The sequence below is a fragment of the Polypterus senegalus genome, chromosome 12 (genome assembly GCF_016835505.1).
Source record: "Polypterus senegalus isolate Bchr_013 chromosome 12, ASM1683550v1, whole genome shotgun sequence".
Classification (NCBI taxonomy): domain Eukaryota; kingdom Metazoa; phylum Chordata; class Cladistia; order Polypteriformes; family Polypteridae; genus Polypterus; species Polypterus senegalus.
Genome location: NC_053165.1, coordinates 37,851,007 through 37,920,462, shown reverse-complemented (window position 1 = coordinate 37,920,462; position 69,456 = coordinate 37,851,007). Strand labels below are relative to the sequence as shown.

The 69,456-nt window shown below is 38.6% G+C and overlaps 1 protein-coding gene across 1 annotated transcript; it reads right to left on the bottom strand.

Moving 5' to 3' along the window:
- Positions 1-30,321: 30,321 nt before the first annotated feature.
- Positions 30,322-47,674, bottom strand: slc6a11b (solute carrier family 6 member 11b). Its single transcript, XM_039771099.1, has 14 exons — positions 47,233-47,674; positions 45,883-46,017; positions 45,622-45,762; positions 45,305-45,386; positions 44,078-44,210; positions 41,555-41,689; positions 34,232-34,335; positions 33,910-34,034; positions 33,251-33,363; positions 32,232-32,369; positions 31,819-31,921; positions 31,602-31,702; positions 31,309-31,479; positions 30,322-31,217 (listed from the first exon to the last, which is right to left on the bottom strand). Exons 1-14 carry the CDS (start codon positions 47,450-47,452, stop codon positions 31,065-31,067), a joined length of 1,854 nt encoding a protein of 617 aa, XP_039627033.1. The 5' UTR covers positions 47,453-47,674; the 3' UTR covers positions 30,322-31,064.
- Positions 47,675-69,456: the final 21,782 nt, after the last annotated feature.

Genomic DNA, 69,456 nt, shown 5'->3' with positions numbered 1-69,456 from the left:
AGTAGGAATGTAAGTTAAATTTAGTCATCATTGCATACATTTTTCCTCACCATAGAAATTTAAAGACTAAATTCAACTTCCATTCCTACCAAAGATATTTCTGGCGACTAAATAGAACCTACTTATATCCAAATTCGAGCTATTGAGCTGTCGCCTGCCTTCCTGAATAAGTCACCCTCGCTTCGCTCTTACATTTTTACCGTTCATTTAATCATGGCTAGTCGCGGAAAAATTATAACATTGAAGGAGGATTACACTGAGTATGGCTTTACCAAAACAATTATTGATGGCGAATAAAGTATCCATTATTCATAAAGCTTCAATTGGTGATCTGTTTTTCTGCGTTAACCTAATATTTTTTCATATTTCTTCTCAAACCAAGGGGGTGCAAGGGTAAAATGAATCGGGAAGCGCTGATATATATATATTGAATATATTGAAATAGTTTTATTGTCAAATAATGCAAACAGTACGCGGCACGTGTTTCACCCTAATTCTGGGCTCATCAGGCAGTAAACACTCACTGAACCCCCTCTCGGGAATCGAACCTCGGACGTCAGCACCAGGGTATGTGGTTCGTTTATTTGACAGTATGTAGATCGGGGTGTGTGTGTATATATATATATATATATATATATATATATATATATATATATATATATATATATTACTTTTGAGAATTCAACGTATAGCTTTGTCCAGGAGGAAAGCAATGTTGCCTCAAATCAATGGCAATCTTTTGTAGGGTGTGTCCTTGAGACTTATTAATTGTCATCGCGAAGCAGAGCCTTACTGGAAATTTGAGGCATTTCAATTGAAATGGGAGATCAGATGGTATAATGGTGATGCCAGGAATACATTCAGAGTGTGGCGCTCTGCTGTTTTTTGTGTAGCTGCCTTCACACAGCTTCTCCGCTGCTTTATAAATGAACGCCATATAAGGACATTGTTTCTCCTTGCTTTGTGGTTCTGTACCGTTTTATTGTTCGTTTATTACGATTCTTATAGTTATTGTGTAGCTATTTGAGACTTACTTTACTGTTCAGGTACCCATTTCCTTTATTTAATCCAAGGCTTGTACGTTATTTTTTGCTCATTTATTACGATTATATAGATATTTATTGATTCCCTTCTTTAGCTGACTGCCTGCTCATATAAGACTCTCCACTGGTTTTTTGTGAAACAGCCTTTACACAGCTTCTCCGCTCTTTCATAAACGAACGACATATAAAGCCATCACCTTGTCAATTGTGTAATGCGTTTTTTGAACAGGTTTGATGCATGGAAGTGATCACTCATACTGCGTTCAGTAAGTTCACGTGAGCTGCTCTCTTGTGTGATGTTGCGATGTCCTCTGCTTAATTTAATGTTAGCTAAGACCTGGCACTTAAAAGTTTCTGGCTGTACTCCGGTTCTAATATGACGAAGCTGTGCAAGCTCAGTCTTGAGAATGCAACGTATAGTTGTCCAGGAGAAAAGCAATCTTGCCTGAAATCAATGGCGTCGTTTTAAAACCTGCCCAACTTTTGTAAGTAAGCTGTAAGGAATGAGCCTGCCAAATTTTAGCCTTCTACCTACACGGGAAGTTGGAGAATTAGTGATGAGTGAGTCAGTCAGTCAGTGAGTGAGTGAGGGCTTTGCCTTTTATTAGTATAGATTATATATACCCAGGGTTTATGATAAATACCTCTCAGTGGGTATTTTGAAGAGTTACAGGACTTTCTTTGTATTTTGGAACTCCAAGTCCATAAAATCATGCCTGTGCACAAAAATGTAACAGAAAAAATTATCGATAAACCACCACAGCCTCTGGGCAGCAGATCCATCAGCCAAAGCAGTGCCAAAATGGGCCACCCACAATTTCTCCCCAACAAAGAAACAGAACATAACATCACCACTCCATCAGCAGAATGATAAGTACAGTCAAAAAGTATATTGTTAGTAACCAGGGGCCTCATAACGCCATCCGTAGAACTCACACTATAACAGGGTGTAAGCACAAAAGTGGAAATGTTCGTATGCACAAAAAATACAGATGCATAAATCTATGCGAACGCCAACTTCCACGTTCTTCCGCTACATAAATCCTGGTCAGCGTGAAAAGTAATGCACGTGCACGTGCCTGCTGTCCCGCCCCAACTCCTCCCAGAATTACACCTCTTTGAATATGCAAATCAATATAAATAGCCCTTATGCTCAGCCTTCTGTGAAAAGACAATGGCAAAAGCATAAGGGAAAATAGAAGAATTTCAACAAATACCAAGTGCAGGCAAGGAAAAACATACTATTTTTTGGTTTAAAGAGTGGTATAAACAACAAAAGTAGGTTGATCAAGTGACATAGCGTGTCAGAGAAACTCAAAAGCTTAAGTTCACAAAGTCGCACAGTGCCCAAAATAAAAAAGAAGTTGTCGCATATCAAAGTCTCTGTGAAAAGGCAAGTCATAGCCCACTGTCTGAGTGTCATATGAAAGCTTATCAGGGTACAGAGAAAAAAATAGGAACACAGTGGGAAAAAAGCATGAAATGCCAACTTTAATCACAACATTTCCATTTAAATCACGTAGTTTATTTTGTCATTAAAGTAGAACATCATAAACTTCATCTTAAAATCGTTTAATTTACTAGTTTCTCAAATCCCATCCTAACTAAAGTAGCAAGTTAAATGCTTTGTTTTGTATTTGATCTTCTATGTGCTCTATGTGTGAATCACTGTGTGCTTCTGGGTTTTCTGTTCCTCCGACAGGACACAGAATTCATTACATTCGTAATATTACAGCTCTCTGAATAATTAAAATACTGAGATGTATACGTAATGTCATTTTCATGATGATAGGAGTTAAAGCATGTTGTTAAACATGGGAACACGGTGGCACAGTGATTGTTCATGTCTCACACAAGATGCTTGCTGCGCCATGCACGACCTTCGATGAAATACTTTATTGTAGCAGTTTTGTCTCTTTCAAACATACTAAACCACAATTCCTGTCCTTACTTTTCTTTCTCCAAATACCCAATCGTCACACATTCAGCTCTGTAATAGATGTTAAGCCATCTGTAAGCTTAGAATGCCGATTCTTCAAAACTTTTAAGGAACATTGAAATATCTTCGTAGTACATATTTAATTATTCTATCCATCTATCCTTCCAGTGTTGCGCCAGCACCAGCAAGAATACGGTGCGAGGCAGGAACAATCCGTGAACGGAGCACCAGCTCCTCGCTAGCGCTGCGGCACAATTTCCTCACATGTTTAATTATTAACAATATAGATTGTTTAAATGAAGTTAAAGTTTTATCTGTATAATATAATAAACATATTTTGCTGCATTTCATCTTAAAAATGAGCCACTGCTCCTCCGCATCGAGAGGAGTCAGATGAGGTGGCTCAGGCATCTGATTAGGATGCCTCCTGGACACCTCCCTGATGAGGTGTTCCGGGCAAGTCTAACCAGGAGGAGGCCACGGGGAAAACCCAGGACATGCTGGAGGAATTATGTCTCTCAGCTGGCCTGGGAATGCCTCGGGATTCCCCCGGAAGAGCTAGAAGAAATGGCTGGGGAGAGGGAAGTCTGGGCATCTCTGCTCAAGCTGCTGCCCCCGTGACCCGACCTTGGATAAGCGGAAAAGGATGGATGGATGTGTACATTGCTATGTTTTTTTATTTCTGAATTTGTCAATTAAATAAGCATTTTTTTGTTTTTTTGTTTCTTTTAGTTTCAATATTGTTTATAGAAACTGATTCTGTTTAATGCCTCATTTTTTCTTTTCTTTGTTATTACTTGTATATACGTATACTGTTTGAGTGACAGTTGTTAGATTATAATAGTAATGAGGTCTCCACACACACAAATTAAAAAAAGAAAAATAATTAGTTTGTCTCAATTGAGTGTCACCAGAAGCTTAGCAGAGAAAATGTAACTTACGTAACAGAAGAAAGAAACAAAAAACAAATAGAATCCATTTAAAATATATTAAATGGATTTGAAGGGAAAAGTGCCTGTAGTTTGAAAGCTGTCAGTGGACTGGGGGTCACACATCTGTTCATCAAAGAATAAATGTTTTGAACCATGAGAAATCTTGAAATCGCACAAAAAAGCAAAAAAGGTTGTAATTCTAGTCCTCTAGTCCCTAGTGTGTGCTTGGTGTGTGGGTGTGTGTCCTGCGGTGGGCTGGTGCCCTGCCTGGGATTTGTTCCTGCTTTGCACCCTGTGCTGGCTGGGATTGGCTCCAGCAGACCCACGTGACCCTGTGTTAGGATATAGCGGGTTTGGACAATGACTGACTGACTGAATAATAAGGCATCCCAATTACAGATAACATTTTCAGATTAAAATTGGAGAGAACGAAGATGTGCTTTTTACCCCTCCATTTTCACTCACATCTGTCTGCCAATGACAAGCAGTCCGCTTCTTCACTTCTATCTTGAGGTCAAACCATTCTTTTTTTAATGTACGGCTAGTAGAGTTCATCACATTCCCAGCAGCAGTAACATGTTGCCATTCAACATACTTTGATGTCACTTGTGTTTAGGTCACCAAATAAAGATTCTTTGTGCAGTTCCACTTCAGAGGTGAGATCTTACAGTCTTCAAAGTTTTACCTTTTGCCTCTCTCCCATGTTGTCACCATTGTCTCACCTTAAATCTGTTCATTATATTTGGATGAGGTTGGTTAGCGTGGTCCATATATCATTGTTTCAAGAAGGCAACCAAGTTGGATTCATGGTGCGTTCATGTACACACATTTGCAAAATGATTGTGATTTATTAAGGGTAATTTGATAGATAGATAGATAGATAGATAGATAGATACTTTTTTTGTCCCAAGGGGAAAATTTGGTTTTTACAGATGCTCTTTAAATATATAAATACATAAATAGGTAGATAAGTAGGTAAATTGTGTACAGGTTTTATAAATGTTTTTTTGTGATATGCATTTTCATGTTTTTTGGCATATGCATATTTTTAGACTCATTTACATGAAAAAAAATGTTACCCCTGGACATTATTTTGCGTTTTTTTGGAATTTTCTTGGCATCCAAAAATAATGTATATGTCATTTTGGTGGTCTTAGAAGTCAAGGAATGTAATGATAAGGTTGATATGTTGATTTAGAATGTTTTTAAACATTTTTTTTTAAATACATTTTGCCATTGCTATGTTTTTTTTAATTATGGACCTTTGTATTGTTTTATTGTTATGATGTAGAGATGCTTGGCAAGATGACTGGGAGTGTGAAACATATGATGTCATTACTGTGACTATATAAAGGACAGCATTATACACTTCCTGGCCATTGAAGATTAGAGATAAATCAAAACTAAATTAAGCCATTGCATTATTGGTGTTTAAAGCTTTCTCTGGTCATGAATTCTTTTCTCTTCTTTGACCCTGATTTATATCTTGCATTTTGGCTTTGTCAGGTTAGGTCAGGCTGGGGAGCATGTACTTGTACAGCACATTACCACACCCATCACATGACAAAACAGCTTGGGATCCTGGTTGGCAGCCCCCCAGAAAGACACATGGTCCAGTCCCACCGTCCAGAAATAACCATCTATCTGCTACAGCCAGGCATTATGTGGGTGTCCTCTTGGCCTGGTCCAGCTGCTTGAGTCCTCAACAATAAAGATTCTGTGGGCCGGATCATCCTCGGAGAATTGCGCCACATGGCCTTAGTGCCTTAACTGACACTCCCTCACAATGCAGGTAATGTGCCTTATGTGGGACACAGTGAGCAACCACTCATTCGATACAAAATCAAACCAGCGGTGCCCAAGGACTCTCCAAAGGGACACCATACTGAAGCAGTACAGCCTTCATCTCAGGTCACTGAATAGTGTCCATGTCTTGTAACCATATAGCACAGCAGGAAGTGCCAGGACTCCAAAGACTTGGACCTTTGTGCTTTTGAAGAATTATAGGAAGTACCACACATCCCTTTCCAATGACCTCATGACCCCCTGTTCATTCCTAATCCATCTACTGACTTCATAGGGAGAGTCACCAGAGACATGAATGTCGCTACCGCGGTAAGTAAACCTCTTGTCAAGGTCGACACTCTCTCTGCCGAAACACACTGCTGATGGCTGTGCTCAAAAGTTCATTAAAGTCCTGGATCTTGGTTTTCATCCAGGACACTCGCAAGCCCAGACATCCAGACTCCTTATTCAGTCTCTCGAGATCCCCAATCAGATCCTCCATTGACTCTGTGAAAATCACAGCATTGTCGGCAAAATCAACATCAGTGAATCTCTCTTCACCAACAAATTCTCCACAGCCACTGGACCCCCTGACCCTCTCAACACCTAGTCCATGCAAGCATTGAACAGATTAGGAGCAAGAACACACCCTTGACGAACCCCAGAATCAACTGGGAAAATGCAGTGGTTCTGCCTCCACTCTACACAGCACTCACAGTACCAGTGTACAGGCATGCCATGATTTCCAGGAAATTTGGGAGGATCCCGTGGAGTCTCAGGATGTCCCACAGGGCAGCTCAATCAAATTAGTCGAACGCTTTATGAAAATCAACATGCAAAGAAACTCTGATGAAATTCACATTCATATGCAAACAATGTTTAAAGACACAGACCCTTCATTTACATACCAGGCCTCTGTGCAGTAATATAGATAAAACACTAAATAGGAAATACTTAAAAAGGTCATTGCTGTATGTGGCAATGGTATAGGCTCTGGAGAATTTTCTGCACCTGCCTAGTGACATCAAGTTCTGTTTAACTCTTTCTACTTTGACACTCATATGTGACTTATTTTACACGTTACCCCTTAGAAAGATTTTTTTTGACACTTTCTAAACTCTTTTCCAAATATCATTTCATTTTAAAGGACTAGCTGTGTCAAATTTCCCAAGACAATGGCCCTCAGATATACTACTTGCAATCAGATGTATCAGAAGTATTATGTGACTAGCTTAGTACTTTTCTGTATATGATATTTGTTATTTTTTACAAGACTGAATAATATTAGATACTAAACATCCTACTATTACTTACTGAACACCAATCTAACATTGTTTTTAATGCTAGGCCCATCACTCTCACATTGTGAGATTGTGAGGTTATTGTGTCATCTCTTCAGTGGGTCAGGAATTCTACCATGTTTTACTGGGCTTTGTCCAGTATCCTGGGCTCCCAACATTGATTGCCGAGACATTTTTCAGTATGTCTGACTAGATTCTGGCTTTCTGGATGGTAGAGAAATATTCCCTCCCTCGTTTGGAGGTATTTACAGGATAGATAGATAGATACCTTTCTAAGCACTCAAAGTCACTAAACAAACAATAAATAAAAAGCACATTATAAACATAACTAAAAGTACCAAAAATTACAGAAAATATAAAAAGTTAAAACCAAACAAAGCCATTGTAATTACAGAGAAAAAAAAAATTTGAACAGATAGGTTTTAAGTTTACATTTGAAAGTTGAGAATGATTCAGTATTTCTAAGCTCAGTAGATAAGGAGTTCCAGAGCTTGGGAGCTGTACAGCTGAATCCTCTGCTCCCAATAGTGGTTAGATGAGAGATAGGGACTGTCAGGTGGATGGAGGAAGAGGATCTAAGGTTACTGGGGGAAGGGCAACATGAAGAAGGTCAGACAGATAGTGAGGGGCGAGGTTATGAATGGCCTTAAATGTTAACAGAAGAATTTTAAAATCAATTTGAAACTTAATCAAGAGCCAATGAAGCTGTTGCAAGACTGGAGTAACATAGTGAATAGACGGGGTTCGAGTAATGATACAGCAGAATTCTGGACCAGCTGAAGTTTATGGAGAGATTGTTAGAGAGACCAAAGAGGAGTAAATTGCAATAGTCCAGAAGAGAATTAACAAGACTGTGAACAAGGATGGCAGTGGTATTGGGAGTGAGGGAGGGGTGGATGCAATTAATATTATGTGAGTGAAAGTAGGCTGACCAGGGGCCTCATTTATAATGGCATGCATAGAACTCACACTATAACATGGCATAAGCACAGAAGCGGAGAATGTGTGTACGCACAGAAAAATCCAGATGCAGGAATCTGTGCGTACACAAACTTCCACGTTCTTCCGCTACATAAATCCCGATCAGTGTGAAAAGTAACGCACGTGCACGCACCTGCTGCCCCGCCCCAACTCCTAACAGAATTACGCTTCTTTGAATTTGCAAATCAATATAAATAGCCCTTAAGTTCAGCTTTCTGTGAAAAGACAATGGGAAAAGCACTGGGGAAAATATAAGAATTTCAGCGAATACCAAGTGGAAGCAAGGAAAAACGTACTATTTGTTGATTTAAACAGTGGTATAATCAACAAAAGGAAGATGATCAAGTGACAGTGTCCGAGAAACTCGAAAGCTCAATTTCACAAAGTCGCACATTGCCCAAAATAAAAAAGACGTCACATATCAAAGTCGCTGTGAAAAGCTGAGTCGTAGCCCACCATCATATGAAAGCTTATTAGGGTACAGACAAAAAAAAATAGGCACACAGTGGGAAAAAAGCACAAAATGTCAACTTTAATCTCAAAATTTCCACTTTGATCATATAGTTTATTTTGTCATTAAAGTAGAACATCATAAACTTCATCTTAAAATTGTTTAATTAACTAGTTTCTCAAATCCCATCGTAACTAATGTAGCACATTAAATGCTTTGTTTTGTATTTGATTTTCTATGTGCTCTTTGTGTTATTCACTACCTGCTTCCGCGCTTTCTCCGACAGAACACAGAATCCATTACATTCATAATATTACAGCTCTCTGAATAATTAAAAAACTGAGATGTATATGTGATATCATTTTCATGATGATGGGAATGAAAGCATGTTATTAAACATGGGAACATGGTGGTGCAGTGATCATTCATGTCTCACGCAAGATGCTTGCTGCACAATGCACGACCTTCGATGAAATAATTAATTGCAGCAGTACTGTCTCTTTCAAACGTAATAACCTCCAATTCCTGTCCTTACATTTCTTTCTCCAAATACCCAATTGCCACACAGTCAGCTCTGTAATAGATCTTAAGCCCATCTGTAAGCTTAGAATCACGATTCTTCAAAACTTTCAAGGAACATTGAAATATCTTCGTAGTAAATGTTTAATTATTCTATCAGTCTATCATTCCAGTGTTGCGCCAGGCCAGCAAGAATACAGCACGAGGTAGGATCAATCTGTGAACTAGCTAGCACTGCGGCACCATGTCCTCACATGTTTAATTATTAACAATACAGATTATTTAAATGAAGTTAAAGTTTTATCTGTATAATATAATCAACAAATTTTGTTGCATTTCATCTCAAAAATTACATCTTCATCATATGTAAATACGCGTTTCATAAAGTGACACAGGTTGTGCAATATTATAACTGTAGTGCAAGTTTACAGTGGGGTAATTGTACAGTACTTATAAGTACAAACAGTTCTACAAGGAGCACTTGATTGAGTGCGTTTATAGTTCTTGGGATGAAACAGTTTCTCAACCGCGAGGTCCGTACAGGAAAGGCTCTGAAGAGTTTTGCCGTGGCTGAGGCAGCGTGTGCTTGATGCTGTACAGTAATCCCTCGCTATATCGCGCTTCGACTTTCACGGCTTCACTCTATCGCGGATTTTAAATGTAAGCACATCTAAATATATATCACGGATTTTTCGCTGGTTCGCCGCTTTCTGCGGATAATGGGTCTTTTAATTTAGGTTACATGCTTCCTCAGTTTGATTGCCCAGTTGATTTCATACAAGGGACGTTATTGGCGGATGGCTTAGAAGCTACCCAATCAGAGCATGTATTACATATTAACGAAAACTCCTCAATGCTATAAGATATGCTTCCCGCGTGGCGCTTGTTTTGTTTGCTTCTCTCTGTCTCTCTCACTCTCTCTGCCTGACGGAGGGGGTGTGAGCAGAGGGGGCTGTTTACACAGTGGCTGTTTGCCTAGATGCTCCTCTACAAAATGCTGCTTTATCGTGGTGCTTCTGTATACTTAAAAGCACGTATTGATTTTTTGATTGTTTGCTTTTCTTAGCGAGCGCTCTCTCTGACATTATCTGCTCTTCACGGTGCTCCTTTGAAGATAAGATATGTTTGCATTCTTTTAATTGTGAGAAAGAACTGCCATCTCTGTCTTGTAATGAAGCACAGTTTAAACGTTTAACTAAAGGGTGTTATTTCATGTCTAGAGGGCTCTAATAATGTTAACAGTGTGGGAGAGGGAGGGCTTAAAATATATAAAAATAACCATAAAAACATATGGCTTCTACTTCGCGGATTTTCACCTATCGTGGGGGGGTCTGGAACGCAACCCCCGCGATCGAGGAGGGATTACTGTATTTAGAAGGTCGTAAACAGGTTTTCTATGCTCTAACTGCGAAAATATTCGATTTATAAATAAAGAATCCTACTTCGCGGAAATTCATTTATCGCGGCAGAGTCTGGAACGGATTAACCGCGATAAACGAGGGTTGACTGTATACCAATAATCTTTACGATCAGCTGCTGCTGTGATTCACACTCAGATACAGTGATATAAATACTCCGAGTGGTGTAGTGAGAGTAATATGGAAAAAGATGATCCGCTGTGGCAACCCTTAACAGGAACAGCTGAAAGAAGAAAAAGAAGGTGCAGTGAGAGTAACAACGCTAAAGCAGTTATGGTATTTGGAATACTATGGCTATTCCCTGGGCCATTATATTGTTACAGGTTAATTACAATCAGAATCATTACACTAATAAACAATATGCAGTTAGTATCAGTGTATTTAAAAAGCCGCGTCAGGAATGTAGATCTAAGAAAGAAAGGGTAACCACACAGGAACAGTAGCACTGCTTTGATGCTGGGTGCTGCCAGTCTGCAAAAACGAGTGCAGAACTTGCAGGGTATGAGGTACTGAGGAAATGTGCGTGGCTTTACGCCAAGTTTAGGTTTTATACATCGCAATTTAAGCGTGGAAACGTTCATACGCAACATTTCTGTACGTATGCACCGCTTATACATGAGGCTCCAGGTGATATTATTAATGGGAGATTGGAGAGATAGAGTACTATTAAGGATGACACCCAGACTCTTGACCTGAGGTGAAGAGGAAACAAAGGATTTATTAATAACAAGTGAAAGATTATTGGCTTTGGATAATGTTGATTTTGTACCAATGAGGAGAAACTCAGTTTTGTCACTAATTTAAGAAAATTTAAAGAAAACCATGATTTAATTTCAGCAATGCAGTCAATAAGTGAAGATAGTGGAAAAGAAGAAGTGGGTTTACTAGCATAGTAGAGCTGGTTGTCATCAGCATAACAGTGTAAATTAATGTCAGCAGCCATAAGGTGGTCATTAGCAATTTTAACAAGTGCCGTTTCTGTACTGTGTAGAGGATGAAAACCAGACTGGAACTCTTCATACAAATTATTATGAGATAAGTGGGAGTGAAGTTGGATAGCTACTATTTTTTCAAAAATTTTGGAGATGAAGGACAGATTAGAAATTGGGCGAAAAATACTGAAGTTAATAGGATCGGCACCAGGTGTTTTTATTACTGGGTTATTGCAGCAGTTTTAAAAGATAAAGGAACAGTACCAGTGGTAAAAGAGAAGTAAATTATAGCAGAAATAAGATGGACCAAAGTGAGGAGGCAGGCTATAACCAAAACTGTGGGAAGAGGGTCCAGCTGACAAGTAGATGGTTTAGATTTGCGGACAAGATCTGAGGTTTCTGAGAAAGTGGGAAGCTGGAAAGAGGAAAATGAGTAAATAGATGGATGTAGTTCAGAGGAAATACTGAGAGAGTCTGGACTGAGATACTGATGTATCCTCTTGATTTTCTCATTAAAAAAGGACATAAAGCATGTGCAAAAAGCAATTGAGTAAAGGAGTATCTATCCTAGTCAGTGCACAGTGATAACAGGGGCTTCCCAGTATTTTACTTTTCTGTGTTAGCTTTTAAAGTTTCTACCAATATCCCAGATTGCTAACATTTCTTTGTCAAGTACCCTTTGCTTATTTTTTTTCACTTTTGTGAATATTCTTGCTCTAAAACAAGACTCAGTCTCTTGCTGTTTTGGATTGCGTTTTCATTTTTTCTGGGAAGCACTATTTACAAACATTTTCAGCTGTAATTATTTTCCAGTTCCACTCGGCAGATTCTGAAACAACGTTATCATTTGTGCAGCACAAATGTTTTGTGATTGCATTCTGAATCACGCTTTAGAAAAAGGGAAAAGCTTAAAAAAGGAAATGGATGGCTGAAAAGTAATTTTCCTTTTCCTTGATGCTGTCACCCTGAATCATTTCACACAATTGCTGAGAGCAGCTTGCCCAGCATTTCAATGAACTGGTTGAAGGGAATTTTACCCTGGAGTGGAACCTCAAGTCCTTCAAGGAGTTTTAACAGTTGATGATGTTTAATTAAGGTTTCTACAGAGCCCAGGCTTTGGCTTCATGCCACATTTCCATCAGCATTTTGTTTACTTTCCACTGATTAACTAATCAGAAAGCAATGTGTCTGTGTGTGCTGGTGAGAGAATGGCTAAGGGTGAGTGTGTATTACTGTGTGTGAACATACAGAAAGCAAGCTCTGGTATCATTACATTATGAGCGTGTGTTTCAGGATGCATGCATGCATTTATTTGTACAAGTGTGTTATAGATTTTTATCATTTATGTGTATGTCTGTGTGAGTGCAAGAGGGTATGCAAATGTTTGTCAGTAGGTGTATGTATTTATTTGTGTGTGTCTGTTGTGTAAGAATGCAACTATGCATGCATGAAACTTACTTATATAGAGCATGTTATCATGTGCCTCTCAGTATTTGCAACTATGTATATCTGTGTGTCTGAGTATTGCATGTGTGATCATGTGAGAACCTAAATAGAAGTACAGAAATTCATTGTTTGGTTGTGAAAGGTGTGGAGAATTTACAAACAGGATTATCTTAAAAATGAGCATCCATTATTGCTTTTAGGCTAAGAAATAATCAAAAATTGCTGCCCTCTCATGGCTCCATATGTTATTACACTATAAGAATCTACTTTTACTTTATATCATTTCCTAATTTTGGAACATGTTTGGACATAATCAGAGAAACTGTTCCCTGGCGGCTCCTCAGAAACAAAGTCCTTCTCCTTTCATTACAGTAATATAACTTGAAATCTGAACTTAGATGTCCTCCTCATGTTTGAGAAACTTCTTTTCATCTAGCCTGATCTGGCATCTTCTCACAGTACCAATCATCCGAAATGTAAATATATTTTACAAGAACTGATCATTTAGTCCCATGTGGGCTCCCCAGTTTGGTGGAAGTGCCGGCTGCGTACCCAGAAGCACTCTGGGTGTCCCTGCTTCTCTTCCCCCCAGCACTTCCGGGTGTGGCGGAAGTTCTGATGTCCAGGGCTCCTAAGGCATCGGGGCGCCCCCTGACGGTGACCACAGGCCCCTACAGGGTTGAGCTTCAAATCGCTGTACCTGTGGTCCCCATAGCAACCAGAGTGGTCGCCCCCCACGTGGTCTGAGGTGGGCTGCGACAAGGGAAAAGAAAATAAACAGGGACACTGTGGGAAAAATAGGTCAAAATTTCCACTTTAATCACGTATTTTATTTTGTCATTAAAGTAGAACGTCATAAACTTCATCTTAAAATCATTTAAATTACTAGTTTCTCAAATCCTATATTAACTAAAGTGGCACGTTTAATGGTTCGTATTCTACGTGTTCTTCTATGTACTCTATGTGTGTGAATCACTTCGTGCTTCTTAAACAAGCTTTCTCTTATGCCGACAGGACACAAAATACATTACATTACTCTCTGAACAATTTAAATACTAAGATGTATACTTCATATCATTTTCATGATGGTAGGAAATATAGCATGTATTAAACATGTGGGAATGGTGGCGCAGTTTCAGCAACGGGCTGGCACCCTGTCCAGAAATTGTTCCTGTCTCCTGCAAGATGCTTACTGTGCTGTGCGTGACCCTCAGTGAAATAATTTATGGCAGCAGTACTGTCTCTTTCAAACGTACTAACCCCCAATTCCTGTCCTTCCTTTACTTTCTCCAAGTAACCAATCACCACACAATCAGCTCTTTAATAAATGTCAAGCCATCTGTAAGCTGAGAATGCCAATGTTGTGCATGTTTTAATTATTCCATCCATCTACCCAGGGTCACGCCAGCCCCAGCAAGTATACAGCGCAAAGCATTAACAATCCTTGAACAGGGCGCCAGTTCATCACTACTGCTGTCCACTATGTCCACACGTTTAATTATTAACAGTATACATTATTTAATTGAAGTTGAACATTTCTCTGTATAATGTAATATATATACTTTATTACATTTCATCTTAAAAATATCAAGAGCTCCAAGAAGATAGCTCCTGGAAATCTAAATCAACTTAGAAGCCAATCATCATCATCTATAAATATGCTCTCTCTTCTTTTGAATTGAATTCCTTTATTGTTATTGTATGGTGCAATGAGATTCAATTTGCAAATCCTCCATAAACTTATTTTCCTATAAAATGGTAAAATAACAACAAAAATAACAATAATAGTAATAATTATACTATAAAAAAACAATGAAAAATATGCAATATGAAACCATAAGTGGCTCAGGTTGTGCAATATTACAACTGTAATGCAAGTTTACAGTGAGATAAGGTCTCCAGGACTCTAAACAAATCCAAATCATATTATGTGATATCATCAACTGTTAAATTCTGCCCCGTACTTCTAAAATTTTTATTTTAATACTGTATTGAGGATTTGTTCTGTTCTGTGTATTGTACTGTACTGTATTGACCCCCTTCTTTTTGACACCCACTGCACACCCAACCTACCTGGAAAGGGGTCTCTCTTTGAACTGCCTTTCCCAAGGTTTCTTCCATTTTTTTCCTACAAGGGTTTTTTTGAGAGTTTTTTCTTGTCTTCTTAGAGAGTCAAGGCTGGGGGTCTTGTCAAGAGGCAGGGCATGTTAAAGCCCATTGAGGCACTTCTTGTGTGATTTGTGTCTATACAAAAAATGTAATTGTATTGTTTTGTATTGTAATTGTACTTATAAGTACAAACAGTTCTACCGGGAGCACTTGATGGACTGATTGATTGTGTTTAAGGCTCTTGGGATGAAACTGTTTTTGAACTGCAAAGTCCCTACAGGAAAGACTCTGAAGCATTTGCTGAATGGGAAAGGTTCAAATAGACTGTGCGCATGGCTGAGGCAGCATGTGCTAGAAGCTGTATCCAGATAATTCTCTCCACTCTTGACACAATCTGCCATAGAGCTTTCTGATCAGCTGCTTTATAACTGTGATTCCACATTTAGATACAGAGGGTTAAAATACTCTGAGTGGTGCACTGAGAGTAACGCCGCTAAAGCAGCTATTGTATTTGGAACAGTTTGGCTATTCCATGTACCATTATATGGTTACAGGTTGATTACAATCAGATGCCTTAAACTAAAAAACGGTATGAGGTTAATTTCAGTGTATTTGATAAAGCCACATCAGTGATGTGAATCTAAAAAATAAAGGGAAACCCCACAGGAACAGTAGCACTGCTTTGATGCTGGGTGGTGCCATTTTGCAAAACTTATACAGTGCATCTGGAAAGTATTCATAGCGCATCACTTTTTCCACATTTTGTTATGTTACAGCCTTATTCCAAAATGGATTAAATTCATTTTTTTCCTCATAATTCTACACGCAACACCCCATAATGACAACGTGAAAACGTTTACTTGAGATTTTTGCAAATTTATTAAAAATAAAAAAATTGAGAAAGCACATGTACATAAGGATTCACAGCCTTTGCCATGAAGCTCAAAACTGAGCTCAGGTGCATTCTGTTTCCCCTGATCATCCTTGAGATGTTTCTGCAGCTTAATAGAAGTCCACCTGTGGTAAATTCAGTTGATTGGACATGATTTGGAAAGGCGCACACCTGTCTATATAAGGTCCCACAGTTGACAATTCATGTCAGAGCACAAACCAAGCATGAAGTCAAAGGAATTGTCTCGAGGCACAAATCTGGGGAAGGTTATGGAAAAATTTCTGCTGATTTGAAGGTTCCAATGAGCACAGTGGCCTCCATCATCCATAAGTGGAAGAAGTTCGAAACCACCAGGACTCTTCTTAGAGCTTGCCGGCCATCTAAACTGAGCGATCGGGGAAGAAGGGCCTTAGTCAGTAAGGTGACCAAGAACCTGATGGTCACTCTGTCAGAGCTCCAGAGGTCCTCTGTGGAGAGAGTAGAACCTTCCAGAAGGCCAACCATCTCTGCAGCAATCCACCAATCAGGCCTGTATGGTAGAATGGCCAGAAGGAAGCCAATCCTTAGTAACAAGGCACATGGTAGCCTGCCTGGAGTTTGCCAAAAGGCACCTGAAGGATTCTCAGACCATGAGAAACAAAATTCTCTTGTAGCGGGGCTACATAGTAGTAATAGTGTTGTCAGTGTTTGTACCACCTGCATCTTGTTTCCATCGTCCCGTTTGCTGTTTGTGTGTGTCAGTGAATGCCATTCCCGTAAAGGGGAACGGATGATGGAAGGAGACCGCAGCCCCAAACCTGGAAAACACCGGTTTACAATCAATCAAATACATCCGTCACAGGACTATAAAAACAATCAAGAGGGAACAAAGACGGAGAAGAGAGAGGAGAGAGAAAGAAGGAGACTTTCATTTTGAACGACCACTAACCATCTGTACCTGGACAATCTGTAACATTGCGCATTTCCATTCTGTTTGTTTTTCATTCCGTCGGACTTACTCCAATATCCTCATCACGAGAGACCCGGATTTCATCATCCACTACACGATGAGGATACACGGTGAGGCTGTTCCATTTTGTTCCGGGAATTACAAACACTCCATATATCGGTTAACCAGTCATCTGCATTCAGGACAATTGTTACTCAGACTCAAGTTCACGACCGTTCATTTCCGTATCTCATTAATTTTTGTTATTCGTGTTGTTTGTTATATGTTACAAGGGCAAGGGAGGGTTTGTTATATTAATATAGGTTGTTGTCATGTTGTTGCTTTGGTGGAGGGATATATATAGATATATATATTTATTTTGTTATTTTTTCTGTTTCATTTAATACAATTTATCAGTTTAAGTTTACATATCTGCTTTTCTTTTGTGCTTATTTACACCGTCGATTGTGGGGAAAAGTTTAATTTGTTAAAGATACGGTTTGATAATTAGATTCAACCTCAGTAATTTATCCAGGCCACAGGTCTTGGAGGTGTATCGCCCGGCCGGGTAAGGGGTCGGCCGTTACACTCTGGTCTGATGAGACAAAGATTGAACTCTTTGGTGTGAATGCCAGGTGTCACGTTTGGAGGAAACCAGGCACTGCTCATCACCAGGGCAATAACATCCCTACAGTGAAGCATGGTGTTGGCAGCATCATGCTGTGGGGATGTTTTTCAGCAGCAGAAACTGGGAGACTAGTCAGGATAAAGGGAAAGATGACTGCAGCAATGTACAGAGACATCCTGGATGAAAACCTGCTCCAGAGCGCTCTTGACCTCAGACTGGGGCGACGGTTCATCTTTCAGCAGGACAACAACCCTAAGCACACAGCCAAGATATCAAAGGAGTGGGTTCAGGACAACTCTGTGAATGTCCTTGAGTGGCCCAGCCAGAGCCCAGACTTGAATCTGATGGAACATCTCTGGAAAGACCTTAAAATGGCTTTGCACCGACACTTCCCATCCAACCAGATGGAGCTTGAGAGGTGCTGCAAAGAGGAATGGGCAAAACTGGCCAAGGATAGTTGTACCAAGCTTGTGGCATCATATTCAAAAAGACTTGAGGTTGTAATTGCTGCCAAAGGTGCATCGACAAAGTATTGAGCAAAGGCTGTGAATACTTTTGTACATGTGATTTCTCAGTTTTTTTATTTTTAATAAATTTGCAAAAACCTCAAGTAAACTTTTTTCATGTTGTCATTATGGGGTGTGTGTAGAATTCTGAGGAAAAAAATGAATTTAATCCATTTTGGTATAAGGCTGTAACATAACAAAATGTGGAAAAAGTGTTGTGTTGTGAATACTTTCCGGATGCACTGTATACCATGGTTTGAGCTGGCACGAGAATGTGCGCGGCTTTACGCCAAGTGTAGTTTTTATGCATCGCAATGTGAGCATGGAAATGGGCGTACACAACAATTTTTTACGTACTCACCATTTAAACATGAGGGCCCTGACATTACCAAGAAAGGAACAATACCTGCATTTTATAAATGATAGTTTCTATTCCCAATGAGTTTTCCCAGTCTGAGGTAATTATTTCTTCAAGGATTCTAGGATAAATGTTGTCTTGTTCTGGTATCCATTTCTTATTATCCTTTTTAATCCTTGTAGAACATTGTCTGTGTGTTTGCCTGTTTGTTTGTTTACTAAGCACACAAAAGGACCTGATTCAATTTTCACAAAATTTTGCATGCAGGATGCTGTTGCTCCCAGTTAAAATATAGGCTATATTCAATACAATACAATACAATTTATTTTTGTATAGCCCAAAATCAAACAAGAAGTGTCGCAATGGGCTTTAACAGGCCCTGCCTTTTGACAGCCTCCCAGACTTGACTCTCTAAGAAGACAAAGAAAAACTCCCAAAAAACATGGGAAAAAATGGAAGAAACATTGGGAAAGGCAGTTCAAAGAAAGACCCCTTTCCAGGTAGGCTGGGCGTGCAGTGGGTGTCAAAAAAGGGGGTAAACACAATACAATATATAGAACAGAACACAAGTAATCCTCAATACAATATAATAGTGCAATAGAAATATTACAAGTACAGATTAGAATTCAACAGTAGATGATATTGCATAACACGATTTGGATTTGCTCAAAGTCCTGGAGACCTCGGCCATCAAGCTGTTTCCCCCTATTGGCCATTCCACAGCTCAGTCAGCACTAGGCCAGCCAGTTCAATGAAAGGACCCCTCTACCCAATGATTCCTGCAATCCTCCATCAGAGATGACTTTACTTTAGGTGGGCAAAACAACTGGGCAGTAGGAGAGTGGGACCAAGTGCCATATTTGAGTGCAGACAAGAGAAACAGAATAGGTGAGGGATAGTAACATCATATTACTTATGTTTTAGTGCTAATGACTAACAAGAGAGATGAAGTCTGTACAGTTAATCAGCGGCTTTAGTCAGGATATGTTAAAGTGAAGTAGTGTGTCTTCAGCCGCAATTGGAAAGCTGAGACTGAAGGGACACCTCTTATAGTAACAGGCAGACCACTCCATAGTTTAGGGGCCCTATAACTAAAAGCATGACATCCCACTGTTATTTTATTAATCATTGGAATCATAAGCAAACCACCATCCTGAGATCTTAATTTACATTCTTGCAGCAACATTTTGGATTAACTGGAAGCTGTTGTGATGGACGGCTGGCAGCTCATCCCGGCCGACATATTCAGGACACTAAATGGCGTCTCCCCTGCAGCATGGAGGTGCCCCAGATTCCCGCAGGGTACCATGGGAGATGGAGTTCGGCTTCACAGCCCGGCTGGGTGCCATCGTGTGGCGCTGCTGGGAGACACGGGGATTTTTATTTTCCCTGTAGCCCAGAAGTACTCCCAAGTCATGGGGACGGAAGAACAGAAGTACTTCTGGGCTGAAGAAAAATAGAAGTCTTCATCTGACCCGGAATTGCTATTGAATCGCATGGACAGTAGGACAGGAGCACTTTCGGGTCAAGGACTATATAAAGGACTATGGGAGACCCAGCAAGCCGAGACAAAGTTGAGAAGTAGTTTGACAGAGCTCCTGGGAGTGGAGGATTGTTGTATTATTAATTTATTGTTTATTGGGGTGATTGTGGTGCACTGTGGCACAAAATCAATAAGGAAAGAAATTAAAACAATTTATTGGTACTTTTACCAGGTGTCCTGGACATTTGTCTGCGGGGTTTGAGGAGTGACAGCGCCCTCAAGTCTCACACTGTATAAAGAAGAGTTTGAACATCCAGTGAACATCGAATTGAAGTCATCAATCCTACTAGAAATAAATGGATGAATTAATTTCTCAGAATCCCACTTATTCAGAAAACGCCTTAATTTCCCAACATTTTTAAGATGGAAGAAACATGATTTAGACAACTTTGTAATGTGTGCTTTAAATGACATGCTGGAATCAAAGATAACTCATAGATTGCAGGCTGATTCAGTAAAATTAAGGGTGATTCCAACTGAGTTAAATGATGACAAAATATTGTTGCAATCAGCATAACTCCCTCCAATAACTAACATCTCTGTTTTATTAGTGTTTAAAGACAAGTAGTTCTCATCGATCCACCCCTTTAATTCAGTAATTAAAGGCAACATTGGAAAAACTTCATTTGGTCAAAAAGAAAGGTATAACTGGGTGTCATCTGCATATGAGTGAAAATTAACATTATGTTTTCTAATGATAGATCCCAGTGGAAGCATGTAAAGTGAAAACAGTAAAGGTCCCAGTACTGAGCCTTGCGGGACACCATACCTCAGCTCTGTGTATAATTATGGAGTAATATCAGCACATTTCGGTACATACTGGAATTGATTTGATAAACAAGAGCTAAACCAGGCAAGGACAATGCCTGTAAGCCCAACATTATATCCTTGCCTGTGCAGTAAAATAGAATGGTCAATGGTGTCAAATGCTGCGCTTAAGTCTAGCAACATACGTAATTACACTGGAGTTTCCTTCATCAGAGGATATCAGAATGGCGATTACAACATGCGTTAGTACTGTTTCTGTACTATGACCAGTGCGAAAGCCAGAGTGGGATTTCTTAAATAAATTGTGATGTGTAACGGTGTGATTGAAGCTGATTCATTGCTATATTTTCAAGTATTTTAGAGAGAAAGGGTAAATTCAATATGGGTCTATAATTGTTAAGAATGTGTCTATGTCTGACCTTTTAAATAATGGCTTGATGTCTGACACTTTTAGTGCATTAGGTACTGTGTCATGCAATAATGAACTATTAATAATGTTATGAATAGGTGCTGCAAGAACATCAATTGCACTTTTTACTAACAAGTAGTAGGTTTCATTTTAGAAAAAAAGTCAAGACTTCCTGCTCCGTCATAGGATTAAAACTTCTAAAGTGTTGAACGCAATGTGAGACAGGGTCTGCCAAATGAGTATATGGTTTGCACTGTGATGCTGGGATCTTATATTTTTAATTTTCTCATTAAAAAAGTTCATACAGTTTGTATTGCTAATGTCTGTTGGTATTTTCACTGTAGGTCTGAATTACCCATTTCTTAATTTAGCCACTGTTCTAAACAGTACTCGAGGGTTATTATTATTGTCACCTATTATTTTAGAATAGTAGTCTGAGCAAGCTTTAAAAAGAGCTTTTTCTATCATTTTTAACACTCTCTGTCCATACAATTTGAAAGACCTGCAGCTTTGTTGTTCTCCATCTGCGCTCCAGTTTTCGTCACTCTAATTTAAGAGCTTGAGTGTTCTCATTAAACCAGAGAGAGTTTCTATGTGCTTTGATCACTTTTGTTTTAAGGGGAGCCACTGCGTCCAGAGCGTCTCTCAGGTTCACATTATAATGTGATGTTAGATGATCTAAATTGTTTTCTGCATTTACGTTTGATGTTAACTGATCTAAATAGTTTTCCAAAATTATACTTGACTTACTCAAAGTGTCTTTAAAGTTTGAAGTTGAATTACAATCTAGATGTTGCACTGTCTTTGTTTTAATCTGTGAGTGTATTAGTAAGGGCAGAACCAAATCAAACGTAATGAAGTAGTAATCGGAAATATCTTCATTTAATGGAGTAATATTTAAATTTTGAATTTCAACTTTGTAAGTTATAATTAAATCTAGTGTGTGGTTATGATTATGAGTTGGACCTTTGACAATTTGACAAAATCCTACTGAATTTAACAAATAATTAAAACATTTGCTAAAAGTGTCAGTTTCCACATCAATGTGTACATTAAAATCCCCCATCAATACTACATGATCATAATATAGCCAAATCAGGTAAAAGGTTGCCAAATTCAGTTATGAACAATGAATATAATCCTGGTGGACTGTAGACTAGCACTACAATTGTGTTGGAATCTGTTTTAATATTTAAATTGAATGATTCAATGGATGTGAAGTTGCTTACATTTTTAGAAGCAGTTTGTATTTTGATACTATGAATTTTTCCAAGGCCTCCTCCTCGACCAGAATCTCTATATTTATGAAGGAATGTGTATAAATCTGGTGATGCCTCAGCTTGGGGAACAGTGTCTGATTTACTAAGCCAGGTTTCAGTTTGAAGACATAGATCAGATCTTGTACTTAATGTAATTTCATTTACCAAAACAGCTTTACTGCCAAGAGAGCGAATGTTCAATAAGCAGCATTTAAAACTGCATACTTCTTTCTGAACTGGTGATATATTTTTTGTTTTAATTTGAACTAAGTTTCTATTGCAGGTACCCCTGGTGGAGGGTCTGGTTTTATCTCTTGGTCTTATTATACACTTTATTTTTTGGTTATCGAGTGATTCAAGATCTGCATCATGACTAAATTTACTGGATAGACAGAACATGGGTTATGGGTAACAGCTTCAAGAAAGTAACAGGTGGGGTAAACAATAGCCTGTGATTTAAGATCACATGACAGTGGCCTGGATGGTGCTCTAATCAGTCAACCAGGCAGTTTTGCTGCTGTATTTTGGGATAATACACAAGATCCCCTCCATTTAGGATGAAGACCATCAATTTTGAAATATCCAGGTCTTTCCCAAAAATCATCCCAATTGTTCCCAAAGGCTGTTTTTATTTGTACACCAGGGGCCTCATGCATAATGCCGTGCGCAGAATTCACATTATAACATGGCATGCAGACAAAAGCGGAAATGTGCTTACACACAAAAAAATCCAGATGCATAAATCTGTGCGAACACCAATTTCCACTTTCTTCTGCTCCATAAATCCCGGTCAGCATGAAAAGTAACACATGTGCACGCGCCTGCTGTCCTGCCCCAACTCCTTACGCCTCTTTGAATATGTAAATCAATATAAATAGCCCTTAAGCTCAGCATTCTGTGAAAAGGCAATGGCAAAAGCACAGGGGGGAAAAGAAGAATTTCAGTGAATACCAAGTGGAGGAAATGAAAAATGTACTATTTTTTGGTTTAAACAGTGGTATGTCGAGTGACATAATGTGTCTGAGAAACTCAAAAGCTGTCATATATCAAAGTCACTGTGAAAAGGCGAGTCATAGCCCACCGTCTGAGTGCCATATGAAAGCTTATTAGGGTACAGAGAAAAAAAATCGGCACACAGAGGGAAAAAAGTACAAAATGTCAACTTTAATCTTAAAATTTCCACTTTAATCATGTAGTTTATTTTGTCATTAAAGTAGAACATCATAAACATCATCTTAAAATCGTTTAATTTACTGGTTTCTCAAATCCCATCATAACTAAAGTAGCACGTTAAATGCTTTGTTTTGTATTTGATCTTCTATATGCTGTTTGTGTGAATCACTACGTGCTTCCGTGCTTTCTCTGACAGAACACAGAATCCATTACATTCATAATATTACAGCTCTCTGAATAATTAAAATACTGAGATGTATACGTGATATCATTTTCATGATGATAGGAATGAAAGCATGTTATTAAACATGGGAACACGGTGGCACAGTGATCGTTCATGTCTCACACAAGATGCTTGCTGCGCCATGCGCGACCTTCAATGAAATAATTAATTGCAGCAGTACTGTCTCTTTCAAATGTACTAACCTCCAATTCCTGTCCTTACATTTCTTTCTCCAAATACCCAATCGCCACACAGTCAGCTCTGTAATAGACGTTAAGCCATCTGTAAGCTTAGAATGACAATTCTTCAAAATTTTTAAGGAAAATTGAAATATCTTCGTAGTACGTTTAATTATTCCATCCACCTATCATTCCAGTGTCACGCAAGCCCAGAAAGAATACAGCACGAGGTAGGATCAATCCATGAACTAGCTAGCGTTGCGGCACCGTGTCCTCACATGTTTAATTATTAACAATACAGATTATTTAAATGAAGTTAAAGTTTTATCTGTATAATATAATAAACATATTTTGCTGCATTTCATCTTAAAAATGATATCGTCATCATATGTAAATACGTGCTTTATAAAGTGACTCATGTTGTGCGATATTATAACTGTATCGCAAGTTTACAGTGAGGTAATTGTACTTATAAGTACAAACAGATCTACAAGAAGCACTTGGTGGACTGATTCAGTGCATTTATAGTTCTTGGGATGAAACTGTTTCTGAACCGCGAGGTCCGTACAGGGAAGGCTCTGAAGCATTTGCCATGTGAGAGCAGTTCAATAGACGGCATGGCTGAGGCAGCATGTGCTTAATGCTGTATACCGCTAATTCTTTTTCCATTCAGCTGCTGTACAGCTGTAATTCCCCACTCAGATACAGTTATATAAATACTACGAGTGGTGCAGTGAGAGTAATATGGAAAAAGATGATCTGCTGTGGCAACCCCTAATGGGAGCAGCTGAAAAAAGAAGAAGGTGCCTTGAGAGTAACAATACTAAAGCAGCTATTGTATTTAGAATAGTTTGACTATTCTGTGGACCATTATATTGTTACAGGTTCATTACAATCAGATGCATTAAACTAATAAACAATATGAGATTAATTTCAGTGTATTTATAAAGCCGCATCAGGGATATGGATCTGAAAAATAAACACAAGAACAGTAGCACTGCTTTGACGCTGGTTGCCGCCAGTCTGCAAAACCAAGCGCAGAACTTGCATATGCCAGGGTATGAGCTACCGTGGAAATGTGCGTGGCTTTATACCAAGTTTAGGTTATATACATCTCAATTTGAGCATGGAAACGTTCATACGCAACATTTGTGTCCATACACACTGTTTATACATGAGGCCCCAGGTTTCTTGCCAGCAGTGAAGGGAACACAATCTGCTATAAAGCACATCCCCTCTATATAATTTTGGTAAGGGGCCAGATACAATTAAATTCCAACATTTTCTTTTAACTTTGGTGCATAGAGAGATGCAATTCCTCTTTAATACCTCAGATTGCTGTAAATAAATATCATTTATTGCCGACATGCAGCAATAAGATAGATACTTCATTGGGCCTCTGTGTCAGAAATCTTTGCCCCTGCGAGTCATTCAACATTAGTTGCTGGTTTAACATAGTTTGGAATTCTAACATTCCACACTAAGGAATCGCCAATTATGAGCACTTTGTTGTTCTCAGTATCCGCAGGCACGCCGCAGAGTGCTAAGAATCTGTTCTGGGTCCGAATTGGTGACCTGGGTGCTAAGGGACTAAATTTTGGCTTCTCAGACACCTTTCTTACTTTTAACCCACTCTCCCTGTGGCTGAATTGGTGCTGCTGATTTCAGCCGTGCACTGACTATATTGGGACCTGGAGAGACTGAAGTTGAATCAGAATTAGCCGAATTGTCTAAACAAACCGAGTCAATCCTATTTTACATATGATATTTCAGAAAATTTATCAGAAGGGGGTTTGTGATGGGACAAAAGGAGTTGTAAATCATAATGAAATTGTGCATGTATGTTAAAGCTGAACTAACTAAAACCTAGATTACATGGTATAATTTTATTGGGAAGCATGGCTGTAATGGGTGGGTGTGAGGTGGGGGGGGAGTGCAAAAAAAACTTCACTCCAAAAAATATTTTTGTATGTATATTGGTGTTAATACAACCTATAATCTAGATTTTAAGGCCCCTCAAAAGTTCTTTCATATATTTCCTTGACATAATAGGGCAAAAAAACAAAACTGCATTTTAATCCTGAAACAGTTCTTCTAATGGTAATGAAAGACATGGCATTCAGTTGTTTCTCATATGGGCAACCATCTATATATATAATTCACTAAGGGCACGCAAGACAGTGAGCGCAAGTAAGACAGAGAGCGCAAGCAAGACAGAGAGCCACGCCTGCCAACTCAAAGAGCCCCACCCACCAACTCTAAGACCATGACATACACTCAACAGAGCCCCGCCCGCCAACTCTAACTAAGGGCAAGCAAGACAGAGAGCCACGCCCACCAAAGCCTGCCCGCAAACTCTAACTAAGGGCAAGCAAGACAGAGAGCACACGCAAGACAGAGAGACATGCCCGCCGACTCATAGAGCCGCGCCCACCAACTCTAAGACCATGGGGTACGCACGACAAATCCCTGCCCGCCATCTCTAATCCTACTTCTGCGTCTACCGTCGCTCTCGATCAAACAGCAATAATTAGCAAACAAACAAAGATAACTGGCAGTAACAGTGCAAAATTCACAATTGGTATGGCAGTTTGAAAAGATAAGTTTTGAGGGTAGTTTTAAAATGTGTTATTGAATCAAGCTGATGTAAATGAGAGAGAAGAGAATTCCTGAGTTGAGGAGCACTATGAGAGATGCTCAAGCTCCCATAGCACAGAGTTTGATGTGTGGTACAGAAAGTAGAGCTGCAGATGAGAATCAGAGTGAGTGAGACGAGTGTCAGTCTGTAGGAGATCAGTGAGGTTTTGGAGAGCTTTAAATGTTAAGAGTGGTATTCAGTATTGTATTCTTTAGTTAAATGGGAGCCAGTGAAGTTGGGAGAGAATAGGTGTAGTATGTTCAGTGGATTTAGAACAGCAGGTTATTATCCTGGCAGTAGAATTTTAAATAAATTGTAAGCGATGGATACATTTTTTAGGGAATAATGATAGATTACCATTACAGTAATCTATACGGTATTGGTTTCGCTCCTTGCTATTTTCGTTATACTGCGACGGTGGTTTCCTAAGCCTTAGTTATACTGAATTCCTTTCTCACCATTTTCCGTTCCTATTCTTACACCGCCGTATGCTACGGCGGGCTTTGGCTAGTATGTGATATTTCTCAGGTCAGCAGCAGTAAAAATATGTTTATGTCTGTATTAAAAAAGCAGAAAAATTGTCTTTAAGAAAGCCTTAATGTGATTCCATAAACCTAAAAATATGATGAATGCATTACCATTGTTACTCTCTCTGTATTTAAAGAGCCTGTCAATGAGGAAGCATAACACAATTCTAACAAGATAGGAGGAAGATGTTACACAAGAGTCTTTTTTTGAAGAAAGTGATTAAAATATCTTGAAATTATAATGCAATGGTTATGATGATGATGATGATGACCAATAAATACATGAATGGTTACATGAGATCAGAGAAACTTTATCAGAGACTTAAAAAAATGTTTAGAAAACCCTGAGAAATATTACATATTTTGTTAATTTTTGAAGTGAAAAGTATTAAGTACAACCTCTGCCACAAACAGATATTTAAAGACAAGTTGTTTGTCAACTTTAAAGGTAGTTTTATATTTTATTTAAGCAACTTAAACATTGAACAAAAAAGAAAATAAAACAGTAATCTTAGTTTGTACAAAATTTTGGGTGTCCTTCCGCTTGTAAAGACCCAGTACTAGTCCACATGTACCCAGGCATTTTTTATAATGTAGTTTTTTTATATGTGTTTTGGCCTTTCGTCCACACACAAACTGTGTTTTACGTTCCTGAAAATTGACCTTTTAAAAAACTCCTTCCATGGCGAAGATGTTTAAAAATTCCATCTTCCCTGTTTGCATGTAGACAGAGAAAACTGAGTTTTTAGTTTATAACATCAGAATGTACACCGGTATCTCCTTTGCCTGATGTCAGTGTTGCGCTATTATCTGTTTTGTTTACATAAGGCAATTTCGTGCAATGACAAGCATAGCTAAAGTAGTGCTGGCATTAATCTTGTTAACAGGACTTTTTACATGTTTGCATTTAAATGTACAATTACTTTATCACTATATTGAGCAACAGAGTCATCAGAATGCACTATGGAGGTCACTGCCACATCTAAAAGTCTGAGTGTGTGAAGCAATTACAGTCCACTTGGGCCCTGTGTATATACAATTACGTGTCACTGATACCAAAGTAGAGGAACTTGTAGCAGGGTTTCAACAAGCCTATAGCATCCCACAGTGCATCAGTGCTATGGATGGGAATCATGTAGAAATAAAGCAGCCATCCACAGATTCCATGGATTATTTGAATAGAAAGGGGAGGTTTTCTCTTAACATACAAGCCACCTGTGATTACAAGTATTCATTTATTGACTTCGTAGTGAAATGGCTGGGTAGTGTTCATGACGTCCGTATTTTCGCAGATTCCATAGTGAACATACACTTGAAAAATCGCTTGGTCCCCCTGTCAAAAAAACAAATTCTACAACATGAAGCTGAACCAGTAATAACTTTTTTCAGGCTTCTGATTGGCCAACATGGCATTACAGTTAAGGTTATATTGCCACCTGTAGTTTTGGCATTCACTTGACATGCATTTTCATGTAGATGGACATTTTTTCAAAAGCAGTGCACATGTGGATGTAATTTTTTTTAAGAATGAAGGAGAAAAATTCCCATTTTAAAAAATACCAATAATGCCAATAAAGGAGCTGTGGCGCACTGTTCCATTGTGCAACGGTACTGGCATCAATAGAGTCAAGCCTTACCTTGCCTTGTGACAAAAGATAACATCTGAAGTATGTGAATGATTATCTGGACAAGCCAGAATTATTCTGGAGGGAAGTTTTATGGACAGATATAGTTAAGATCAAGCTCTTTGGCCACAATTACCTAAAGTATGTATGGTGAATAAAAGGGGATGAATTTCACGAAGAGAACATCTAGCCAACTATTAAACATGCGAGTAGATCAATTCTGATTTAGGTTTGTGTGGCAGCCAGTGGCACAGTAAACACTGCATTCATAGTGGGAAGAACAGATTCCTCTAAATATCAAAAAAAATCTGGATGCAAATGTAATGCATCATGAGACTCAGTCTAAAAAAAAAAGATCAGTGATCTGAAGCCTAGAGCAAAATCCAGCATAAGTTACCTCAAAATAAAAAGCTGAAAACTTAAGAATGACCCTCACAGTCCCTTGACCTGAACTTTGCTGAAAAACTGTGGGTTGATCTGAAACTTGCTGTGCATGCAAGAAAGGTTATAAATATCTCGGAACTTGAGATAATCTGCAAGAAAGAAAGGTCACAAATTCCCATTATTAGAATAGAAAGACTTACAGATGGCTACAAAAAGCATGTGCAAGCTGTGATATCTACCATACATTAAATAATAACAATTATTGTTTTGTTTTTATTTTCATGCTCCTGAAAAGAAATGCGATAGTATCTTAAAAGTTAATGAAAGACCTTTTGGATATCGATGTATTTCTGGGGTTGTATGTAATACTTATCACTTCAAAAATCAACAACTTGCGTAATTTTCTTAGGGGTGCCCGTACTTTTATATATGCATACACACAGTGGATTCAGAAAGTATTTACATCCCTGAATTTTTGGCATATTCTTAATCTGTCTGATGGTAAAGGTTTTTGTAATTTTTTCTTACAAATTTTAACAAACAACATTCCTCATCTGCTAATGCAATCATTTAGTCACTGTACTTAATTTTGCACTTAAAAGTATTAATTTCAGAAACTATTTTTTTAATTTACCTTTTATACCCTGTGACAAATAACAGAGCCTAAATATGCACATATACATTATGCAGAATCTCTAGTATTCAGTATCTCTAGAAGTGAGTGCCGCAGCTTCTCCTGCTGGACAGCTTAGTATTTATCATTGATTTGAAGTCCACTGTGCAACAGTTAGTTAGCAGCAAAAATGTTTGAGAATCAAGAGTGGGTAACTTGAGAGTACTGACTTCATTTCACTCTTTCTTAAGAAATTCTGAACTGAATGGGTATAAGAGGTACAAAATGCACAAGGAGCTGAGAGTTGGCAGAACGTGAGTCTAAGGCAAAGATGTGACCTCACAGGGAAAACTGTGAATATAACAGACAAACCTCTCCTTCTCCTCATCTCTATGTTAAATGTTATGAAAATAGGTTGCTGCTGCCATTTGTACTCCTTCCTTCCAAAATTAATCTGCTCTTTTGTCATCAGAAATGCTAGTCTCATTCAGGCCTAGAAGTTTTATTTTCACTGCTAACTTTTTGAGTTTCCCTGACCCAATTATATAATATATTGCCTGTACAAATATTGGATGACTGAACTTAATTTAAAAAAGTGTCAAGTGTGTTTGGTTTTCTATTAAACACATTTTTGCATATTTATTCTTATCCATATACAGCTCCTGTGCTCCTCTGCATTTAACAGACAATATAATGAGACATGTTTTAGACAAGTGGTCACTGTCTTGCTAGCATCAAAAACAGAGCAGAAGGTGAAGCAAAGTCTTTTACGTTTTCAGGACCAAAATGAGTTGTGTGCAACAATCAGGAAATGTAATTTCTTTTACCAATTTTATTTTTAAAAGTATGTGGCCTTCAAATAGTAATACAATTTGAGAAACAGACCAGTTTTCTACTACATATCAAAAGATTTTGCAGAAATAGGATTTTTCACAATTTTTACCTCATAAGAATTGTACACAAATACTAAGAAAAACTATTCCTTTTTTTTTTTTTAGAAAAGTACAAGTGTTAAATCAGTTAATAAATTCTCAAATTATGAGCTAAAAAATGTCATAAGTCCTCCAGATGACATGCCCATACAAAAACTGCAAGTTCCTACTGTCTGTAGGGTCTACTAGAAGCATAACAGTTAAAATATGGGGCAATGATGCCCCCTGGTGGCCTCTTCTCTGTATAACCACTTAATGGGGTCTAGTCTACTAGCTCACCTGTGACTAAGTGGGACCAGAGCTGAGGTGTGTGTCCTGTTGTCCTCATGAGGCAGCAATAAACAGATTTGCTCTGGACATGAATTGGTGTGCCTTCACCTAACTGCAGTATGGGAGCTCGACCAGCGAGCCATGGGGACAAGAACTGAGAAGAGCTGCCATCCTGAAGTTGAACACTCAGCTGGTACGGCTTGGCACAGTTGGGCACTTTGAGATTGCTAAACAATGCAAATGGCACAGATGCACTTTTTGCTACACAGTTAGATGTCACTTTTTAAATCTTCTAGCAGAATGAAAGGGTTAATAAAGTTTGTGCAAAATGAGGGTGTTTCTACAGACGTTTCCTAAAAGTGGGTTTCTTTTTCTGTGATAGTTGCAATTGTTCCATCGCCCTTCATTTTGGTATCACAATCGTTGACGGCATAGAGACATGTGCTGCGACTCAGCTTGCCCCTCATCTTCAGCTCAGCACATGGGGTGGTCAGCTTTTTCAACCTCTGCATTTCCAGGGGAACAATAAGATACTTGTAAGGGACTTGGCTTAGCAGGATCAGGAAGGATTACAGGAAAAGGAGGATTAGTTCTCACCTCAGAAAATGTCCCTTCTGTTCGCCAAATTTGAACTACTAGTCCAAGAGGGATGCAAATCATGGAGGACAGCGCCATCATCCAGCCAATGCCATAACCCCAGTCTGGGTAGACATAGATGTTATTGTATTTCAGTGGCTTGTATTTTATCAAGAAGAAAAGGAAGATGCTCTAGGAGACAGAGAGTGGAGAGGGGGTGAGAGAGAGAATGAGAGAGAGAGAGAGAGAGAGATAAATAAAGCTGATATTCAATGAGGGTGGCTCTCAGGTTCAGAAGATGGCGTCAGACTCACAGCACAGATCCCTGGTGTCAGGAACATCCAGCACCACTTGATTAAGGGGATGGGCCGATAGCCAATCATGTCTTCAATGTTGTCATAGAATTTATCACTACCTGCAGAAGTGGAATTTAGCATCAGTACAGGGACAGACTGTCAAAAAGTTACAAGTTAGGTAACCATCATTTACAGGTGACCTACTGACCACAAGCAATATAAAAAGAGCACTCACCATAAACCCATCCTATGCAAATTGATTCAAAAACTGCAACAAACAGCAGACACATTCCACTTGAGGCATAGGCATCAAACAACTGAAAGACATACATCCCACCCTGGCAGAAGAAGCACATGTCAGAGCATAAAGGCAATGCAACTTATTTAGTGAGTTCCTTGACAGTAAATAACAGTGGGTAGTGTTTAGAAATCTTTTGGCAACTGGGAATTTTTCAAAACTCAATTTTACTACTTACAACATTTAAAGAATGTCATGTCTTAAATTGACAATTTAACACTAGAGGCACCTATTTTGGCATTGTGACTGCCTTCTTACATGTTTTTATATTCTGCTATGAATACCCTTTGAAGAGGACTTTGGCTTCCTAGCACCAGACACCACTAGCAACCCCCACATACAGTATTTACCTCAGTTAGCATGATAAGTCCCAGAAGATATGAGAAGATGGACAAAGCCAGGATGAGTAGCTCCCTTCTGTGACCTCTTCGGAAAATTTTGGGATACATGTCCACCACTGCTGTGACCAAACTCTCAACACAAACAAACTGCAAAGGAAAAAAAAAATACGATTTCTCTAAAGGTGACTCTGCTTATCTTGGGAATAAAGATGGGATAAAAGGTTTACAGGTAGGAATGATATTGGGTAAGAAACTTCATAGTGATGAAAAATTAGAGTCATTCAAATATGAAATGTTTGAGTGGCGTGAGGTGAAATAAGTAACAGTGATTACAAGTGTAAGAGGGATGAAATGAGTTGTGAAAGGTTACAATATTATGGGGCGAGAGTGATCAAGTTGATATTGGGGCACCTGTGATCATGTTAAACATCAAGTTTAAAAAAATTGCCATAGGCAGATTGAATTGGACCATACAATGCCAGAGTGACATTGGATGACAGACATTGTTTAAAAAAGACACTAAGGCAGAGATACTGTTAATGTAAGGACAATGTGAAACAAAGTGGCACTTGAAAGAATGATCAGATTGCTTCTGTATTAGAAAGAGCACTCTAAATGGAATGTTGAGTGGTCTGAGTGACTTCACATGAAAATAGTTTACTTGAATGGGAGGAGTAAAAATAAGGCTGATTTAGGATGTGAGATGATAATGGTTTTTGGACATTATAGTGACTAAGCATGGGAAATGTTAAAACGTGGTGTCATAAGAAGAGAGAAGGACTTGGGGTGAGCCACCAGAAGGTCACACTGCATGATTGAAAGAAGGATCAGATTCAATGTAATGATCTAGAATGGCCCATAAATGAATAATTGAGAGTGAGCATCCACTGGTGTTTGAGAGGTAAAATATGAAGTGGGGTGATATTGATCAGGGTGACTGCCAATTTCCACTGTGAGCAGCTTTAGAAAAAAACCTGACATTCCCCAGTGGTTAAACAAGATAGTAACAGCTAAGGAAAACAACGCACCTGACTGTCCAGCCCAAGGAAGATCAGCATCATGAAAAAAAGAGCTGCCCAAACGGGTGGCACTGGCATCATGGTCACCGCTTTGGGGTAGGCAATGAATGCTAGACCAGGACCTGTGGAAAGTAAACAATTAAAGAATAATACAAGTGTCATTGTACCAAATGGTCCAAAATTTAGCAAAGAAGCGGGCACAATTTGATCTTAAACAGAAACATAGAATCCCACCATCTGCCCATTCATGATTTAATCTCACTTAGTAATACTTTCTGTATAATTAAGTCTCTGAAAAAAACAGTTTTACTAGCTCACTGATGCAGCAGATAGTAGAATGAATATATTTGTCCTAGCAAGGGCCACAGTTAACCAATTATGTCCAAGAGGTACAATTAAAAGAGGAAAGGAAACAGACAGAGTTGTCAAGCATTCTGTGCTGTCTCCAAAATGGGAACCAGAGGTTGTGCAGAGTTGGTACCATAATGGGAAAAAATCAGGCATAGTGATATTACCAAGTTGGAAGAAGTCAGGTCAAGTGCAATGGTAAATTAGTTAGCTTATGCTATAACCCTATACAATTCACTCAAAGATGAACATTGTTTTCCAGCAGGATGTTTTATTTGCATTTCACCCAGTATGAGTAATCCTAAAGCCTTGAATCTCACCTGACTCAGCCACAGCTGCAATGGGAACATTTTGCTCAGATGCCATAAAACCTAAGACGGAGAAAATGGCAAAACCAGCCACAAAGCTGGTGCCACTGTTCAGACAGCACAGCATGATGCAGTCCCTGTAAAAAAGTTAAGCACAAAGCAAAATAAGCTGTGAGAAACACAATACTAGCTGACAATTTTCCAAGTGTCACCTTGTGTTTGACTACAAATGCTTGTCTTGTAGCTTGGCTGTGAATATTTTTTCCTTCTTCTTTCTACCACGTGCTAACCTTGAAACACTAAACCCAATAGTGCGAGGGTGGATCATGCCTACCTGTAGCAGTTGTTGTTATAACTGTTGTAACTGCCCAAAGCCGTCAGACAGCCAAGGCAAATGGCATAAGAGAAGAAGATTTGTGTGCCTGCATCCACCCACACCTGCAGGAAAGGAGGCAAAGTTGAGTATATGTAGTAGCACAGTAGGCAAAGTTCCTAATTTTATGATTACAGAAATGGTTTGAATGGATGGATGAATAACTGGAGTGTACAAACAATGATTAATAAATTAGAGAGTATAGGTAACAGTTATGCAGCATAGCTATGAGTCTGGAAATTTTAGAGTGGGAATCAGTAGTTGGACAGGGTGGACAACTAGCCTGGGTGGAGAAAGTGCAGTAGTATGAAAAGTTCTAATATATATAGTTATAATAATAATAATAATTATAATATATATAGTTATATAATTACAATATGAACAGTTGATGTGACGAGTGAACAGATTGGGCAAGTGGTTAGGTGTGTGGCATGTGAAGGACAGGACTTTGTGATAAGTCTGGATAGATAAATGGCTAAATATTCAGAAATTTACAGGTTATTGGGTGGGTGCATTTGATGGGCAGATACACTGGTGAAATGGGTGACATATGAGGATGGCATAAGAAGGAACATAGGATAGATAGATATGGAGGAGAGGACAGACAAATTACACCATTGGTGGCCTTATTCAATCAATAAGTGGCTTTCACAGCCAAGAGGAGTGCGCAAAATGAGTAGAGCATTCTGAGATGGCCCCAAGAGCCTCCAGAAGCTGTCTCAGCTGACTTGCAGGTGGTTTTTCAGACACCCCCACACAAGCCAAGAGGCACTAATCTCATTTAGTGGGGAACAGTTGACAAGTAGCGCTGTTTGTCTCCTTGCCTCGTCTCCCAGGAGACTTGTGTGACTTTCCTCTTGCTCAGACCTGTTTTGCTTCTTTTATGTACTGATGTTCATTTGGCTGTTTCACTACATGCTGACCCTCCTTCTGTCACCACTCAAATGATTAATGGCTTCTCATGCCCTCATTTCAGTTGCTGCCAGAGCTAAGATCCACTGGCCAGCTGGGAGTTTCAGTCACAATGAAGGTGTAAAGACCTGCCCATTTCAATGTAAAGACTCTTCTGTCCCATATTGCATCCTTTGAGACCTATAGATATCCCCATTATACACAGGACATGGAGGAAAAGTGTAAAACAAATGCTTACATGCATGATAATTCCTATGAGAGCTGAAGATGAGTACATAAACTTTGAAGAGAGCCCAATATGTAACAATGATCAACAGCCAAAGTTAATAAGTGATCATTAGAGCAATGCTAGAAAGCTGAGGAAGTAATTAATGCAGTATGTGGAAATAGAGTGAGTGAGTGAGTGATCACTGTGAGAACTTTACAGGCAAGTGACTACTGAGATGACTGGTGAAGAAATGACAATTTTCAAAATTAGCTTGGAAAGAAAACACATACATGCAAGTAGTGACTAAGGAAGAATAACCATAAAAATGTGGACATTCAGATGTACTGTAAGCAGTTTCAGCCAGATGCAATGGTATGTCCAGGTCACTGATAGACATATGCCCACGTACTTGTTACTCACTAGCTGGGAGCTGACTAGACTTACTGGCATATGCTATAAGGCAATATTGTAAGCATCACTTGAATGCGAGACCTGATCGGACAGCTTCCAGCAGCTTTGAAGACCAGCTGTGTTTTCACGTCTACCTGACAAGAGGCTTTGTGGAAGTGAAGAATTACAGAAAAATCACTTCCTTTTCACCCCTCCTGGGAATTTCTCTGGGTTGCTAGGCTCTTGCTTCTCTACGTTCTGCTAATGTTATTGAAAGGCGCCTTGAATGAATTTATTCATTGGGGGGTTTGAATGAGGCTCGAGTGCTGTGTTTGCCGACAGTGCAAGTCAGTGTGTAGAGATGCTGAACCTGCAGTGCCTCTGGTGGCCATCCTCATACATCTCACCAACCACAACCAATAAACTTATGCCAATTTACAAACATCTAGCTCTGTGCCTTGGTGAACGTGTATGCTAGTACTATTCTACAAGTTTTAGCCTTCTCCTTTCTCTATACTTTACCTGTCTCTACTATTTGATACAACTATTTACCTGCCTTGCCTGGCCTTTGTTCCCCATCCTGAGAAGCACGTAGAGTAAAAGGCACTATATGACATAACGATTCTTGTCTTGTTTTATAAACAGATCAGATATGGCTAGGAGAAATAAGATGGCTGAAATAAATAAGACCCTCCTAAATAGATGTCATGATCCAGAACAGTGACCCCAAGCCCCAACCCTCCCCATGATTTCTGTATTTCTAACATCACCTCCCCTCTATTTTTCCATAACCATCACCCTGGGAACTGTGGCCCCTTAGCACAGTAACTGGGGACACTGGAGTTTATTGTCTATTGTTCACAAAGCCTTATTTCACTCTTTCCTAATCCCGTGTTCCAGTGCCAAGGCACTCAGAGATCGAGAACAGCTGAATGTCATGTGGTAAAATCAAAAATGCCAACCCAGAGAAGTACATGGTTCAATCCTCCTTGAAGGAGGTGCTATATTTTTCTTTGCATTATCAGAGTTCATTGGACTAAATTTTCATAAACCAATCCATTTTCATTTTGCACCAGATGTAGCATTGAGTTTAAATGTGACCCCAAGAATAATGGCCCATTTTGCAGAAGTGAGGTAGGAAAGGACAGCGAAAGTTGCAGCCTAGAGATTTTACTAATTCACAGGCCTTGAAAACCACAGCTTTTTGGTATTCCAAAATAATGTCAATGTATTTCATATACAGTAACCCCTTATTTCATATATACAATTCCACATTTCAGGGTGAATTCTCTTTAAAGTTGAAATACCCGAGTGAGGGATTTGTACATCCCTTGCCTGCAAATTCTGGGTTCTAAACAGTTCAAAAATGAGTAGGGAGATCACTCTGAATTGCTTTTAGGCAGGGGCAGAGGTTCCAATTTTGTTTGTATCCATAGCTAAATATGAACAGAAATATGCTCATTGAGAACCAGGAAAACACACATTCATTTAGACATACTTAATCCCCAGTCTAAACTGCACTGAACTTTGGGAATTCATATCAGACCATTATAATAGTGGTATTCTAGAAATAAGCACAACATGCTTGTCTAAATTCTTAACCCTGCTTATTCTGATACAAAAGAGCAGGACCCAGAGACAGTCCAAGCAAATATGGGTGCTAGACAGGAAATAACACTGGACATCTCAGGGCACATACACTCACCCACACTTTGAGTTAATTTAGAATCACTATATAAAAGCTAACCTGCATGTCTTTGGGGATATGGAAGAATAACTTATGTAGACAAAGAGAGAGAACAAGTAATCCACACAACCTATGACTCAGCCCAGGGTTCAAAGTCAGGATGATGAAACCATGAAAAATCAGTGCCAACTACAGTATCACCCTGCCACATTGTACAAAATGCAACAAAACAAAAAAATGCTAAACTAAAGCAGAAGTATATCAGTTTGTGACAAACACAATATTTTCTTCTTCTGATTGTAATGTCCATGAAATAAAGTAGTTTTTTTTTGCACAAAACTTGTTTCCACATAAATATTCTAACCTGTCCTTACACACATTATCAGAATCAAAGAGACCTATAATATCTACATTGGTCCATGTGACATATTATAATAGCACTGTTTGAAGTCCAAAAATAAACTATTAAACTTATTCCATGACAGCAGCATATGAGCTAAAAGTATAGATAGAACGAGTTGAATTTTTGTTTAGAGGAAGCATGATAGCACTGGTGAAAATTATGAATGGAATTAGTACAGTGGATACCAGCTGTTACATTAAAATGTATTCTTCAGTGAGAAAACTAGAGATAAATGGATGTTGGTTATGGCTAAATTGTATATAAACTTTAAAAGGTACACTTTCACACAAAAAACAACAGATACATACAATAAGTTTAGTAGTTAGTTCTACTTCGGGCACTTTCAAATCATGACAAGATTTTTTTTCAAATATGTAATGTAAATAGATATTGATGACTAAGGTAGGGCTGAATAGCCAGTTCTTGTCAAAACATTTCTTAAATCTTTTCAGTCACAACACCAAACAAAAAGCTGTGCTAATAATTGTGCAAAGTTATACATATAAAACTTCAAATATAAAAACAGCTTACATAACAACTTTTCTGTATAAAGAAGTGACAACTTTATAATTAAGAGTAAAACATGGCTTTTTAAAATACTTTGTCACATTACATCTATTAATGAACAAAGCTGCCAACCAATCAGAAATCCAATGTGTGTCTGAAAAGAAGCATAGCTGGTAGCATGGTAAGGACCAATGTTGTTCTCAGTGCTAGTACTGGATATTCTTACATAATACACTACCATGGCTGTTTGTTTGTCTGTCCGGGATTTTAAATCACCTGTAGCTCGCAAACCTTTTGACCTATTGATCTGAAATTTGGTACACATATATTATGTGACATCTACTATCAGCTTTTGGGGTAATGATCGACCTCCAAGGTTATTCCACTTTTTATTTTTATTTTATTTTATTGTAGAGTTAACTCTCAGCAGCGGCCAGCAGGGCGGCCTTGCGGCACATGCATACAGGCACCATTCTCATCTCTTCCACCTTCGCTGTCACTTCCCCAACCTCTTTATATCCTAAATCATTTTTAAGGCAGATTGAAGACTTAAGTGCCAGCTTAAGTGAAAAATTAAGGAAAATGTACTAAATAATTGCAACACAAACACTAACTTAATTAATTTTAGCGCAAAAACATGCCGAAAAAAGAAGAGAAGAAGCGGGCCACTAGGGTGGAGAAAAGAAAAGTTGTTCAGGTAGCAGCAAACGCATCAACCTTTGAGCAAACGAATACTAAACATACAGAGAGAGAGAGAGAGAGTATGAAAGCCATGAATGCTCAAGTCAAGTGTATTCACTGCACGTTATTGTGCAGTGCGCCATTACTGGTATTGAATAATTAAAGTCACACTGCCACTAGAACTTTCTTTTTATATACTACAGTGTGTCTGTGTAGAATGTATACAATTTGTTTGTGTTCATGTTGGTTTTCTTCAGGTAGAAGATTTTTCTTCCCATATCCTAAAGATATACAGTATTTATTGGAGGCAGCAGCGCTATCCACAGCACCACCATGCCGCCCTGTTCCTTTAATTTATTTTGAAACATGCTTAAGAGCTCTGAGTCTATCTTAACTGAAGAGTGCCAAATATGATAAATTCAGACTGGAATCTCATTCAAGTATTTACTTCATGTCTTGTGCTCTATCCTGCCAAGACAGACTTTTGCCTTCTAGGACACTGCATTGGGATAACAGAGTGCAAAAATAGATTGGTGAATGGATGGTTTGATACATAATTTTGTGAACTTACAAGATCTTTTTGAAAACCATTTTACTTATATTTTAACTAACATTTATGGACCTCTCTATTTCTCTTCATTTAACTAAATATACATTATTATGTATATATCTGTTCCATTCATCCATCCATTATCCAACCCACTATATCCTCACTAGAGGGTCCGCTGGAGCCAATCCCAGCCAACACAGGGCGCAAGGCAGGAAACAAACCCCGGGCAGGGTGACAGCCCACCACAGGGCACACACACAGGACAATTTTGGATCGCCAATGCACCTAACCTGGATGTCTTTGGACTGTGGGAGGAAACCTGAGTACCCGGAGAAACCCATGCAGACACGGGGAGAAAGTGCAAACTCACACAGGGTGGACCTGGGAAGCGAACCGGGTCTCCTAACTGCGAGGCAGCAGCGCTATCCACAGCACCACCATGCCGCCCTGTTCCTTTAATTTATTTTGAAACATGCTTAAGAGCTCTGAGTCTATCTTAACTGAAGAGTGCCAAATATGATAAATTCAGACTCAATTGAAGTGCGCATACCCTACTTACAGTAAACATTGCCTGCTGTTATTTCTAGAAAAAAACTGTCAAAATCAACATATTTTATTATACATTTAATTATATTGGCAAAATTGTAAACAGCCTGCAACCTACTCACTAAGACCCAGATGATTAAAAATATGGGGGAATGGGGTGACCTTAGTTTGTCTATATTCTGTGAAAGGTTCCTAAACAAAGCACATTAGCTGTAAAATAGAATACTTATTCCCTTGTTTCCTAAAATCTTAATTTCTTTTATTGAAAAATAATGTAAAAGTACTAAATTGGATGATCTAATCTCTACTATTAAAAAGAATCTTTTAAACTTGTTCATTGGTTTTAGAAACACTTCATGCAGAGACAGAGACACGTGCAGCTGCAGTGATAACGTAAGCACACTTACAAAGAAAACAGTCTGAAAATGATTAACAATTAATTCCCCACCCAAAACAAAAAGAAAGTCAGAAATGCAACCTTGAGTTAGAAATTGAATGTTGAGCATTCAGTTGCACACAGACATATATACACTTTCCAAGATTCACATAGAGTGCAGATTGCCATATATGCACACACGCTCAACTTTAACTCTGCTAATATTGCTTGTCAGCTTTGCCTGTTAATCAGCCAGTCTTGCCTGCCTAAGCTTGCATGTTAGCCTGGCCCTGCTTCACACTAATGTGCTGCTTCCATTATTTATTATGCAAATAGAAATATTTTTTTTTTCTGATTAACATATCTGAAAGTGCAAGACTAATTGAAAATGATTCTGAAATGCATTTCTCATACAGGCGGCTGAGTTACAAGTGATTATCTCATTAATGAAACAACTCCTAATGACGATTCTCAGCTAATTTAGTTAATTAAAGCAAAGAGAGAGAGTATGAAGCCCCAAGGAAGGAAGTGAGTAATTATTTATATTGAAAATGTGTCCACACATGCCAGTCTGTCCATGCACTCAAACCACAGATTACGCTGACATTGTGGGTCTGTTCATGATGCATGAATTGAAACTCAAGGGTCTTGGTTGTGCACAATAATCCAGGGTCAGTACTCTGGCACAGTACAAGCAGAACTGGAGTGGTCATTGGTCATTGAGTGCCAAGCTAATGGAAGAGGCACAAAGTAGGTGCAGTGCTAGCAAGCTGCCTTTTTTTTCTAACTTCACTGAGAGTTACTGGCTTCAGAAATGAGTGAGTGACACAGACCAATACTGGGGCAAAGAAGGCAGCAGCATCACAGTTAGCCTGACAATGTCTATCATTATATATGCAGTGAAATAAGAACTGTGAAAAGGAGGCTGCAAAAATCAGAAAAGCATTAGGCCAAGAATGAGGACACCAACAATACTGCCATTTCAAACCAGCTAGTAACCATAATGATATTAAGAAATGCCTACCTGAGGGTCTGAGAGTCGAGAAATATCTGGATATAAGTAGAACTTTATTCCTTCTGCTGCACCAGGCAAGGTCACTCCTCGAATCAACAGGATCACCAGCATCACATAAGGAAATGTGGCTGTCACATACACTACCTATGTAGAAAAATGAAGAGGCAAAATTAACAAGCTGCCCAGGCAAACTGACAAATACACAACTTCACATTACACAGAAACAGGACTGCAGTACCACCCTGTGCTCTCCTGGTGGCATAGCCTAACTCTACACATCCTTTGGCTTCAGTGGTTTATAAAAATACAGCCAAGCACTTAACTCAAGATGCCCGTCAGCTTGATGTTCACAAACAATTCTTTTGCCAGGAATATGGGAATATGAGTTCAAAAGGCAACTTGGTGGCACTAAGTAGTGGAAAGCAGATAAGCTTGTCACTGGATGTAGAGAACAAGTCTATTTGATCTATAGAGCTGCACTTGGAGGAAATTAGACATATCAAATGTATACAATTAGACATAGCTGGACAGCAGTCAATTTAAATTGCAAAAATATGCTTACATGCATCCTAGCTGAAGCTATTGCTTGGATCTAACATTGTTTGGCTTCATTTACAGGCCTGCAGCTGGCAAAGTTTCATGAAATCTGCCTGGCAGCAATTTTTCACATCTGTTGGACCAACCTTGATGAGCCAATGGGAAACAACCAGCTGGATCTACTACACAACAAATTGTCTAGATCTCCACCATAATAATCAAATGCACAGAGTGTTAAGTTCCTTTATGAGATCTGAATGCTTTGAACAACAAAATCTACCATACTGTATCCCCCTTAATCTAATGGTTGGTAACAACTAGATCTAATTGAATAGCATTTAAAATTATCTACTGCAAAACAATCAGTTGAATCTAGAGAGCAATATAAAGTTGGATTTACTGAAAAGCAGTCAGCTTCCCCTATGGGACATAATGTCTTTAGAATTATTGGGCTCAGTGTCAACTGGCTGCTCTACAAAGCATTTGACCAGAAGTAACAGATGTCTTGTAGGTATATGTAATCTGCTCTATGTCAAAATGAGGCATACTGAGCATCTGTGAATAAGGGTCAGACCTGACTTGGTGCTGACCAGAAGATTGCGGATATCTCATGGGAGAGACTGCCTGGCACACATGTGGCGATGTGGGTGGGGTCTGTCACCATAGCGAGTCCTCTCTGAATGGCATGGCTGGCACTCTGCATGCACCTCATGAACGCTCCACTTTCCCTCTGAATACACAAATCAATGTCAGGCGGCCCCCGCACTGGAACAAAAGCCACTTCAGCACATCTCATGGTTGCTGCCCGGCTCCTCTTCCTGCCTTTTTCTTCACACATCTCTTGTCCTTTCTTCACCGCTTCTTTTATGCCTCATTGAATCCATAAGACTTATTCAGAAGAAGGCTAGTGAGCGGCTGGCAGAGGGAGCAAAGTGTTTACAATGCAAAGGATGTTGGGAAAAAAGGGCAAAGGTAGAGCGAGAGTGGGGAGTGCCTTTGTTCTCCTCTGAATTCCTCTTGAGGCGCACCATCAAAAGCAGCCGTAAAACATTTTCTAAAGTCTTTTACTTAATGTCTGTTCCCAGTGGCTGTCTTGTTAACCCTGAAGAGAAAACACAACCTAGGGGTTGCCTCACCTGGGCAAAGGAAACCTCTGCACTGACAACTCAATACTCTCTTTTAGCCTGGTGTCACTTGTTGAGATTTTTAAATGTGTGTCTGTAATCCGTTTGCTCTTTCTCATGCATGGTGAAGCTACTTTTAACATTATCTATGCCACTCCAATATTAATATTTTTTCAATTTGCCTATCACTTAAGACTCTCTATATAATATAAATTACATCAACATAGAATGTAATTTTGGAATTTTCTTGTTTTGCATTTCAAAGGGCCATTCAGAATGTAAAGACCCTTGCTGCAAAATGACATTACCATCTATCATCTTGAATGCAGTGCTGACTGAAGCACCATGGGTCATCGAGAAGCCAGGCTTTTGTACTGAATTATATTCAGCCACACTCTTTTCCAGTTGTTGCTGTTGCTTAGGTTACACTTTATTTTACTGCACAAGAGTCTAATCCTGTGTTTTCTTGATTTTTTGTACTGTATATTCTAGATTAAATGTACCTTATGCATTCTTACAGGTCTTACTTCCTGGTCTCAGCTAAGCCATCCACATAATTGAACAGTGCCCATCCAGTCATTAAGCAGTACCATGGAGATAGCAACAGGGCAGTCCCTACAAGTCGGTGTGGCTTTTGACTGTTTTAGGGCAGTGATTCGCTTTGTGACCCGAAAAGGCCTTTACAATTTTTTAAGTAAGAACAATTTTACTCTACTTGTCACTGCTCCAATAGCAGACATATGAAAACAAATATGCCATGAAATACCACAAGGGGGTAATCACTCTTGAAAATTGTTATGTAATATAAAGTATGTTTGTTTTTTGCCATTCAGATTGGGCATTGCTCACACCCACTCTTCTGCACTCTTACCTTTCCCGTAGACCGTATGCCCTTCCAGATGCAAAAATAGCACACTGTCCAAGCCAAGAGGAGGCAGAGCGCCAGCTCCCATCGTAAGTTTCCAATGTGCTCAATTCCACTGGAGATGCCAAGTACTCTGCGCCTGGATACCAAGATGAGGAGACAGCAAGGAACACACATACGCAAAGACATTGCTTTATTCAATGTGTTCCTGTTATCTAAATTTAACTCACATTTCTGAATGAAAATGTGCTATATTTAAATGAAACAGACCATTTTACTCTGTGTAGCAGCTTATTGGCAAGAAACAAAAATGACACAGAAAGACAAAAAAGATATTTGTCAGAAAAACCACCCCAGCATCCCCTCTTCAGCACTGCAGAATCATTACTTTTTTCAAAACCACATATTTTTAAATTAGACTCCTGTCTTTTCAGTTAGGTGTACCACCTGCTGTTGGCATTTACTGGATAATATTTACCCAATAATGGTAACTATTCCTCTTACACTATACTGAATTCAGTGTTAACCAAAAGCAGGTAACTGCACTGCAGTAGCATGGGAGAACATTGTATCCAGACTTGTGTTAGTCTAAAAACCCAGTAACGGTCAGAAGGGGGCAGATGACCACATTCCCTACTTGGTCAGCTGAGCTAACATCCAAGAATGTTGTAGACATTCCCAGCTTTGGCTTATGTACAAGATGCTCAACTGAGTTTGGCCACAGTGGTACCCTTGTAAAGCCTGTCATGCCAACAGGACTACTAATTAGTGGCGTCATTCATTAATAGGCTGACTTCGACTTTATGACAGGACTGTTGCTTGCAGTCCCTGCCAGCTGGGATTGAGCTGGCAAAGCAAAGCTTATTATGAATTAGTAGCAGTAACACAACAAAAGCTTGTCCAAAGTCCATAGTGCCTTGCATGAATTCACCTGCAGGGTGGCCAAGCCGTTTACAGTACCAAAGCATGACACATCTGTTAAACTGGCTACTATCTAACTGGTTCAACTGGAGATTAGGTAACTTTTGAGGAAAAACAACACACTGGATTTGAGAGATCAAAGCAACACACCTGACATAAAAATCCTTATTTAAAATCTATTCTGAATAATGTAGCTGATGTAAAATTTCTGTGAAACAAACATCACCCTGCCCATTACATGCGGCAGAAAGCACCCTGAGACTGTCAGTATTTTTCTCATCTGGCATCTATATCACCGAGCGAGATACTTACTCCCAGAACTCAATCACTGGAGAGGTTGCATTAGCAAAACTGCAGTTGCTGGCATTCACTTTGTCAAATTCTTGACAGTTTTCTGAGAGGGCATAAGAAAATTTCTTCAGTTTTCAGAAATACTTTGGCAAAACTCTAAGTTGTCAGCTTCTAAAAACACAGGACACTGTGTAAATGTTCGTATACATGAAAAAGTGTCAGAGGAAGTGTTAACTGGGGAAACTGGGAAGCAGATTAAGACAAGACACCTGGATCAAGTAGAGTAACACTGCTGCATTAATAAATCTTTGTAGTTTACATTTACCCTTAAAGCATACCTGTATTCCATTCGTGACCACATGTTGCCCAAGGCAGTTCCTTTGAGAAGCAATTAAAAAGGTAAAAGATTGCCCAAGCCAGAATGATCACATAATAGACGTTTAGGTGCGCCTCAATGACTTGTGTAGCATATCCAATTCCTGCAAAACCAAATAGGACGTAGAGATTTACTGTAGATGTGGCTGCCAGGCACCTTTGCTCATAAGGCACCTAGTCAAGGACAAAAGCAGAACTACTTCAGACAAATACAAGTAGCTTGCCTTCAAAGAGTGGGCATACTTTTCTCCAGCATGTAATGCCACCCTCACTGGTGAACTGTCCCAAAGCCGTCTCCAGGAAAAATACAGGAATTCCACAGCAAATAAAGAATATGACATAGGGAATGAGGAAAGCACCTAGAAGGCAGTCAGAATTAGTTAGAAGGAAAGATGTCCAGTGCAGCTAGTGATCTTATGGCAAACAGTGAAAGCTACTACCAATCATTGACCCAAGCAGAGAACTGTGACAGGAACATGAATTCCAAAGAAGTGGAAATAGAGATTAAACCCATCTACTATAAGCAAACAACTGCAACTGAAATGCCTCATCCAAAATTGCTGAATGAAAAATTCCTGCAGAAACACTGCCACCAGAGATGTATGTCTGTAATCATGCAATGGGATAACTGCATCAAGATATTTACAATAACATTTTAATCTAGAGAGCTATGTATAAATAACTAAAAACATAGAGATGCAACCAAGTGGAGAACTGCAGCTTGGAAATGGTGAATGGAAACAGTAAATAGTGAACAACATCAGCATGATATCAACCTGATGATGTATAGCAAATACTGAACTACTGAAGTTGGGACAAAACTGCTAAATACCGAGAGACTGGGGGACTGCAACCAAAAGAACTGCAATTGAAGAAATACCTCTGAAACTTGGTGAACTGCATCTGAACCAATGCAGAATCAGGAAACTATATGTGAACTGCTGCTGAAGTACTTTAGCAAGAAAGGTTTAAGCACCACAGCTCAGCTCAGCCGGAACCCTAAAAAAATGGTTTAAGTTTGAAACTTATATTACTAAATACCCCAATCCTCAAAAGCACTGGCACTTGAGGGGTATCTTCAGAGAAGTGTCAAGTTTGCACACCAGCAGGACCTGAACTAATTCAGTGTGTACTCATAATTAGAGGCTAACATTCTTATTCATTGTTCTCCTTTCAACATTTCCACAAAACGTTATTTCTTGGTTCACTTGCGACTGTTTCTTGTTTCTATTCTGCATGCACACACGGAAGAGCGGATGAATGACCTTCCTGAATGCTTATACTGTATTCGTACCGCCTTGTCATTATGTCACAGCAAACATTCTGACACACCACCTCACCCTGCACATTAGAGCCACTGTCACGGTTCCTACAGCTCTGAACAAAGCACAGCATACACAACACCTCCGTGTCACGCACTGACTTTCGCCTACACCATATGAGACGCACGCACTCCAATATCCAAGCGTTTATCTTTCTAGGAATAAAAGCGCGTAAATACCAGCGCTCCCCAATCCTTTGTTTCGCTTGTGTGCACACACTCGTCTCACTCTCGTGTCTTCTCAGAGACTCACCCCCGCCGTTCTTGTAGCACAGGTACGGGAACCTCCAGACGTTGCCCAGACCGATTATCTCGCCAGCCACGGATAAGACAAACTCCACCTTGTTGTTCCACTGGCCCCTCTCATTCACTTTCTTGTCGTTGCTGCGCAGAGAAGTCGCGCCGAGCGCCTCGGGATCCATGTCATCTTCTGCCTTCCCATTGATTACCGGGATGCTCTTTTCAGCTGTCATGACGCTCTGCCAGTCTTGGGAAAGAAGCTCCGTGTCAGAGCAGCGCGATCCCGCGCAGCGCGCCCTCGCGCTTTATTTACATGAAGCGCGCCTGCTTCCGAAAACTGCTACGTAGTGGACAGCTGGACTTTGCCCGTACTTTGTCCACTTTGTGGTTTTCTGCCCCTTTCTGAAGTGTAGCCGCCATAGACAACTGTCCTCAATCACCACCCAAAGCTAATTTGCTCCTTGTTTACTCTGTCCACCCATTTGCTCACGGATACGCGGTCACAGTCATCAACGGACTTCTAATTGGAAACGTTTTTTCTTGCACGATGCACCAAGAAATGTTTTGTTTTTTGGCTGGAATCCTTAGTGCTGGTTTTGTATCAAAGCTGGTGGACTGAGAGACCACAGATAAACTGTCCACAGTATACTTTATAAATAAAAGACACTATTTAATCAGAGCCACATGTAAATATACCTTTCCACAGTCATCAAGTACTTAACTCTGTCATATGGAAGTATTACCATTCTCTTCCAACAGATGCCTACTGGCTCCCTGTTTATATATGGGAGTTAGTAAGAAGTCCAGCAAGGAAGACATTAACAAAGCTGTAATGTGCTTTTTGGTTGCCCCCACCTAAATGCCTGTACCAAAAAGGGTGCAGCTTAACTCTTACAACAAGAGCCTCTTCACTTATTTGACTTTGGGGAATTCCTCTGGTGCAAGCATTATATAGTGTGTACTGGTCCTTATGTTAATGCTGTCCAAATGTGAAGTCTACTTTTGCTTTTGACATAACAGTGGAACCTTACCATTGGTACCTTTGTTACTAAAACATGCTCTCACCGCAACTGGCTTGGTGTAAACCTAGACAATACAATACAATGCAACACAATTTATTTTTATGTAGCTCAAAATTACACAAGGAGTGCCATAATGGGTTTTAACAGGCCCTGTTTTTTGATGGCCCCCAGCATTGACTCTCAAAGATAGCAAGAAAAAGCTCCCAAAAAAAACCTTATGTGGGAAAGGGCAGTTCAAAGAGAAGGACCCCTTTGTTGGACTGGTTGGGTGTGCAGAGGGTATCAAAAAATGGAGTAAATACAATACAATACACAGAACAGAACACAAGTAATCCTCAATACAATACAATAGTACAACAGTAATATTACAAGTACAAAGCAAAATGCGTTGATAGATTACATCACATAATAGAATTCCATTTGTTCAGAGTCCTGGAGACTTCGGCCATCAAGATGCCTCTCCCATACTTGCCATTCTACAGCTGAGTCAATGCTGGGCTGGCCAATCTGATGAAAGGACCTTTCTATGTGATGATTCCAGTGCTCCTCTATCATAGATGACTTTTCCTTAGGCAGGCAAACAACTTGGCATTAAGGCAGTGGCACCAAGTGCCACATTTTAGTAATGAGAAGAAAAACAGAATAGATGAGATTTGCTAACAAATTATAACATATTACTTATGAGGGCAGCGCAGTGGATAGCGCTGCTGCCTCGCAGTTAGGAGACCCGGTTTCGCTTCCCGGGTCCTCCCTGCGTGGAGTTTGCATGTTCTCCCCGTGTCTGTGTGGGTTTCCTCCCACAGTCCAAAGATATGCAGGTTAGGTGGATTGGCGATTCTAAATTGTCCCTACTGCGTACTTGATGTGTATGTGTGCCCTCTGGTGGGCTGGTGCCCTGCCTGGGGTTTGCTTCCTATCTTGTGCCCTGTGTTGGCTGGGATTGGCTCCAGTGTGACCCTATAGTTAGGATATAGTGGGCTGTATGATGGATGGATATTACTTATGAAGACCCTTTCTTTGACTTGTATACAAGTGGATATTCTAAACATTGAAAATAGTTTATAAGATGTACATCATGAAAGCTGATTTGTGTTTTCTATTAATTAAAAGTAAGTTCTACATTTTGATATTTTTTTTTTCTCCATAGTGCCAGTAAGGGGCAACATGTTGCATGTTGATCAGACGTGCAAGTAAGAACTAGCCTCTTTACCTGTGACAATATATCATATTAGTATTACTACTTCTTCTGTTATTATTACTGATACTTGTGATGATAGTAATATTAATAATAATACACATTGAGGCACAATATTGAGTACTGGAATGCAAAGCTTTGCAACACTTTAGGAAGCTAAAATCTCATATGAGTCCAAACATAAGAAATATGAACTCAGGGCAGCAGTAACATGAATTTAAACTAATGGTTGCTGTTTATATCTGAAAGCAACAGCAGTGTCTTAGCCTTCTAACTTAAAGAAGGAGTACATTGGATCATTATGTCCTTGCATATGGAGTATCTGTGCTCTTATTATGTGTATTATCTTTTATACTATCTGCTGTGGGTTTCTGCCACTCATTTCCATCTGTCCTCCCCACTTGGGAAGTTTTACTCACTCTCGTGACACAGACAGTTTGCAAGTCCGTAAGTTGCATTTCCCCAGTATATGCACAAGGAAGACATCTCTTACAACTTGTGGTTTTGAGCAGTTGTTTTCCAGTGAAAGTAAACAAGGCAGTTTTAGTTGTATTGCACCTCACATGATTTTACACAATGTTTTGATGTTAAGTTAAAATCATTAAGGAAGTTAAGTTTTGAGAGATAAACTTAATGTGTGAACCAAAGAAACTGCAGGATTAAGCATGATATAGACATTGGATTGCATTTTATCTACGAAATAATATAACATTCTAAAATCTGATCATCCACTTCACGGTTTTAGAGGGTCAGAATGTATCCTGGACATGTCAGGTGCACGATAGGAAACTTTAAAAAAGCAAAAACTGTATAGAGACCACAACCAGCAGTCGACTTCAAATGGAGGATGCTGGATCCATCAGACAATAAAGCCAGCTATTGTGTCACTTGTTTAAAAGTCTAAGAAAGTAAAAATTATCCATTACTGAAGGGTCAGAATATATTTATCACTGAGGACTCAAAGCCACTTAATAGTTGCATAATTGGAATGCCAAAGAGAATTTTTTAGTAGCATTAGCATTCCAACCAAACTTAGCCAATGTTACCTGATGTATTATTGAATGTACAGCATTAATAATGGACACCAGAGTCAGGGAGAAAATATGTACTCTTTAGACAAAGAGGAAGACAGCTTCACATTTCTGTTATTTACATTATGCTCCTTAATTCTATGTCCTGCACCTATCCTTTAAACCCTACAAGTGTTGCATTTTAGGAAAGATCAGCTTTTTTAGTTTTCCTGTGGGACCCAAGATATTGCATTAAAATGGAAGATAACGTCATATTTCTTGCATTGGATGTACTAAAGAAAAGGTAAAGAAAGAGTACATGGTTCCCCAAAGCCAAGTGTGGAATATCCCAGCTTGACCTCTGGACATCGGCTCTCATGACCTGCCATTTGATATTAGGAGTACTATGCTAGAGGATGTGGTCATCCTGGTCAAATTCTTGGGGCAAAGGACTGTAGCAAAGAATTAAGAAAAAACACACAAGAAAGACTCAAGCCAATGAGGATACAATGGACAAATGTAGTTAGCCTTACATGAACACCATTAGGAAAATTAAAAACATTAAAAAAAAACTAAAAAAAATAAAGAAAAAGGATTAATATCTACAGTTTCATTCCAAAGTTTATGGTCAAATTACATATTTTGTTGAAATTTGAAATAAAAAATAGTAAATACAACTTAGAACCAAACTAAAAGAATTACATTATTTATTGGATAAACTAAAAAATGTAAAACAAAAACAAAAAAAGAGTAAACATGCCATTTAAAAAAGTTGGGGCACCCTTTTAGTTGTAAGGTCTCATAACACTTTAGGTCTTTAAACTTGTCAGGTTTGGCTCATTAGCTGTTTGGCTGCTCAAGAACTGTACTTTTAGCATTTGTCAGCTGAACATTTCCAGCGCTTAATAAGCTGTGACTATTCAAACATTGTACAACACTCCATACCCATGGACTGCTCAACCATGCACTACTTACATGGATATGGCCTTCATGGAAGAGCCATCAGAAGGAAATCTTACCTTCTATCTCATCACAAAAAACAACATCTACATAAGAAAGAGTCATTTTGGAACCAAGTGCACTGGACAAATGCAGTTAAAACTGAATTCTTTGACCGAAGTCACAAATTGTTTTTTGGAGAAAACAAGGAGTAGCATTTGAAGAAAAGAAGACCTTGCCAACTTTTAAGTATGGGGTTGGAATCTAATATGCATTGGAGTTGTGTGGCTGCTAGTGGCACAGGTAACATTTTGTGAGTACAAGGAAGAATGTATTCCACTAAATATCAAACAATCATTGAGGACAATGTCAGAAAGTCAGCCAGAAAATTGAAGCTGAAAAAAGGATATTTTCTGCAGTAAATCAACTATTCAAAATTTTCACTGAAATCTTCTAAGAGGTCCCAAGATGCAAGGTGAATGTGTTGGAATGGTTCCCCAGACCTGAACATCATTGAAAATCTGTGAGTAAAATTTCAACATGCTGTGCCCACAAGACAGCTCATGAATTTCAGACTGCTGAAACTGATATGCAGTGAAGAATGGGGAAAAAAAAACTTCCAAAACAAGAATCCAAAAACTTATAGGTGGCTATAAAAAATATTTTCAAGCTGTGATTTTTGCCAAAGAAAGAGTTACTAAGTACTGAAATAGTGAGGTGCCCAAACATTTGCAAATGCCAAATTTACTCTTTTTTATATTTTTTTAGTTTTTCCAATAAATCTTACCTGTACATTAATAGATTTTAAAAAAAATACATTTTAGCTTGCTGTCAAAATTGTATTTGCTACTTTTTACTTCAAACATTAGCAAAATATGTAATTTGACCAGGGGTATCCAAACATTTGCATAGAATTTTATTTATTGCATAAAAATTAGTTTGGTTAATTTATTAGCAGGCTTATCCCCTCTTTTGCCATCAGTGGATTTTTTTAGGCTTGGGTTTAAAATATGAGAAAAGCTGACATATGTTGACTATGATGTGTTACATGTGGGCAAACCCTGAATTAGATTGTTCAGTTAAAATCATTATTTTAGCAGGCCTGAGCTTAACCCAGAAGCAATGACTACATAGTATGAAATGATCCTGCATGACAGCAGAGCATCAGAGGTCATACATTCGCACACAGCCAATCTTACCTTGACCATTTTAGAGTCACTAATTAACTTAAACTGAAGATTGAGGATTCAGGAAAAGCCCATGTAGACACAGGAAGAACATTTAACTAGGAGTTTGATTTAAACCTAGGATACTAAATTTTAAAATGAGTCAGTTTTTGTTTCTCCTACACAACAGGTCAAAGTTAATAAGAATTAGATATGTTTTCTGTGTGGAATTGGGCTCTTTCAGCTTTTTAAGTTAACATTATTTTCAACTGCATAATCTTGTGCCCTAAGCAATCCTGTAACCTCAAATCCCACTATACATATGCAAAGCTCAGACACATCTTGTTGAGAAGAAGCTTTGAATTAATAAAATATAACTTGGTTCAGAGGGCAGTGTGCCCAAGAATGCAGATGCTTCGTATTCCCCTTCAAGCCCACCATTTCAATTCCATTTGTTTTTCATCTCACCCCAATAAACATAATCCTAAAACATAATATTAAACTCAAGCATGTCTTCTACAGACTACCTGACCCTAAATATTAACCATGAAAAATTCATCCACTTTAGGCTCCAGTAGATGTTTCCAGTTGGGCAGCTGCAGGAAGCAGAGAAAGAAGCCTAAACATAAAGAGGGCACCAGGGGATCAGCCATCTGTTCACCGGTTGGTTCAAAGGTAATTAATTTACAATTGCATATATGTGAATGATTTCATAGAGTGTATGCCTGCTGCATGTGTAACCATACTGAATTTTGAGTTAACACTTCCTTAGGACAAAGGGGCTGATCTGTGCCCCACTGCTAAAGGCCAGAAGATAGAGAGGGAAAAGCTAAAATCATTGTCACCATGAACAACAAAAAGTTAATCTTAACATCTGAGTGTTGTGCTTTACTTATTTATTTTTTTCTGACAACCTTCAGACAGGTGGCATGGTGGTGCAGTGGTAGCACTGCTGCCTCGCAGTAAGGAGACCTGGGTTCACTTCTCGGGTCCTCCCTGTGTGGAGTTTGCATGTTCTCCCTGTATCTGCATGGGTTCCCTCCGGGTGCTCCAAATTCCTCCCACAGTCCAAAGACATGCAGGTTAGGTGCATTGGTGATCCTAAATTGTCCCTAGTGTGTGCTTGGGGGTGTGTGTGTGTGTTCTGCGGTGGGCTGGCACCCTGTCTGAGATTTGTTCCTGCCTTGTGCCCTGTGTTGGATGGGATTGGCTCCAGCAGACCCCCATGACCCTGTGTTAGGATATAGCAGGTTGGAATATGACGGACTGACTGACCTTAAGACAGCCTTAAATTCAATCCAATATATACATGGGAGAGCAGTAATCTAAAGATGAATGCTGCAATGCAAATAATTCCTTGAATATCAGTCACTTTGCAAAATGTGTGTAATATTAGTAGCATGCACAGTCACCCAAGTAATAGTCAGAAGACATTGACAGGCAGAAAGCCCTAAAAAAGATTCAAGACAGTTCAAGTGAATAAAGCTTTAACTATACATGCTGCTGTGCCACAAACATATACAGTATGTGTCAGGACAGGGCACATGGCACAGCATCCAGTCTGATACAAAATGCTTCAGCATCTTTAGTGAGTGTCAGAATGGCACATGTGGATTTATCCTTCTATGAGTTGTCAGCAGGCACAACATCCTTAGTGGCCGTCAGACTAGCATAGTATTTAGTAGGGTAAATACAGGCATAGCATTCTCAATGAAAACCTGGACATATCATCCTGGGCTGTCTTAGACTGCCACAGCTGAACACACAATTCTGTGAGCATGTACAGAATTCACAGTAAAAGTTATATTTACATAGTAACATAAATCAGTGTAACTATTCCATAAATATGCAAAGTAGGAATAGTACTTTGTGAGGTAAAAAAATTACAAACTAAAAGAATATACTACATAAAAGTCAGTCAGTCAGTCATTGCCCAACCCGCAGCCAGCACATGGCATAAGGCAGGAACAAATCCCAGGCAGGGCGCCAGTTCGTTTTCAAATAATATTGCATTAGTGCGATGATGTTTTCTGATTAATTTTATATGCAATGTCCCATATATTTGTCTCTTTCTTTTTTTTCTCTGTGCTGCTTCGACATCGTGCACTAGAAGGCGTGAGCTTATTCAGTGCAGCAGGAACACTCAATAAAACTGAATAAAAAAAAATAAAGTGACGGTGAGATACGAAGAAGGCAGATTCACCAGCGTTTGTGTGTCAGCTTTTATCCTTCCCTATCAGAAAATGTCCAGTTCAATCTGGCTCTTACATACAAGGGATGGTGCATGTGCCCAAAACATTAGCATTTATATGTTACTTACATAAAAGCCAGATCAAATGTTATTTACCCATTTACCTTTATTTATTTACTTACTTCCTTCAGTCACAAGTAGAGTGCAGAGCTTCCCATGTACATATACAAAGTACAGCGATAGCAAAAGTGCATTTTTGATCCGAAGTAGAACCATCATCATGATTTGAGTTTGCCTCTGTTATAGCATGTTTATTTGAAAACAGCAGTGTCAAATGGGGTGAGGGTTCGGTGGTAGGGAGTTGGGATCGTGAACGCGGCTGAGAGAATAAACCTGAATAAAAAATAACAACACTAACCTTTACAAGTATCATAAATTACACCGGCTGTTACAGACTGGAATCAAATGTATGTTTTTATTCTAAAATAGTAAGAATAAGAGCAGCTCACTTCTTAAAACGGACTCATCCAGGATCAAACCTGTGAAGCTTTGATTACCAGTCAACAGCTGGTACCATTGCGCCACCAAAGCTGTCATAGCAACTGTGTGTCAATATCGCACCCTAACGCGGGTTGTTTTTCTGCAGTTATATTTTTGAATGGAAGCACATTTGTTCTGTTATATTGGTACCTTTTGTGAAAGTGGTTCTTTCATATTTGGAATTCAGGCTTCACACATTATACACTTCATGTTTACATTTTGTCAATTATTACTAAAACATGAAAAAGTTTCTTTTTTAATGATGTGTTTACATAGATCGTTGTAGACACGGAACACACATGAAATGCAAGTGTTCCAAATAACGATATATTATTTATAAAAGTTGTCATTTTGCTTGACTTCTTACTTTATACAACTCTAAGCAACTGACACACAGGTAAACAGACTTGAGCTGAGAAAACTGTGTGGGGTAGGGGATGTGATAGCAGGCTGCTTGCTGTTTGCTGCTTATCAACACATTTAAAGGACAAAAGATGCTGACGGAGAAGTGCGAAGGTTTTAAGGTGGGACGGATCTACGAGTTTTTTCGTAGGCTCTGTTAATTCTAGTGCTAAGGCTAAATTCAAACTGCAGTTGAAAGTGACTCGATTCTCATTGTTGTTTCATATGAGATGTTTTTGTTTGACTACTCAACTAAATATTGCAAGTAAATCAAATCTAATTTGACTGTGCAGCACTAGCTGTCTCAAAAATACAAAATTAATATAACATATTTAATCAGACAGGTACTACCTAAGAGACAAACATAGATACCAGCTATATTTTAACTGCTGATATGCTGACTATAAATTATTCAGATTGCAGAGCATCTAAACACTGTCAACTCACAATGGCAAGTGATCAAAGATGCTTTGAGTAGGATTATCACTTTTGGATGAGTAGAAATGAAAGGGAGGCGCCAGGACTGGTGGGAGTGAAATGTGGATGATTTAGGTGGAAATTGTGCTTTGACAATTTCAGGATATCGAGAAGCCTATCTCCATGGAAAATATGTGTTTCAGGTTTGTCATTTGAGAAAACATGTAGCAATTAGCAGGCTTTCTGGTTTCTTTTTTTGCATTTTACATTCCTCTGAGAAGGAAAGGTAGTATGTGCAAATGTCCAAAAAACTAACTCTCCATTTAACCTGCTAGCCTGACAGGTAGCATGCAGTAATGGTGACAACATATTCATAATCTTATCATATAGCCTTCTAAATTATAAACATATACATTTAATTTAGAACCCCAAAATAAACTTACCAGCCTAGTATTGTCAGGGTTCTCAGCATTTGTTAATGTATTCTGGGAATTGTTGTGGCCCCATTCTTGATTTTCACGTGGTTCTGGTTCAGTTTTTCTCCTGCTGGCCTTTTTGTTTTTGTATATATTTATTTGGACTGTTTATACTGAAATTTTGTTTATTTATCGGTGGTGCTATTTTGAGCTCTTGTTGTTAGTGCAGCGCTCATGTTGCTATGAGTGTGTCCCCTGAAGTCATGAAACATCAATCACAGCGCAACGTGATAAAGATACCCCTGAAATTGGTTTCTGTATCTAGGTTTACGGATTCCCAAAACACTCATGTTGTTGCTTTGCTTAAGTACTCTTAAGTACTCTGACTATGGATTTCGTCTCACTTTTTGGCATTTGTCACTAGTGTTTCTGATTTTTGCTTTGCTTTTTGACCTTGCCTCTATTCCCGTTTGTTTATAAAATCATTGTGCTTTTTTTAAGGTACAACAAATATAATAACAGCATTCAGTGAAATTGAAAATGATTCCTGTTTACTGTATCTTCGCCAATGTATGCAAAGAGTACAATTCTAGTCAATGCATAATGTCAGTATTATGGTTTTGGTTTGTTTTTTATTTTTTATACATTTTTTTCACATAGGTTTCCAAAATTAAACTTTGGTTTTCAGGATTTTTAGGAATCCACATTATGATCATGACATTTATTTTTGGAAACTCCTATCCCATAAAAAGTTATCACATTTTTTAGACTATTTTGTCCATCATATTGTATTTATTATGATTTCTGTTTTGTTTTGTTCCATAGTCAGGACCACTGGTCACAACCTTTGGTTAAAAACGCAGGAGATAAACGGTTATCTTAGAATTTACTTCCTTATATGAGTTACAGATACAAAACCCTTTCTCGTACTGCTCTTTCTTAACATTCCCAGTATTTTTTTTTCTGGTTCTGACATTATTGCCCTGTAATTTTTGTCTCTCATTTTGGAATGTGACACTTGCGTCTTTGATGTTTTGGATTTTTTTATGCATACGCATATTTCCACTTTTGTCCATACACCATATTTTAGTATGAATTCACAGGCGTTATGCATGAGGCCCCTGCTAATTTCTTAGAGAAACTGAGTAGGGAGATTCTTTTTTAGTGTGCCAGGAGTGAATGTGAAGGGTGTAATCAATCAAATTTTTATTTTTATTATTATTATTAGATTTTTATCTGTGCTGTAGTCAATAAAATTTCCCCTACTCGAGAAATTATACATGCATGTTTATTATTGAACCCACAGATTTTGTTGAAATCCTTCAATACTTTTAGTACATATGAGAGTGATGAGCATAGATCAATAATATAAAGCACAGTATCATCTGTTCAAAACATTCCCTTAAAATTCCCAGAGTTTTGATTGAAAATGCCTAAATTGTGATGGATTTAACTGTAATAGCAAATGAAGCTGGTGAGAGATGACACTCCTCTCTGTTTCTAAATACTAAAATGACAGAATTTATATTATTTACTAGAACTGAATTTAAAGTTTAAAAATGTAATCCGTATATATCTGTTGTATTTAAACCTAGATTTGTGTTACAGATAGGAAAGGTCTCTTGCTGCATTGGTAACATTGAATATATGTAAGAAAACATTTTGTTATAATCATGAAAGTCAGACATACATAGCTCATCAGTTATTACCTATGCTCTGTCAAGTAATTTTAGTTAATTTCTGATAGACCTGAGTGAGTTACTTTCAAGAACACTACTAATTAACTGATTCCGCATGTTTCTCTTCCAATAAGTACTAGGGTGTTGTACTGTGTTATCCATTATGAATATAGTGAGAAGTCAAGCAAAATGACACCTTTTATTGGCTAACTAAAAAGATTACAATATGCAAGCTTTCGAGGCAACTCAGGCCCTTTCTTCAGGCAAGATCAATACGCAAATTTATTCTGATAAATAATGTTGTGGGGTCTGTTTTAAACAGCTGACATAAACTTTAAACACTGTTTTCATTTTAACCAGATTTTGCTAACTGTACTTTTGTTATATGACTATTTAGCCTCTGTTTTCTGAAACTGGAAAGATTCAACAGCTTCAGAAGTTTGTCATACCTTCAGCTACAGGGTTCAGTCAAATCAGTTTTGATTTGATTTTTCCTAGCACTATAATGTTGTTTTTGCAATATGAAGAACACAACCATGCCCACAATTTCAGATGCAGCCTACTATATAAATCAAGTAGTTTAATTAAGTATAAACTCACTTGGCTGTTATTTTACATTTTATTTTTGTATAACCTGATCTCCTATTAGCTTTTTTAAATCATTTGCACAAATGGTCAAGTTGTAAACAGTGAAGAATTCACTAAGATTTTCGTAAGGTGTACTTTATATTCTACACTATTCATTAAATATTTAACATATTACTTATCATATATGTTCAGTTCTGCATTTCTTTGAACCTCTCATTCAGATTAACATCATCTTGGTCAGTGTTCTGATCTATTTTATTAAGCATGATCTTCAGTTCAGCTAACTAGTTACATGATTATAAATCCCCTTGGCATTAATCCTGAGCATGTCTAAGGCTCGGAATTCTGTTTTATTATGGTTAAGCCAGAGTCAGCCTTCTGTTGATGTATAATTATATGATATATAGTGTTGAGACAATATTCTGCTTCCATCCAGTGGATGAAATAACATCATGCTGCAAAAAATCATGACTTTTTCTATGCATTCTGACACTTTATAGTAACTCATAAATAACACTGACATGTAAACAAAAACCTGTCAAGTTTGTTTCAGAACAAATTAAACTGAACCACTGCTTGAATCGAGCGATAATGTTGATGAAATGAATTGGTCATCAGGCATTGACATGAACAGTGAAACACTGTCTCCTGTTCAGCAGATTCCAACCTACCAAGTTTCAGTGATGTTTATCTTCAGTATTGGCAAGGTGTTACTGCTGACTCATTATGAAATACCTACACTTCAGTGATAATGAAGATGATGAAGATGCCAATCACCCAGCACTGAAACTGTGCAAACTGTGAAAAGTGAATCAGACAATCATCAAAATATGCAGAAGGTGTATGTTCCTGATCATGACACAAGCATTGATAATTGTCTCATGTGTTACAAGGAAAGGCTGTTGTGAATATATTACATTGCACCCAGATGGACATGATTTGGTGTCATGTTCCACATCCTGTGTAAAGCAAGTGTATATCTGGAATTCAATAGCTGATAACAGTATAGGGACCAAGTGGGATAGCAAGTAAAGCATCATTACATCAGCTGTGCTCTCACAGACCTTTTGCTTATCAAAGTTACTGTATCACAATGGAAAATTTCTATACCACACATCAACTGCTTGAAATATTGCTGCAAAGGAAGTCTGATGAATACAGCAATGAACAACTGAACCGCTGTGACATGCCTGGTGAGTTTGATCATGTGAAGCTTCAAAATGGTGCAGTAGCTGCATAGCAAAAAGGCAAAATGATTGTCATCAAGTAGAGAGATAAGAAAGACATCTACCTCCAAAGCACTGTTTATAATGTCTCAACTATCCCTCTTTATTTCAGGGGAGATATGGAAGTCACTAAGCCTTGCACTGTGGTAGCCGATAACAACACAATAGGCATCATAGATCATGCAGATCAGACATTGACATTCCACCATGTCATGCGTAAGCAAAAGAAGTATTACAAGAAACTCTTTCAGCAAATCTGCTCACACAGTGGCTATGGAACACATTTGTCCTATACAAAAAGAATGCTGACAAAGCTATATGTCACGCAGACTTCACATGTAAGGTGGTGGAAAGGATTCTGAAGAATCACCAGCTGTTGATCTAGCCTAGAATGGTGGGTCATCTCAGAACAATTTCTGAATCATCATTTTATCAATTACTGCTCACCAACTGCAAAGAAACAGAATCATACACAAACTGTGTTATTTGCTGTTCAAAATGTGATAAGTCAAGCAAGAAAGTGTGCAAAGAAACATGCTTTTACTGTCCCAATTGCAACATTAAGTTGTGCAGTGGTGACTGTGTTAAAATTTATCAAATGAAGGATGTACTGAAACTGCCTACCTTTCCTAATGTATTTATTTTGTAGTTTTGGTATTTACATGTTTCTATTGCACATAATGAAAAAAAGTTTTTGGCTTATTTTTCTGGGATTATACATAACGCTAAAGAGGTTAAAAACAGTATCAGCTTCAGCTATGGTTAATGCAGGAAAAAACTTTAAATATGTATTAACTCAGAAACATTTTTCTTAACTTCAAAATTTTTTTTATTTGCTTTAGTTGTTTCTGCTTAATATTGATTCTAATCTGTATATGGAGTTAATCATCAAATGTGTACTTCATACATATGAGACATAGTGGCTAAAGTTGTTGGGCTTTAAATTATTAGTTCTCACTTGAAAGGCACCCATCAAAGTTATATCAGTGACCTTAAATGGTTAAGGAGTCAATTCCCCATGCCACAAACGCAGGTCATTTCAGGTCATTAATTGTATGTCTAAATCGGAGCAAAAGTGATGGATAAAGTTCTGATCAGTAAACAGTGTTGGTGCATAGGTGTTGATGATGATGGCTGACTGACAGTTATTCAGTTAGAGTCTGAGTGCTTTGATAATGTAAGTTTTGCTTTGTTAATGTAAGTTGGAATGCAGATGGTTTGATGATAGAATCAGAAACAGCACTAACCCATGTAGTAAATGACATTCTGATATTCTCTGATGAAGGAAACTCCAAAAACAATTATGTTGTTAGATTTGAGCGCTGAAAAATTGTGATGAGAACAGGCTATTCAGCCAAAAATGCCTGTCCCTCTATTCATCTAGACTGACTTTAACATCGAGTCTCCAAAACTTGGGGCCTCATGTATAACTCCTTGCGTAGAGTGCACTCTAAAACATGGAGCATGAACAAAACTAAAAACGTGTGTACACACAAAAATATTCACATGCATAAAACTATGCGTAAGCAAAGTTCTGCTCACTTTCCCATTATAAATACCAATCAGCATGAACTTTAATGCACAAGCATGATCCTACAGCTCCACCGCAACGTTTCCCAGAATTTTGCCTATTTAAATATGCAAATCAATATAAATAACCCCTTCCGTTCAGTGTTTAGTTAAAAGACAATGGCAAAAGCAGGTTTAAAAAAGAAGAATTTCAGCGAATGCAAAATGGAGGTCTAGTGATGTGGAGGCAAGGAAATATGTACTATTTGGTGGTTTGAGCAGTGGTATAAGCAACAAAAGGAAATTGATAGAGTGGCACTCCTTGACAAGGCATTCAAAAGTTCAAGTTCAGAAAGTTGCATAGTGCCTAAAATAAAAAATAAGTGATCAGATATCAAAGTCGACATGACAAGGCAAGTCCACCATCTGAGTGTCAGCACCACTGGAGGAGGTAGCAGAATTCCAGGGCTCACATTGTTTGAGCAGTGAGCTGCTGCAGTTATTGGCAAGACACTTATGTATCTCACCACAACATTAATCACATGCATTTTCAATGGTGGGGGTTGATTTGTTTCAAACCTAGTTTTGTAAAACTTTATTTATTTGTATGGAATGTTATTTGATTTTTATTTGATTTAAAATCAATAAAATCAAAAAATAATAAAATCAAAAAATAAGATGCATTTTCACATCACAGATCATTTTCACATTAACAGAGTTGAAATGATTTCTATTAACATAAAAAAATTAATTTTTTGAAGGCGCCTTTATAGCAAGGTGCATGCAGTCGATTACTCCAATTACACTTGGAAAACTGGACGTTGCTACGAATTCTGTTTTGATGTTTGCCAAGTCAAGCACAGTGTAAGGAAATCTTATATATCTGGATGACAAGCAGATAATACCATCCCATACAGCTGGCACAGAGCAACTCAGTGATGACTGAGAAATATCTGATCAGTCAGCTAGTTCATGTTGAAAAGGTCCTGTGTCTAAAAACCAGAGGGTGGACAAATCTGGCTAAGGAACAGGTGGAGTACAATTCCTCAATGTCTACCTTTGTAAATTCAGACCCACTTTAGCGCACAGCTCCAAGATGATAACTCTTTGAAATCTAAATTGACTTAGAAGCCAGTCATGATCATGGGATAAAAAAATCAGTATGACCTTTAAATACACACTCTGTTCTAATTCTTCCATTACTAATGTATTCTAACAGTACTAAAAACCACATTTGTTGGAATACTTTGGCCATTCTGTGCACCATTATATTGTTATAGATTGATTACAATCAAGTGTTTTAAATTTGTAAATGATATGCAATTAATTTCAGTGTATTTGATAAAGCTTGTGTCATGGATGCGAATATAAAAAAGAAAGGGAAACCACACAGAATCAGTACCACTGCTTTGATGCTGGGTGCCGCCTGTTTAGAAAATGGAGCAGAAATGTGCGTACATGTAGTTTGAGGCTGCCATGAAAATGTGCACGGGATTAGCCAACTTTAGTTTTTATACATATCAACGTCAGCATGGAATCAGGCATATGCAACATTTTGATGTGTACAAACTGTTTATATATGAGGCCCCTGCTCTCCACCACACCAATTGGTAATTTAGTCCATGTGTCTATGGATCTTTGCTCAAAGAAAAACTTTCTAATGTTTGTGCAAAATCTGCCCATAACTGGTTTTCATCCAAGTCTTCATGCTCTTGATGCAGAGTTTATTTTAAAGTAACAAGTTGCATCTAATGGATCTACTACATAAAGTACATAGCAGCACTAGAAAAGGTTCAGAGAAGAGCGACTAGACTGATTCCAGGACTATAGGGGTTGAATTATGAGGAAAGATTAAAAGAGCTGAGCCTTTACAGTTTAAGCAAAAGATGATTAATAGGTGACATGATTGAAGTGTTTAAAATTATGAAGGGAATTAGTACAGTGGATCAAGACTGTTATTTTAAAATGAGTTCATAAACAACACAGGGACACAGTTGAAAACTTGTTAAGGTTAAATTTTTAGTTTTTCTTTACACAAAGAACGATAGATACTGGTAATACGCTAACAAGTAGTGTGGTAGACAGTACTGTAAGACGTTAGGGACTTTCAAAACTCGACTTGATGTTTTCTTGGAAGAAATAAGTGGACAGGACTGGCGAGCTTTGTTGGGCTAAACGGCCTGTTCTCGTCTAGAGTGTTCTAATGTACTGAGCTAATTCCTTTTATAATTTTAAACATTTGCATCATGACCCCTCTTAATCTCCATTTACTTAAACCAAAAGTTTCAACTCCATCAATCTCTACTCATAGCTTGACATCAGCCTAGTCACTATACTCTGGACTTTCTCTAGCACTGCCATTTGTTTTTTGTTATATGGAGAGCAAAACTGAACACAGTACTCTAGGTGAAATGTCACTTGTGCGTTATATAATTTAAGCATAACTTCCCTTGACTTGTACTCCACACATCGTGATATATAACATCCTGTTAGGTTTCTCGACTACTTCTGTACACAGTCTGGACATAACTAATAATTAGTCCATTATGACTATTAGGTCCTTCTCATAAGATGTACTGTCAGGTTACAAAGTCCCCATTACATATTCAAACCTAACATTTTTTACCTCCTGCATGTAATACTTTGCATTTACTTACATTAAATTCCATCTGTCACAAATATGCCCAAGTCTGTATGCTATTCAAATTCCTCTTTAATGGTTTAGCTAATTCTACATTGTCTCTAATTCTACCTAGTATGGTGTCAACAGCATACTTAACCAGCTATCTGATTATATTCTTGTCCAGATTGTTTATGTATATTGAAAAGAACAACAGCCCCAGCAATAATCCCTGAGGTACACCTTCATTACCTTATAGCATCACCTAATTCTAAAAATGTTCCACTCACCATTACCTTTTCCTTCCTGTATTTAAGACAATTCTTCAACCACCTACAGGCTGTGCTCTAAATTCACACTTCTTTTAGTTTATTCAGTAACCTTTCTTGTGGTACCTTATCAAAAGTTTTCTGAAAATCAAGTTTAAAAAATGTCATATGCACCTCTCTGATTATATACTTTAGTTCTAGGCATGTGCTGCTTGATCTTTTCCTTAATAATTCCTTCCATTAATTTACCTGTGATGCACAGTAAGCATTCTGGCCTATGGTTACTTGGCTCAGCCCAATAACCCTTTTTACACAACAGGATAGCATTTTTCTAGCCTCCAGTTTTTAGGAATTCTCCCAGTGTGCTCTAATTTGTAAAATTATATGCTACAGTTATATGCAAAGTATTCACAGCGCATCACTTTTTCCGCATTTTGTTATGTTACAGCCTTATTCCAAAATGAATTAAATTCATTTTTTTCCTCAGAATTCTACACACAACACCCCATAATGACAACGTGAAAAAAGTTTACTTGAGATTTTTGCAAATTTATGAAAAATAAAAAATTGAGAAAGCACATGTACAAAAGTATTCACTGCCTTTGCCATGAAGCTCCAAATTGAGCTCAGGTGCATCCTGTTTCCCCTGATCATCCTTGAGATGTTTCTGCAGCTTCATTGGAGTCCACCTGTGGTAAATTCAGTTGATTGGATATGATTTGGAAAGGCACACGCCTGTCTATATAAGGTCCCACAGCTGACAGTTCATGTCAGAGCACAAACCAAGCATGAAGTCAAAGGAATTGTCTGCAGACCTCCGAAACAGGATTGTCTTGAGGCACAAATCTGGTGAAGGTTACAGAAAAATTTCTGCTGCTCTGAAGGTCCCAATGAGCACAGTGGCCTCCATCATCCTTAAGTGGAAGAAGTTTGAAACAACCAAGACTCTTCCTAGAGCTGACCATCTAAACTGAGGGATCGGGGGAGAAGGGCCTTAGTCAGGGAGGTGATCAAGAACCTGATTGTCACTCTGTCAGAGCTCCAGAGGTCCTCTGTGGAGAGAGCAGAACCTTCCAGAAGGACAACCATCTCTGCAGCAATCCACCAACCAGGCCTGTATGGTAGAGTGGAAAGACGGAAGCCACTACTTAGTAAAAGGCACATGGCAGCCCACCTGGAGTTCCCAAAAGGCACCTGAAGGACTCTCAGACCATGAGAAACAAAATTCTCTGGTCTGATGAGACAAAGATTGAACTCTTTGGTGTGAATGCCAAGCGTCATGTTTGGAGGAAACCAGGCACCGCTCATCACCAGGGCAATACCATCCCTACAGTGAAGCATGGTGGTGGGGATGTTTTTCAGCGGCTGGAATTGGGAGACTAGTCAGGATAAAGGGAAAGATGACTCCACAAATGTACAGAGACATCCTGGATGAAAACCTGCTCCAGAGCGCTCTTGACCTCAGACTGGGGCGACGGTTCATCTTTCAGCAGGACAACGACCCTAAGCACACAGCCAAGATATCAAAGGAGTGGCTTCAGGACAACTCTGTGAATGTCCTTGATTGGCCCAGCCAGAGCCCAGACTTGAATCCGATTGAACATCTCTGGAGAGATCTTAAAATGGCTGTGCACCGATGCTTCCCATCCAACCTGATGGAGCTTGAGAGGTGCTGCAAAGAGGAATGGGCGAAACTGGCCAAGGATAGGTGTGCCAAGCTTGTGGCATCATATTCAAAAAGACTTGAGGCTGTAATTGCTGTCAAAGGTGCATTGACAAAGTATTGAGCAAAGGCTGTGAATACTTAAGTACATGTGATTTCTCAGTTTTTTTATTTTTAATAAATTTGCAAAACCTCAAGTAAACTTTTTTCACATTGTCATTATGGGGTGTTGTGTGTAGAATTCTGAGGAAAAAAATTAATTTAATCCATTTTGGATTAAGGCTGTAACATAACAAAATGTGGAAAAAGTGATGCACTGTGAATATTTTCCAGATGCACTGTAAAGTGTCTATTCACTAACTTTCTTAAGCACTCAAGGATAAATGATATTTGGTCCTGGTGATTTGTTAGATTTTAGCCTATTTAAACCTAACAATATTTTTCTCTCTGCAACTTCCAGTTTACTAAGTCCCTCCTTAGTAGTCTTTGTTACTTTTGGGAGATTATCAACATTTCCACACATATAAACTTCAGTAACGTTCAAGTTTAATGCATCCAATATTTCACTGTCTATACATTTTAGCTCAACTTTGAAGTTCCTAATACTCATCATCTCCACTTTGACTATTCTTTAACTACTAAAATATGACTGCTATTTATATAGAGATTAGAGATCAGGGACTTCTAGATTCATGATCCTGCCCCATGCACATCCAGTCACCAGAAATAATAGTGAAGAGTGGTAGGTGGAAGCCTTGACAGGAGACTGTGTATAAAATGTAGTTATATGGGTAGCCTGGGATGCAGACAGTAGCTACATTTGTTCAAAAATTAGTGACCTTGATTTGGAGAAAAGGTGGGTGGGGATCTTGATCCAGGTGTATGAAATCTTTCAATATGAGAAAGCCATGAAATTAACATGGTGTTGAGGGGTGAAGTTTAAAGCTTTTTTACCTGTACCTGTTGTACATCTGACAGGGTTATAAATACAGTATGATGAACAAATTAAGGGGGAAATTAAAGGCAAACAGTGACCCAACACCTAGCTCCTCCACACAAACTAGGTGACGGAAGACATGCATTGTCTCAACATCTGTTACTGTTTAAAGAGGCTGTAGCAGGACAGTGATCATGGTTGCAGTGGTCCCCCATTCTACTTGATAATGGCCGAAATAAACCCCATTGGCTTGTTTGTGTTCCAATAGGAAAAAACACAGACCTCCCCTTCTGTATCCAATTGACTTCAGCTTATTCATGTGTAGCACCCATTTTCTGAGTGCATGCACTAGAGCCCTGTAACAAGTTCCCAGGTAAGTTCCATGTATAAGTGCCAGTATAAAATTGAAGTATAAATTAAAAAAATTGCAAACTACAGAATTAGTACACATAAAGACAAAGATTTGTTACAACACAGAGAAAACAAAGTACAGACTGATTAAAATGCACGGAAGCCAACAGTATGTGGTCATTAATTAATTGTTGAACTGTTCATATGAAATTGTATCTTTATGCTGTGCTTGGCCTGGTCCTCACCTCAGAAAGGTGCTCTATACAATCAAGCTTCCTTGCTTACTTCTTATCTGATTTCATTCATTAATTTGAAAAGTGTTTATTATGACAATCATGGCACTGTTAAATGGTATGGGCTACAACACTATGTAATTTGTACGAAGGGAGGAGGCTTCACATACTGTATGTTGCTTTCTCTGTATCTGTTTTTCTGATTTTCACTTGTAAAGCATCTATTTATTTGCTCTGGACAGCTGGATGTTGTCTTAGGGTTGCCAATTGCCACCTATCTGTTCCTGTAGGCTGTGATGGACCAAGGGACTGACTGCTTCCCCTCACAGACAAAACAAGACAGCACACGTCTTCTCCATTTAAGGTACTCAATATTAGCTCCCCAATGGCCACCAAATTGATGCTTTTTATTGTAGCAACATATAGCTTCATTGCTTGAAAAGGCAAGTTGCTGCTAAATTGTACAACAGGGAGCATGAAGCATCAGAGGGCCAGGGACAGGATGGTAGCCATTTTCATTTGCATAAGGTATTCAGCTCTTCTTCCAGTTAAAACCAAAACTGCAGAGAAGAACAAATCTGTTCTTTCCTAACAATTGTATATAAAAACAAACTGTCTGTCTTTCACTTGTTAATGTTTCAGATTGTTTGCATTATAAAAGTGTGTGATGATACTATGTTGCTGCTGTGATCATAGATCAGAACAACATATGGTATTAAGAAGTTGGAAAACAAGTTGATGCATTGTGTTTTCACCAGTTCTAGGAGTCAAACAGATTCCATCTAGTGATGGGCTTGTTCAGTACATACAGTAATGGAGTACATTATAGAGATGTTACAATTGTGCAGGCTAAACACCCTTTTGAGACATGCTGATAGCTCATAACTTTGCCTTGTCGTGAAGAGAGTCATCCCTGCAGCAAAGTGGCAGAGTACTAATATGCTATGAATGGAAGCCAGGAATTAGATGCTGAAAGCCAGGAGATGATCAAGAAGGTAGCAGGCTGAATCAAAAAGGAGGGCAGACTTTCTGGTACACAGGACAGTCAAAAACCCAGCAAAATCCAGAACAAAAAAACTGGAACAATATTATAAAACAAGAAAGTTTCTTTAAACAGAAAAAGTTAAATACATGTGATAGATTACCAAGTGATGCTGTATGTAGTATTATTTTAAGAAACTACAAATATTATGTATGTGGCAACAGCTAAATGAAGAGGGACTTAAAAGCTATGTTCTCATAAAAAGTTTTCTTATGTTCTCATATTCTTAAAAGTGCAGAGGTCTGAAATTTAAAAGGTCAATAAATGACTCAGAAACTGAGGTAAACAATCTCAGAATCTCAGAAGGGCAAAAGGCACAATCATAACATTGAGGTTTACTAGTTTTTTTAGTCAAGCAGGTATTTTATAACTAATTTCTCATATCATCTGTGAGTAGGAGGTTTGGTTAAGGGCAAATGGAGTGCAGTTTAATGAAGGGAAAAAGGCAGTTGTTTTCATCTTTTATTAAAATGTTGATCAAGGTTTAATTTGTACTAGGCTGACCCAACTTTTAAGGTGACCGACTTTTAAGTTGACCACTTCTTAAGGCAATTCAATATGTAGATCAATTTGATATTTTATACAAACTCATTAATTTGGTTATATTGCATTTGAGCGGTATTACTTTAATACTCATAGTTTCTGTTATTTTTGTTATGAAATTTAAACTTTTTTTCTATATTGAGGTCGCCCTTTTGAACCCCCTGATATTTACTACGCGGTGAGGCATTTGTACTCCATCAACATTAATTATTTCCAGAGACATAATTTTGTCTGTTTTTCCAGCGCATCACGCATAAAAGCAAGGGAACAATGGGAGCA

What these genes read in the sequence shown, in the direction of transcription:
- slc6a11b (XM_039771099.1), bottom strand. Translation starts at nt 47,452, where the DNA reads ATGACAGCTGAAAAGAGCATCCCGGTAATCAATGGGAAGGCAGAAGAT. An exon ending in CTCGACTCTCAGACCCTCAG is followed by an intron (nt 34,336 to 41,554) that starts GTAGGCATTTCT and finishes CCTTTCCTGCAG; the next exon opens with GTGTGGGTGGATGCAGGCAC. An exon ending in TCCTTGGGCTGGACAGTCAG is followed by an intron (nt 32,370 to 33,250) that starts GTGCGTTGTTTT and finishes TTTCCTTTGCAG; the next exon opens with TTTGTTTGTGTTGAGAGTTT.